Below are 72,089 nucleotides of genomic sequence, written 5' to 3' on the forward strand. Positions count from 1 at the left end.
ATTCTAGTGGTAGGTTGTTGCACTTGTTTGTTGTTTTCTTGCTAGTACCTTTTAAATTTAATAAGTTAATGTAAGCATCAGATTTTGAGATTTCTCTCCAAAAATCCATGCAGTATCTGTAGTTTCTACAGCACTACCAGCTCATGACAGACCATATATTTAGATTCCATAGGCCAGGTATTTTTCAATTTTCCTGTAACCTGAGTTTTCCCTACCTTGTACGTTGTTTTGCAAAACCTGATTTATTTCTCTTTTCTCTGAGATGTTTTAACTCATGTGTTGATAAGTGAAGTATTTTTTCTAACAAATATGCTGAAAGCAGATGTCCAGGTAGCAGCTGTGAGGCAAGCTTAGCTCTCTGTCTTTTAGGAAAATACCCGGGACAAGGCAGTGACCTGTCTGACTGCCTGCTGGACTCACCCTTAATGGCCCAAAACCTAACGCCTCAACTTGGAACTTCTCTGTATCACCAGGTGCAAACTTTTGCTGATCTTTAACACTTCTGCAATTTTAGGCTTGGGAATTCTCACACTAGAATAATTAAGTGTATTATTATTATCTAGTAATTAAAACTATATCATAATTTTATTCCCTGGCTTTCACTTTTTTCCACTTGTGCCAATAAGTATACTCACTGGAATCTCTAGAGCAGGTATAATTTTTTCACCTATTATTAACTTTAGGAGCTCCTAAACTTACCTTTTCTGAATGAATTAGACCATTACTGACTCTGTCAGCATGCTTTAATACATCTATACTTTAATACATCTATGTACCTATGAGAATATTGACTTTTGTGTACTTCAGATATGTATGTCACCAACTACATATCTAAATTTTGTAAAAATTTTCTGTTAATGTGCAAGGAACTTATGAATTCTTAGCAGAGAGCTATGAACTGTGCTTAGCGACTCTGACAGGCGTTTGTCCTTTTTATGGATTTGGGGAGGATATATTTTGTAGCAATACAGCAATATCTTATTTTCATGCTTCTCAGGAGATGTCGACTGACATTTCTCTGCCTTGGATATACACTCTGCAGAGTTCTTTATGAAATTTGCTCTCCACTGAATTGGGGGCCTTTTATAGCTGAGAATCAAGATGACTCAGACAATTTAGAGCTGATTCAACAGCAGAAGGTCAATCTTAGTTTCTCCTTTACCCTTTGGATCCTAAGGATTTATTTTCCACCTAAGAAGGACATAATTTATAATCTCTCTCTTGTGCAATTTTTCTCATCTTACCATTTTCTTCTCCTTCTCCTTGTTTTTTTTTTTTTCTCTTTCTGTTTTCAATACCTAAGTAGCTTTTCAACAGCTGTAAAAACTGGCCAGTAGGCCCTCTAGCATAGGATGCTAAAACTAAATGTGTGAATTTCTGGTGATACTGGAAAGACAACAGGGAGTATTTCATATCACCCATCAAAATAGCCAGCCTTCAAAATGTCAACTTTCCAAATTATCTATATTTGAATTTATAATTCTGAAAACATATTTCTTCTTTCAATGTAGAGTTTTCTTTTTTTTTTTAAATGGGCCTGAAAGATATTGCACAGAAGTGAAACACTAGATACATTTACTGGAGTCTGCTCTTAGATGAATGAAGTATGGTTTCTTCTTCTACTAAATATTTTTTTGGGTGTTCATTTATTTGTGTGTTTATTTCCATTCCAAGGCTTGTAATTCCCTTTAGGAGTGGAGTAAGATTTTTCTTTTTCTTTTCAATGTGACATGAAACAGCACATGAAAAGGGCAGTAAAATTCTGAAATGTTGTACAGACTTATTTCTAATAATTTCTAGTAATACCATTACATATTGTTGATATTGTCCCATGACTTAGTCCTTAAAGCTTTGCATAAGAATTTGAATGCAAAATGTAGGTCCTGAAAGAAATTACAAAAAGTATAAATATTATTATAATATAAAATCTTCTGTAAGAGTAATGAAAACATTAACAATAATTTTAAAATATATGCAGCTGTTCTATTAAGTATGTTGTAAAAAAAGAAAGCCATTTCAAAACAATGTAGTGCTTTAAACACCATAGATAAATGTAAAATACCAGGACAGTGTCAAATATATACTGTATATATACAAATATTGGATGGAATTGAAGTTATACAGAATTAAATAAAAAATAAATAAACTATAACTGAAAACTCTACTCGAAAACTTTCAGTGAATTTAACTGTCTTGGTTTAGAGTTGCTCCTTCAATTAAAAATAGCCCTTTGGCTCATTTTAGGGAAAGTACACTTTTCACTGTCCTGCATATTTCTTAGGGTATCTGGCACAAAGTTGCTTAGGGAAATACATGAGTTTTGAACTAGGAAGTGAATTGCTTAGGCAGTCTTTGTCATTAAATTGTCCAGGATGTTACAGAGATCATCCTGCAAGACAGCTCTTGTGACTGACTGTCCTCTAAGCCGATTCCAAGAAAAAACAAACAAAAAATCACAGGTTCTTTTAGAATCTTGCTGAGTTTGATGTATCAATTGTCTTTCAAAGAGCATGGAGTGTGAGAGTTTCCCATTCCAGTAGATTCTTTTTCTCCTTTTTGAGCATAGCAAAATTAACCAATCCAGATTCTGATCTATGTGAAACTTATTGCCATATATTGGTTAGCCTACATTTACTGTGTTGTTCCTCTAAGGGACTTTTGGATTGAAATTACCTTTCATGGAAGTAATTCCTTCACAATTGTTTTCAGTTGCTTATTTATATTATTCATTTTAGAAATGCTTTGCAATGAAAAATATATCTGCTACAATATAGATCTGTTCTGTCACTGCTAGAAAGGAGTAGTCTGCTGTTAGAAACAGGGGAGGCTCTGGTTAGCTATGTAGTATTTAACTTTCAAGAACTACAACACATTTTATTTGACAATGCCCTGAAAAATTAAACTTCCAGCCATACCTAAACATTCAAAGAGAAGAGGATTTCAACATTAATCATTCACTGAAAGCAGTGCAACTGAGAGAGAACAAGCTGGTGCTGATGAAAAGCACTAACTGTGCTAATGCAAGTTTTCAATGTCTTCTACTGACAATGCAGGCGTTGGAAAGCTTCTGCTGCTTTGAAATGGATAAAGCATAGTAATTCAATAAATGTTCTTTATTTGTAGTCTTCCCAATCAATTTCTGAGCCTAGCTCTCAAAAGTAACAGTAAGACCCTAGGATTTGCACCTTGGCAGGCTGTTTAAGACCTGTATAACAGAGGCAGATGCACTGCAATGTCCTGTGTGCAGGAGCTGCCTTGGTCCCCCCAGGCCATGCAGGGAGAGCCACCCCCCCTGCTCATCGTCCCCTGCTGGGGCTGACTGATTGTGGCAACCTGTGACAAGAAGCAGCTACCGTCCCCCTGCTTTTCATAGTGCCTCTTTTCCTTATAAGAAATAGATCAAAGAACAGAAAGGCAAGAGGAGAAAGTGTCAAGGACAGTGGGATCCAAGTCAGATATGCTCGGATGGAAACTAATTAATGAATGATTTTTTTTTCTGGAATTGTCTCGAAGTCTGAAGAGGTTCCCAGGCTTTTTGCTCTTCTCTGTCATGCAATGACTTTTTCAGCCCTGGCCCTGAGGAATGCAGGGAGAAGAAAATTCCTGGTACCCAGTGAATGCACTTTGGTTTACCTTTCCTGCTGGCCTCCTAGAAAGGAGTTTGTGAGTTGTGTACCTACAGGACATGAACATGTAGTTGAACTTTCCTTTCTCTGGGGGGTATTTTAAGTATGCTTAGGGATACTTTTAGACAGTGGAAGTATTTTCTAAGAATTTGTGTAACATAACCACCCCAATTAGTTTATAGGCTTTATTACTCTACAGTTCTTTAAAACATCCACTCTGGTGGATTTTTTCTTGAAAACTGAGATGAAAAGATTTTGTAGAAGTATCTATTATTTGCATAAAACTAGTGAGATTCAGTTACTGGTGCAGAATTAAATTGCTCTGTATCAACAGCAATGAAAATTTCTCCATCCAGGAATTTTTCTATCTTTGGGCAAGATTATATGACAAAATCTGCTCTGCATCAGCATTTACATTATGCTTGTTTCTGGAGCTACTAGTTGCAATGTAATTGTAAACTGAGACATAAATTGGAGAGTGCATGATTAAAACCTGTGTGGATGATATGCATTGTTTAAAGTCAGACATAATACATTATACCTGGCTTTCCCTAAGCTTACTGTTGACTTTGGCTGTGTAATACCAAGATTAGCTGATATTGTTCTCATTTCAGGGACAAATCTACTCTAATATTGTTCTCATTTCTATGGGTTTACTTCGTTGTTTTTTGTTTTGGTTTTTTTGTTTTGTTTTGTTTTGTTTTTTGTTTTGTCTTTTTTTTTGTTTGTTTGGTTGGGTTTTTATTGTTTGTTTCCTTTTGTTTTCACTAGTCGAAAGTTTAATTGTACCTAATGAAATTAAATACAGGACACTAGGATAGCTAATAAGCTAAATAATTTGCTTAAATCCAATTTGGATGCTGTCTAGTCACTGTAGAAGCAGTATGCTACATGTTATTCAACATGTCTAACATGCCAATGTTAGATATTGGCATTGCTAGTGAAATGAAGAAAACTTTAATGCCATAAAAATTATGTGTCCTATAGAAGTTGTATCTTTCAAAACAACTGTCCACTCAATTTCCCAAAGGTTAATTTTTGTGCCAGCTTAGGGAAAACAGGATTCTGCAGCCCTTATGTTCTGTTCTCAGCTCTCCTACTGATTTTAATTTCTCTAAATCAGCAGAATTCCTACAGGAGAGGAGAGAAAGACCAAACACTAATAATATTTTAATGTCTTTCTATTTCAGAGCTAGCTGTACTACATTTACAGCTTTACCACATAGCAGTCACTTCAAAGGCAATGAGCCTTATATGCCTCTAAAAATGATAGCTTCTGGCAATATGAAGAGTGTAAAAACTACATGGTGCTTTAAGGGCATAAAAGTAGCCACTAGGTAGTCATAACAGAAATTATATATGAATTTTAGTTCTGGTAGATATTAATTTTTTCCCAAAATGAATCCTGAAGACATTCCACATTGCTTGGTTCTGTCCCAGTGATTGAGCTTTCTTAGCCCTCCATCACCTGCCAGGCTTGTGCAGATCCAGGCAGCCTGTGCAGACTCAGGCTCTCCTCACACTGTCCTGCTCCACGCTGGTCCCCAGCTGCCTGCACGAGGTGTTGAGCTCCTACCTTTTAATCCTTTTGCTCTGGCAGGAGCCTCCAGAATCCCTCACTTACTGCATTTTCCCACAAGAAACCTTATTACAGAAATTACAACTTCTGATGTTCTTGCCAACTTTGCAAATGCACCCTTGCACAAATCCCTTGCTCCCCACCTTTTCTTTTCTAATCATTTTTCCCACATGATCACTTGCCACCTGTTTCTTTTAGTACAGTCAGTTGTCTGTAGTTAAGATGGCCAGCTGGATGAATAAGGCATGGAATGAGTAAGGATTTTCAGCAGCACAGATCAAAGTAAAGAGTTGTGTATTAACCAAACAAGCATTTATTTTGTTACATAATAATTTGACAGTGTTCCCTATTATATCAATGATAGACATATTCTAATGTAATAATTTTCTTATCCTTTAGCCTAACAATTTGTTAAACAGAATGTTTTTAAATGAGGAGAGCAATCTTACGTAAGTTAATTTAGCAGAGCTTGAGGGCTTTGGTTATTAATAATTCATGGTGCCAGGTTACCACAAAGACTCTTCAAAAACTGGTTTATTTATTATTTCATTATTTTTATGGCTTTTTGTTTTCCAACTGTTACTTTCAGTTCAGGCTTCACTTCTGAAAGCAGCAAAGGCTATTTCCTTCTCTCAGAAGTGACTTTTTGATGCTTTAGTTACTTCCTTAATGCCTTCATGAATCTTTTGCTAATGCTTGACAGCTTGAGAGTTTAGTTTTTGCCTGAAAGGTAATTATGATGAGAAATTATGATTAAGTCAAAGGCATAATCTCTTGGATTAATTTTTAAGAACCAATCCTCTAACAGATTTTATAGCACCTTACTGGACCACATATATATGTATAAATACACACACACAGTACTGTCTCTTTAGAAATTGGAAAATTAAGAGTATCTTTCTTGCTACCACTTTAGGTAACTGGATGGGCAGTTTCTATTTGTATCTGTTAGTTTCTATTTGTAAATCTAACCAATTTAGAGGTAACATGATTTTATTTTTAGATATGAATTACAATAATCAAGTGAATTACAATAATTGCAGTGAACCACCATTAGAACAGATTGTAACCATTAAGGTTAAAGACAGTGGGTTTGAGTAAATAAAATGTAATGCATAGAACCAGAGAAAATTTTAGGTTCAGAGCAGGGCTGACCTCACTTTTTGGTAAGGTTCCTCCAATCCTCGTAAATGAAGTTTTGAATATATCTCCGAGGACAGAAATTCCTTGATAGGAGGAAGTTATCTGAATAATGATTGATGGAAATGAATGCTTCCTGCAGCAATTGTTTTGTAGGAATCCAGTCATTTGGAACAACACAGAAATTTCAGTGAGAGCATGCCTAATGCCTTAAAAATGCTTGTCTCTTTAGTCCTGTTCTGGGCTTAGCCTTGTAGCCAAAAGGGTAGCGTAGAGGAGATGTCTGCAGAAGATGGGAGTTTCTCAAAGTGCAGAGGTGAATGTCCTGCAGGGGGCATGAAAAGTCTGGCTCTAGGAAACAAAGCAGTGCAGGAAATTCCTGTGAGGTGTATCCTCAGTGGCCTGGTGATTGTGTCATTCATGGCAGAATCCCAGGTTTTACAAATGCTTTGTGTCTTTGAAGCTGACTTTTGTCACTTGGGTTTTCTGCTTTCTTGACTTTTCTGTCTTTGCTGCATCCTCATGAACAAGCTACAAAAGAAAGGGTATTTTTCAGAGGCACGTGTTTGAAAATATGAATATAACATCAATGCCTTGTGAATGGCTTGGTGTCTAATGAAATATGTGATACACATTTCTTGTATCTCCGTGGGTCATGAATGCAGAGGGATACACATGGGTACCAAATAGCAGGTCTGATGAGTATTATGAAGGGGACATTAAGTATTTTTAATATTTAGGTTTTTCAAAGTAATCTAAGAGAATAATCATCTCTATTTCTAGTTTTCTTCAATAGCTACCTTGTAGCAATGGATACGGTTTGTAATTCTGTTTGGTAAATTCCATGGGCTTGGGTTTGGTTTTTTTCCTTTTTTCCATTGAACTGCTGCCTAAATGTATCCTGAACTTGCTCTTTCTATGCTTTTCATTGTAATTTTATGAAGTAACGGACAATGTCCAGCTCAGGAATGGGATTTCAGGTGTAATGCTAATGAGAAATGTCTGGTATAATTTGTAAGAACATAAGTAGTTCTAGGGCACAACTGTGTGTGAGCTTACCCAGCAGAAACTGTCACAGAGGAGGTGTGGGACTCCTGCCAGCATGAGCTGCATACATTAAACTACAACCAGAGCTGGAAGCATTCTGTGACTTTGGTGCATAATTTATTATATTAGCCTATTTGTCTTTCCCTTCTGAAAAAAAGTCAGTAAGTGGGTTAATTCAATCTTATGTCCAAATTTGTGCTTGAAAGTGAAGTCTTGTATACCTTCCCTGTCCAGGATACAACAGCTAGGGACCAAGCTGGGGTAAGGAAAGAGAGAACTCTGAAAGTTTTAACTGGCACCGAACTGAGGAATCATCAGACATGAAAGGAAGACCTCAGAGCTCCATGCAGAGTCCAAAGCAACAGTCTGATTTCTTTACACACTTTTGGACGGTTTTACATTTCCCCTTCTTAGTATTGCAAAATATTTTATTCTCCAGTCATGGACTTAGCAAAAGATAATGATACCAAGTATGCAGAGCTAAAAGATTTAGTCATAATTCTGTTAAAGTGTGGAACTTAAAAATGAGAGGGTGGATTCATCCAGGTAGAGACCAGCAACACTGGCCACTAAAACAGCCAGTCTATGAGTAGACAAGGACTGATTTTTCCCACAAGTTTTCCAGCAAATGAACAGTGTCTCCTTCAGTTAAAACAGAAGTTTGTCTCCATCTCTCTGGTAACTTCAGCTATTGTTCATAGACCCTCGAGCAATGTCTCTATACTATCTGTAAAAACACTGGGGACTTCTAAGGTCTGTTTTCTTTAGGCAGCTAAACTGGAGGGGAGAGCATAAAGTACCCCAGAAAGATTTTGATGAGCTCACCATTTCCTTCTTTCACACTTCTGGATTTTCAGCTTAATGAGAGTTTTATATTGACAACATAGAACCTTGAGGAGTGTGCAAACATTTACTTTCAGTGTATCCCCTTAATGGCAGTACAGAATCTTCAGCCAATAAATTATCTTAATTAGTCTCACTATTTATAATAAAAACTTAAAAAGGAGAAGGCAAACTACAGTGCAGAAAACTGTCATATTCAAATGAGTGAAATTAATTCAGTAATATGTAAGGAAGTTTTTGAACTAGTCTGTAAAACCTTCAGGCATTGTTCAAATGTCTGAACTAATTTTAGATTATGTACAAAATCAGTTGTACGAATACATAGTGTATTACACAGGGCAGGTCTGTGTGATTTTTCTTTTTCCCCCACTTGAAAACTGCACCATGAATAGGCTAGTGCTATGTCAAATATTGTGCAGTAATTTGCTATGTCAGTCCTTCAAGGTATCATTAATTACCTTAGGAAGTGGCTTTCTCATTACAAGAAATAAGAATTCTGGGTGAATGAAGTGAGGTAGCTTATTCATATATTCTGAGGTTAGTCATATGATTTTTATTGAGCCAATTATGCCAAAGATTGCTAAGTTTACAGCCAGTTTGTATAGCATTGCAGTTACCAAAAATGTGTCTATCGATGAAAATAAATTTGTAGCTGTGGTAGTAATTTTCTGAGTGATAGGCTTTTCCCTAAGTTTATCTTAGGAAAGATTAAATAATTATTATTTGAGCTTTCAAGTACCAGTGATTTATTTAATTTCACACTGACAAAACTGTGTCTGTATTTTTTTATAATAAATAGTGGTAGATATGCTAATACAGGCTTTAATTCTGAGAATGTACAGGCCTTAGGTACATGGTGACCCTCTGGTATCCCAAGTTTCAGTTATAACCTATGGAGAACTTGCATGCAATAATACTTCTTAATTTGAATACAGAAAGCAGTTTTTAAAATATTAATTATATTATTGATGTGAATACTGACTAAGAAACTAATGTGCCATGACTGCTGCTCATTATATCAAACTCAATCATTTCATTGCTGCCTTGTCCTCCTCCTCATTTGTTTCATCTCCATCTGCTCACTCTCTAATATTACTTACACTGCATCGTATGAGGTATCCAAGCTTACTGGGGCAAAATGCTGTCTTCTATGAAAAATATGGTCCAGCTCTACATAATACTGCAATATAAATACAATAGTAATGCTTATGCTGCTACTAATTTGGCCAATTTTCTCCCTGTTTGAGTCTTAGAAAGTATAATTCCTCTTTTGAAGCTAGTTTATCTATGTGTAAGTGAAAGTTAAGAGTAGGATTGATGACATCTCACCACAGCCCTTTAAAAGAAGGGTGCTAGTCTAAGCTAGTCATCAAAGCTTGTGTCATTACTCTTACAAGTGGGATCATAAGAGGCTGGTACTTCTTAGGATGTAATGAATGACATTTTCAAAAAGATGATTCATGCTGCCCTGATGTAGTAGAACTTAGTCACCTAATGGAGTGTCTCTGTGAACTACATACTAAGACCATATGAAAAACTTAAATTTGGTGCCTAACTTGTTTGAATCATGCAGCAAGTGTTGTGGGCAAGCCCTCATTTCTGATTCCGTGCTGATGCTGCTCCAGCTGCTAGGAAATGATTTTTACCTTGCATTATCATGGTCCTACAAGCATAAATTTCAGAAGTAAATGTCCTGGGTTTTAGGACTTAAATCTAAGCAATTTACTTTATCAATTAAAATGTCCTTTTAGTTGTCTTTTAAAAATATCTGTAGAGGTTATACTTCATTCTGTCTCGTCCCTACTGCTGTGCCACCGACACAGATGCAATATTCCTCTCAGAAAGGGCTGGGTTAGTGTATTATTGTAGCAAATGGAGATGTAACAGTGAAACAGTCATGGGGCTTCAAGCGGCTGACACTCTGATAAAGCATGAAAGAGGTAAACAGGAAAGATAAAAATAGTGGGATGATATGATATCAATTCTTATTTTCCTGCCTATTGAGAAGGCTTTGTTGGGTTGGCTCTGTTTCTCTACTGGCATTTGCCAGAGCATTGTTTTATACCTAGAAAATGCAATAGGCAGTGGTGATCTAAGCACATGAAAGGTTAGTGAATTTGGTTTGGAATTGGAATGATATCTTTGTAATAAAGGTCATGATTTCAAAATATTGCAAAATAGTGTGTCTAAGGTTTCTCTTTGTCTGCCCTGCTCTACATTGTGCCTCCTGAGCTAAAAATTCACTTAAAATTAGGCAGCAAACAAAAATAACAAGATAAACCTACAAGGAACATCAGGGGAGAACTCTTGCTCTGAGTTCAGTGGCACTATTCCCAAGGAAGTTAATTTCAAAAAAAGTCTGTCAGTTATCTGAGTTTCAGCTGACAATTTAATGTCTGAATAGCCTTCTGAAATAAAAATTGTGGGTTCTGGGCTTTTCCCTGCCATTCTTCTGCTGTGCATATCACTGTGGTTGCAGAATATATTTAGCTGGTTGCATTAGTCACTGGGGATTGTGTTCTTATGCTTCTATATGTTTGATTTAATATATGTTTGCATATTCAACTGTGCAGGCAATAAATATCATGTTCATTATAACAAAAAGCTATCTCTGCTTTTACTTGATCAGCTACATCTATAAACAGAAGTTGGTTTGTGATAACAAAATGCAGGACTATTTTATCAGCTGGTTTCTGGAAGAAGATTGATTTTCCTCAATGCAAATTTTTTAAAGAAATATGCCACCAGCATTTCTATGGGGCATGCACTCAAAAAGAACTGAAGAGCTGAGTCTTGTGCTCATTGGAGTCCAGCTGCTGACTTTTGTCTTTGGATCAGGCCATACATCCTAACAACGAGGGTGTCTGTATGCAGGTTCCAGGATTATGATTTTTATGTGTGTGGTAATGTGTATTAGACTAAAGCAACGGGGAAAATAAAATTTGTGCTAGGCAGAATTCACCACAAGATGTCTCATGCCTCACTCCAGATTTTTCACAAAGGTAGGGAGCTATCCAGCTAAGTCTGGTGAGTGCAGTGAGAATGACATGATTTAGATTCTTCTGGAGAGTGTGTTAAAAGCACATAAAAATAGACTGGATGTGGAATCCAGACATGAAGAGCGTGTTCTTCAAGGGCTGATTAAAAATAAATGCACGGAGACTAACATCATTGAATATTGAAAAAATTCTCATGAAAGGGAGGAAAATGAACACTTAAAGCCGAAGTACAACACTAGAAGAATGATTACTCATTATAAAACAGGGCGATCTAATCTTATTTGTTATTTCTTACTGCCTTTACTATGTAAAATAAGTGGACTCTATGGCTGAAGTGTCCATTAACAGTGTTTTCCACCCTGGTAATATTTGGGGTGGGCTGTGTACCTTTAAGTAACTATTTTATCTGTTGGCTCTGGGAATCCAGACTAGAGCCCACACATGCCTGAATCTGTACAAGCCTTGGGCACAGTTGTCTATTCTTATGGGTATTTCTGTATATGTATTTTTAAATAGAATTCTTTTGTGTTTCTATGTGTATGGCTTCTCTCAGCATTGGTGCAGACTCTCCTCTTACTCTAGGATGTTACTTGAGTGAGGATAGATTCAAGGCCAGCTACCAATTTTCTTTATAGCTGTTAAATAAAAGCTTTAAATGTTAATTGTTTTCATAGCTATCCATGTACAAAAGACTATGCATTTCAATTTCCAGTTTTGGAAGGATTGGGGGATCAGGGTGGGTAGTTGTAGGACTGTGGGGAACTTCTATTGTGGCCAGAAATGAGCCAGAGCACAAGCTGATTGTATAAGTCAAAGGCATTTCACATATCTGATGACCCGAACATGCAGATATGCTCAGGATAAATGTTATGTATTGACAGTTTTTTTAATATAAATAAATACGTTAAAATTATTGAGTTGGGGGTATATTAAGGAATCTAATTTTAAACCTTGTGAAGAACTCTTTACTTAATACCTAACTACACCGTATCTCCAAAATTGCTGCCATAAAAACGTCTGGCAAACCATAGAGCAAAAATGAAGAACAATTTTCTTATAAAATCACAGAATCAGACAGAAATACATGGAGGTGTTTAAGGAAAGACCGGATGCGGCAGTTGGCGCCACGGTCTAGTGGATGCGGTGGTGTCAGACCGTAGGTTGGATCTCAGAGGTCCTTTCCAACCTAAGTGATGCTGTCCTTCTGTGATTCCACGTTGAGGTCCTTCCCACCCCGGCCCATAGTGGCGATCCGTGTGCCTGCCGGGGCCCGTCCGAGCTGTGGCTGTGAGCAGTGTCGTGGCCGCTTCCCGCGGGCTCTGGGCGGGCCGGGACAGCGAGCACCTGCGGGAGCTCCCCGGCCCCGAGCGCGCCCCGTGCTGGTGTGGGTGTCGGTGCAGAGAGGGACCCACGGTGGCCGCCGCCCCGCGGGAGGCGGGGGGAAAGCACGGAGGGTTCCTTTACTAATCACGGCCGCGGGGCTGTGCCGTGGGAGCCGTCCGGGGGTCGAGCAATTCCCTTCCCCGCCGGGTCCGGCGCGGCCGCTGCTCCCAGGCGGGGCGGGGCGGGGCGGGGCCGCCCCTGCGCTCCGCCCGCCCGCCGCAGGAGCCGCTGCCCGCGCTGGAGCCGCTGCCGGAGCGGCGGGCCGGGCCCCCGCTGTCCTGCCGTGCCCCGCTGGCCTGGCCGCGCTCCCCGCCGGGCTGACCGCGCTCCCGGCCGCCGCTGAGCCGCCCCCGCCCGCGGTGGATGCCGCCGGGGAGCGGGCGGAGCGCGCCGCCGGGGAGAGGGGCTGCCGCGGCCGCCGGAGCCCACGTACATGCGAGTGCCCTCTCCGCTCACCAGCATGCTTTACTTCCAGATGGTGATCATGGCAGGGACCGTGATGCTGGCTTATTACTTCGAGTACACGGACACCTTCACCGTCAACGTGCAAGGCTTCTTCTGCTACGAGGGCGCGTACCGAAAGCCCTACCCGGGCCCGGAGGACCGCAGCGCCGTGCCGCCGGTGCTCCTCTACTCGCTGACCGCAGGCGTGCCCGTGCTGGTGGTAAGCAGGGGCCGGCCGTGCCCGCGCTCCGGGGACTCGGCGGGCCGGGCCGCGGGTCCCGGCCGGAGCGGGGCCGCCGGTGGCTGCGGGCCGGGCCCGGACTCTCGGCGCTGCCGGGACCCGCGGCCCGGCCCCGGGGCCCCGGCGGGCAGCGCTGCCGGCCCCGGCCCCTGCCCCGGCGTGCCCACCGCGCCTCTCAAGTGTATTTTTAGCGCCGGTTTATGTAACTGCCAGTGCCTGTATTTCCAGCCCCGTGCGACTCCTTTTGGTAAAAAATTATCTTTTCGTTTTCGAAACGCGCGTCGCTTGCGGATAGATGGGCAACCCGAGGAAAACCCGGTTTTTTAGCAACTACTTACTGATGTGTCACCCAGTACTAATTAGAAAAGCCCCCTGTTAGTTTTGTTCTCTAAAAGTCATCTGGTACGTGCAAGGGGCAGTTTTACTTGATTTAGTTGTCTCCGTATGTCACAGTTAATAATGTGCGTGCAAACGAAACCTGTGTGTCTACTTGAACGTGATCTTCCGTCACTCAGTTTTAAAGAGGTGTGTCTGAAAAGTGATTTATTTAATCGATTTTCTTTGGGGGTCTTTTTTGGAAAACAGCTAAGAGAAAGCTTTTTGGAAAAGCAGTGAGATTCCTTTCAAGGTGTTGAAGGTACTCTTGGCGTTGTCAGATAACGAGGGCTTTAGCATCACTCAGTGATCCCTGACCATACTGAGGGAAGGACCTAGAGGGGAACATTTGGTTATTGGGGATGGATTATATATAGATTTATCAGGTGCAGGCCACAGTTACATATACAAGAAAGCCCTTGTAAGAGTTGATTTTAATCAACTGTAAGCATTAGAATAATAAAAAAAATGCAGCAAGAAGAGGCCTTTTAAGATAGGAATTATTTTTTTATCACAATAATTATTTTTCAGGAAAATGTAACGAAATAGGAGTAGAAAAAGCCTTATCAGGAAAATGCTATGGTAGTCCCAGACACATTTCTGCTTTAGTAGCATCATGAGATGTCAGATGGTATCAGACATAAAACCTTATGGTCAGGATCAGCCTTAATATTGAGACTCGGTTCTCTTTTTAATGTTTGTGTGGGTTTTTTTGTTGGTTTTTTTTTTTTTTTTTTATCCCAAGGGATTGAATCTCTTCATTTAACAAAACCTGTTTTGTAGCATTTTGGCTTTGTTTGGTTCTTTTGATTTGAACATCAATTACTTGACTACTTTATTTACCTGTTTGTTCTTTTGAACCCCTAAATACTGTTGAGATTAAAAAAGGGAATTTTTGTTGGGTTTTTTTGGAAATGTTTCTCTGTTGTTGGCATGTGATGTTTGTTTTGCTTTTAATTCTATTTCCTTTGTTTGCCTTAGGAAGTTCTAAAGATTATGTCAGTATTCATGTTGAGCATCTCTTTTTCCTAATATGTGTCAGAAGATGGATTGGTAGTTTCCATTCATTTCCTGGGTGCTAGATGATTACGTCAGAGAAATCTCCGTGACATTTTGGGTTGGCAGTCTTGTAATTAGCCTTGCTAAAAAGCTAATAATAGAACTTAATGATACTTAACTGTGCTTCATCTCCCAGTCACCAGTCTTTTGGGCAAATGACATGCTTTGGGATGTCAGGGCATGGAAAACGACATTGTTGATGCTTGTGTTTCACTTTTTTAAAAAGTATTTTTATTTCATTTTATTAAACAAAAAATTCAGCTCCTGGGAGTCTCATGAGTTCAACAGCATTAGGTCTAATGATTAACTTTATTAAATAGGTAGATTTCTCAGGTTTTGCATAGAGTTTTGTTCTGATTTGCCTTGGGCAATCCTCTTGGACTTAGTGTTTACCCGGGATGGCACTCACTCAGTTGTGCAGGAGTTGTACATTGTCTTGGCTTGCTCTTTTCATTGAAAGGAGTGGTGAAAGTAAGATTTTTTTCACCAAAATGGCTTGTATGTTTTCAGTTGTAGTAGGTTTCAGAGATTAGGTTCTCTTCTATTTCATTTATTTCTTGCCAATGACATTTTGGACATAGTTCTGTGTAATTTTGTTTCTGTAAATGAAATATAAAAATGAATCATGTAACACAGCTATATTTTGGTCTGGAGAGATGCAAATGTAGACCAGTGAAGGAAATGGATTTCTGTGAATGCAATTTCACTTTTTTTTTCCCAAAATGAGTATTGTCCTTGAGCATAGGATATTAAATAATATGATTTATGAGTTGGTTTTTTTAAAATCCTTTTTTTTTTTTTTTCTGTTTGTTTGGTATATGGAGTTAATGCTCTTTTTGGAATTTGGAGGTAGAGCAACAGAATCTTACCTTGGTAAAAGATGTGAACTGGTGTTCACATCAACTGAGGTTTTTTGGAGTGATGGTACTTGTTGAATTGGAGCCATAGAGTGGTTCAAGATAACCTGGCTTATCTTAATGTGACTCAATGCATTCCATTGCATTGAATTTGAATGAAGTTGCTGAAAAATCATTAAAGAAAGAGTTTTTCTAATGATTTTCCTTTCTACATGCCTGCTATTAGAAAACTAAAAAACTGAAGCACCAGTAGCAGGACCTGTCTTGATGAGCATCTCATCAGCAGTGGGTCTGTGGCTGCTGTGAGGCTGTCACAGTGCTGCTCATCCAAAACCCCTGTGCCACATCAGAGATGCTGCAGCAGCCCTGAGTGTCAAGCCATGGGGTTGAGCTGTGTCTGCTCACAGGGCAGCAACCTGCATGTGCTGAGACCTAAATAACAACCTGTGTCATTTGACAAGGATGTACTGCTGTGTTCATCCTGGAAGTTTTCTGGTTAGTCTTTAAAGTGCAGCTTCCTGCTCATACATTCCTACAGCCCTGGTGCAGCACTGCTGCCAGGCTTTCATTCCTGAGTCAATCTGCTTCCTCAGCCCATCTGCCCCGCTGCCATCCAGGGACAGATGCAGCTGGCTGGCAAGGCACAGGTGCTCAGGAGTGTCATCTGAGAAGTGCAGGCCCAGGGCAGAAGCAGAACCTTCTTGCTCTACTGAAATGCTTGACTTTTTTATGGGGTTTTGGCTTTTTTGTTTAGGTTTTTGTGGGGGGGTGGGCGGTTTGTTTGCTTATTTTATTGTTTTTGTTTTTTTGATTTTGTTTTTGGTTTGTTGTTGTTGGGTGTTTATTTATTTTTAATTTTTTTGCGATTTTTGAGTCAAGTGCTCTGATATAGGAAAGAGAAACTGTGACTGAAGGAAAAGTTTTGTACTCTGTACTTGGGAGTCTACTTACTCAGTTTGTATATCTATGGTCTTTGGTCAAGTAATTACCATTATTTACCAAATATTTGGTCAGCTCTGACTTGGTGGGCAGCTGGACTAGATGATTATTGTAGGTCTCTCCCAGCTGAACAATTCTATTCTAAATATCCCATTGGTTGTGTAGTAAGGAGTCAAATTGTGCTATTCACTTTGGCTGTAACAAATTTATTGTCTGCTAAGGTATTTCTGCTTAAAGCCCCTTTAACTTCAGAGTTGCCTGGAGAGGCTGTGGATGGTCTGTCCCTGGCAGTGTTCATGGCCAGGCTGGATGGGCTTTGAGCAGCCTGATCTATGGAAGGTGCCCCTGCCCATGGTGGGTAGGCTGGAACTAGATGAGCTTGAAGGGCCCTTCCAACCCAAACCATTCTATGATTCACAGGTATTGCAGCAACTGTAGGAAACCCATAGAGAAATCCATCAACGTTTCTGTAGGATGAGAAGGGCTACTGCTTTTCCCTTTTTCCAGCTGGTTTCCTGGCTTTTATGTAGGTTCCATGAAATGAAGATGTATTATAATATTGGTTTAGTCTGGGTTGATTATCTCTAAAGGGTGTAGGCACTGTTTCTTATCTGCCAAATCTGTACTTTGAGTTCTTCCACAGGAGAATTTTGAGGGCCCAAACAGTTGCTTTTGTTTAATCTGTTTTTAAAAAAGTACCGAAAACAACTGCAGCTTAACATAAAATATATTGTCCCTTCCAATGATAGATTTTTATCTGTTGATGGTCTCCTAAGTCATACTTTTAAGCACAGGTAATGACTTGAATGGGTAGATGTGTTTGTGTAAGGAGCATTAGGCACACAAGCAGTAAAATATTTTTAAAAATGTAGATGAGGTGGAAATTGCAATTAAAAGAGTGAAAAGCCCTAAGTATGATATTCTATGAGGGGATACTGAGACTTGGGCAGAAGCAGTGGCCCTGTGGGCTCCCTTTTTCCCCCCCTTGTGTGTCAGGTTTGAAAGAGTACTGCTGGCTCTGTGCTCCCATCCTTTTACTGTCCATAGCACTAATATCATGAAATCTCTGGTATACTGAGGAATTCTCAATACATGGTTTGTTTTTTATTTTTATGTTTTTTTGTTTGGTTGGGTTTTTTTTGGTTTTTAATCTTAAAGTCAGATGTGAAGGTGGCAGGAAGTAGGTTCTTGATTTGAGTCTATTCAAATATGTAATAAGCATAGAACTGCTAGTTGAGGGCTCAGTGCTATTTAAGCCATTTCCCAAAGTGCCAGTTCTTGCTCAGTGGGCTGGTTGCTTTTTTAAACTTGTTATGACAGATGTAGCTTGGGAAATACACGTCAGTCTAATCCTTTAGCTTCCAGTAGAAATGATTTCTAGAACGGTGAGGCTAGTGTCTCATTTTTCCAGAATCTGTAGAGTGATCAGTCTGCATTATTTCTTTCTGGTAGATGTTAATAATTTTGACCTCTTTAAAATACTGTGAAGTGTACTTAAGGATTCTTTTAGTGACTCCACATGCTAATATGGATTACTTAAAATGTCAAAACTGTTTAAACAATAAGTGGTATAAAATGTGATGTATTGGACCTAAGATGTATGCTGACTGTCATATAAAAGCCAGGAGGAGATACTGACACATTTTCATTAAGATGTTTAAACAGTTCTATTATGCAAATGTTGTTTTTATTTCCAAGTAACAAATATATGATTACAGTACTTATCCATAAAATATACACTTCTGTTTGCCTAGGTGAGTTCCGAACGTATTTGTGTTTTCCCTGCAAACCAATTAAAGACTAATTTGTTTTAGGATAATACTTCTAATGTCATCACTGAAAAAAATTTGCCATTTAGACATGAAGTGCTGCATTTTTTTTATTTTTTTTTTTCCAGTGGACTGGAGGAATCTTTAGATTTGGTGCATCCCAAACAAGGAATGGATGTTGAATACCAGACATTCTGTCTTGAGCCTAGCTTTAGCCAGTAATGTTTTCCTTTGAGGAAGAAATTTTGAACTCTGGCAAAAGAAAGACTGTATAGCGAAAGATGCAATATCATTGTTCTTGTATCAAATTTACTGTACCCTGATGTTTAAGAAAAAACAAGATCATTCTGTGAAAATTGAAAAAGAGAAGCTACCATTTGAAGCATCTACACAGTTTTCCTAAGTCTCCTTTCTTCTTCACTGTCTTTGCTGCGGTCTTAATAGCTCCAGGTCTGAGTAGCTCAAGAGCAGTTGAAGAATATGCAGAGACCTGAAGGAGATGCACCACTTCCAGCACATAGATCTAGCTGATGTGACTATCACCTCCCATCTCAGTCTTCCTTTCTGAGCCTGCTAGTACCTATTTTCCTTCTAACATCCATGATTCTATGTGCTGTGGCATCAGGGACTGATCAAATTTTATCTGGCTGAGTTCTCAAAATGCTGCTGGCAGAGAAGCTTTTAGTTAACCTGTAGTTCACTGAAACTATTCTACTAGTGTGTAACTTAGTGCTGTACATGAGAAAGGGTTCTAGATTGTGATATCTGGGACATCAAAATACTCAGTTGTCTATTATAATGTGAGGAAAAGCATCATCTAGAATCCAAGTTCTGAAAATATTTTCTGTGGATTTGCTGTGCCTCATGCCTGAGCTGTTTCTTCATTCCTCACCTTAGTCAGAAAAAGTTACTGCCTTCACAAGTGTTCCTTAAATCTACTTTAGGCTGATTATTTTTTCACTTCATGGCTGGTACCAAGTTACTTTGACTTCTGTGGACACCTTGATAGTCTTGGAAAAAACTAAAGAGACCCCACTGGAGTACTGCATCCAGCTCTGGGGCCCCCAATTCAGGATAAGGTGGACTTGCTGGAGTGAGTCCAGAGAAGGATCACAAAGGAGACCAAGGGGCCAGAGCAGGTCTCCTCCTGTGAACACAGGGTGAGAGAGCTGACGTTATTCAGCCTGGAGAAGAGAAGGCTTTGGAAGGACCTTAAAACACCTTCCACTACATAAAGGGGGTCTACAGGAAAGCTGGAGAGGGACTTTTTACAAGGGCTCACAGTGATACAACAGGGGTTTAAGCTGAAAGGGTGTGGATTTAGAATAAACATTAGGAAGAAATTCTTCACTGTGAGGGTGATGTGACACTGGAACAGATTGCCCAGGAAAACTGTGGATTCCCCATCCCTACAGGGTTCAAGGCCAGGTTGGACAGGGCTTTGAGCAACCTGGCTGCAGGACTGGGAACCAAATGATCTTTAAGGATCCCTTCCAGCTGAGGCCATCTTATGATTCTAAGATTTGATCAGACTTTTCTCCTGGTCTACTACTCAAAGAAGTGACCTCTGTGCATCCTGAAGGAGATTAAAGTGTTTTGTCATTTCTGCCAGAAGAGAATCAGGGAAGCTTGATAAATAATGCAAGGATGAACAGTTGCCAGCAGCTGTTGTTACAGGGCAGAAAATCCCAAGGGTGCATAGCAAGGTATTCAAGTTTTCAGTTTTATGTACAACTTACTGAGAAAGTTAAGGAATTGCCCAGCAAGCTATGCAGTCTATCCTAGTGCTCTTTTTCTGAGAAGTGAACTTTTATTATGATATTTGAACAACTCATGGTGCTGTTTTGATAAGACAGTGATAAAGCAACAGAAGAAGAAAGTTTTAAATCCTGAATCATATGAATTGGGTAGACTAAGCAGCCTCTGAAATAAAAAATGGAAATGGTTTTATTTGATAAACTAGTTAGCTAATCAAAGAAAATATTTCCAGGATTATTGAAATAGGTTATATACCAAGAAGCTAAAGCTTTTTAGCTTTATGTGCCTTTCTCTTGCTGGCACATTTTTCAACTGTTACAACTTTACATGAATAAGGAATTGCCAAAATACTTCATCCACTCTGTGATCACATTGTTGCAGGACTCATTTGGCCCCTGTTATCCTAGCTCTATTTCAACCTGTGTGCACAGCTGCAACTTCTTTCCTTGATAGGTTTCTTCTTCCATTCCCACGTGTTTGTAGGAAAGATAAATCTTTTTTTTATTATTTGTTGTTTGTTTGTTGTTATTTTTTTCAAATATGCAAGTGCTGGGGACTTCAGGAAGCCACTTTTTTTGAGAAGAGGAATACCCTTTTCTGGAATGCAGGAGAAGTTTAAAGCTAAGGGACAGTTTATTTCATGCTCTTCCTATGTGAATGGATAACTGCTTTGCAACATTACTGAAGAATAAAAAAATAAATCACACTGTTAGGTCTGCAGTAACTTTGTGTAGCAGATGTCAGTATTGGCCTGTTGGGACACATAGCAAGACAAATATGTGATTTGATAGTCTGATTCAGGTTTTATCTCAGCATTAAACCACTAATCCAACAGAGCTATAACCAGGAGAAACAATTAAAAATTCAGAATCACTGTGTGTTTTCTTGGGAATTCTTCTTTATCTGTCTGTGTTCCTGTTGTGGTGTGATGGCGTACATGAGCGGTGCCTGCAGAAGTTATGTTTGTACTTCCACTTGAATGTATTTCTGCCGTGCTTAGTATGCATGTGATTTACAAACATTAACAATATCGAGGCCATATGCTTCATCCTTTGATGGGCTCTCTAGAAGTAAAGTGGCAAGCAGATGTGAACAAGGCAGGCAGGGTTCTGTTTGCAACAGCTGAATGCCTGCTTGTCCTACAAACGATGCACTTATGTTTAAGTGAGAAATTGTTAATCCAACTAATCCTGCACGATTAAGGAATTTGTATCATTGTTTGTAATCTAAAATAGTAGGCTTGAAGTAATAATCAGTTTTTCAACTAAACAATTCTTGCTCATTGTACATCATACAGGATTGAGGAGATGGGTGTCCATATGATACATAATAAATGACAGCCAAAGTAGAATTGTAAGTAGCTTTAGCTGTGCTTCTCAGCCTTAAAAGCAGAGTGATGTTTAAAAAGCTTTATATGCTCTTGCAGCATCCCTCAGAGCCACTGAAGTTCATGATGGCCCAGCTTTCATCACACATGGTTTGTATTTAGCAGAGATGTGGTGACCTCAGAGATTGCAAGTAGAAAGTCCAGCTGAAGTGGTTATACCATATCTCTGGCACTCAGAAGTTGCACATGAGACATACTGTTTTAAGGAGGAATATCTATTGAAAACAAAGTCCTTTGTGTTTGCACATAGTACAATGAACATGGTGTTGGACAGTGACTACAAAAGCAGAAGTTCTAGCATTTGCTATCTCTGATGGGCAAACTGCCTTTGCAAAGATCACTTTACCAGAAAATATTTCTTTTAAATGTAAAGTGCTAAGAAATCTGCAGTAGAAAAATTACTGTATATATTAAGGCTTTTTATAATGTACTATTAGTGTAAAAATTTGTTCAATATAGAATCAAAAATGACTCTTAATTCTGGATGCCACTTCCTGGGCTGTGAGGCACCATAAAAATCCTTCTTGGCTACACAGTATGAAAACTGGGGTTGTGGATTCCACTTCTGCTTGCCAGTCTGGACAACATACAGTTATCTATAGTTTTGTATGTATTGTGTAAATGTATCATAAATATCCATTGTCTAATTGTTATACATTGAATATTTATATGCAAATGTCATTAATTATAGGCACTTGCTAATGTACAGCCAATTAAAAATGCAGTATAGCTATGTTTTAAAATTATTATTTTTCTTTCTCTGCTGTTATTACTTCTTGCCTCTCATCCATGTCAGGTTAAATAGTATGTATGTGGGCAGAGTTTTTCGTTTTCTAAATAATAATTAAGAAAAAAGCAGCTACCAAGAACAGAAGTCAGCCTAACAGAATTCTGCTATTCAGATTTTATTTTTTCCTTTCTCTATGCAGCATATTGAAACAGCCGTTGTTTTAGGTTGGTAGGCTTCATGCTGTCTCTAAAAAGGGTCAGGCCTAGTTATTTTTTATTGCTTCGAATTTCGAGTAATCTTATGAGGATTTCTTTGATCAATGTGTAGTTTGCCTCCTTATAAATCAAGTATTGACTATTAGAATCAGCAAGTGGAACTTGACTTCCCAGCGTAGTTATTTTGGGTAATAACAGGGATTTCTGTGACCTGTCTGTAGCAATTTAGGGCTCAGACACGATTGAATTAATTCTGCTGACAGATTTCTTAATTGCGGGTCAGCTGAGCTGCAGTGACCAACGCCATGGACTTGCAGCCTGTGGGGAGCATGAGGTAAAGTATTTGAGCTGGACCTGCTTTAATCAAGACTTAGCCCAGGATGTGTTAATTTTCTGGGTTTTACAGAGTGGGTGCAGAGGCTGTCCATAACAGGGCTCTGCTGAGAAGGAGGAGCCTCAGCAGAGCAGCAGCTCCTGGCTGATGCCTGACCTAGCAAGTGCCGCTCTGTGCATGAGGTCAGCTCCACGCAGAGCCACGTGTGCACGTGCCCAAGCTTCGGCACATCCTTCATTGTGCTTTGATCATAGTTACATCGATTGAGCCCGATGTCCAGAGCCTCTCCACTGCTCAGTTTCTGCTTTTCCTGTTCCTGTGAGGAGCATCCTTGGCCCTGTTGGGGTGTATCAGGGCCCTGCCACGAGGCCAGGCCTGAGGCTGCGGCCACCGCGCGCTCAGAGTGCACAGACATGAGTCTGAGTGTCCGAGAGGCCGGGGGAGGCCGGGGGAGCTGCTGCTGCCGTAGGCTGGGGGCCACCAGCGCGTTCCATGGGAGCGGCGTGGGGACGTTCTGGCTCTTAGCGTGGGCCCCTCTGCCAAGCGCTCGCGCCTGGCTGGACTCAGGTCATGGGGACTCTTTCCAGAGCATTTAGCAAAGGCAGACGAGATTTGTAAGCAGATTGACCTTGGGGGGCATGCCAGTGGTTTGGGGACATCTGCAGCTGGCAGAATGAATGTACAGAGCTGGGCTGTGAGCTGTCAGCGTTGCCTTGGTGAAGGCATCTGCCCACTCAGGCGGGATGGACACGTAGCTGTTAATGCCCAGCTGTCAAATGGTAGTTGTGAAATGAGGTTGCTGTGTAAAGCACTAGGAGGTTGTGCGTGAACAGTTAAACCAGAGCTGGATTGTTAATTTGTTATCTTGGTATTGTTAATGAATTATCTTGCTATTGATGGAGTTTAATCACATGCTTCAGTACTACTTGAAATCACAAGGCTTTCCTGAGGTGGAGTGCTGTGTGTGAATGATTGGTGCTGATAGAATTTTTTCTGGAACCACATTCATTTTAATAGCTGATACTGCAGTTTTACACAGTATTTCTTCTGTTTCTGAATTGATTGTGATTGTTGTGTAATTAGGAGTAGAGCGAAATCATAAAGCACAGACTATTTCTTTATAAAACTAAGTATGTTTACATATGCAAGTGTGTATGCACAATGTGTTGCCAGAAAAATTCATGTTTACATGGTTGACTTGTATCTGTAGTTTAGTTCATATGTACTTTTAACCTTGAACACCGATGGCAAAAATGTAATGGCTCTAAGAATTGATTCATTTACACCAGAATACTTAAATTGTTATCACTAAATGTGTGCAAGCACCTATCATTGCAGAACAGTGGCTAAAAACATATGTTTGTACATTAACATAACAGCATTTATTTTATATAATATCCTTTATTGTCTTCACAGATCGGACCAAAAAAACCAGCTATTATAAAGTCTGCCTTGAAGACAGTCAGTGTCAGAGCTTCAGAAGATCTAAAAATTTTAAATAGACTCATTCATCCTTAAAACACTTCTCTCACCACTTGAGCTTTTTTCAAGATATTTGATAAAGCCAGCAGCATATTTACTATTATTTTACAGATCTGTGCAAAGGAGATGATCCTTGTTAGGGTAAACCATTATGCACTATTTCATGAGTGGACAGAGATACAGTCACATATTGAAGAAGAGTAGCTGGGCTTACTTTGGCCAATAGACTTTGCAATTAGTTTTCAGAATACCATTGCATGCCTTAAAGAGCTGTTTTTATGCTCTTCTGTCTTCACAGCAAAGTATACAATCTCCCCTCTGTCTTGTAGGCATTTCCTGTACTAGGAAATTTTTGCTGAAATTTGCCACTCTTGCTACTCCTATTTCAGCTCATTGGCTGCTGTGCCAATGAGGGCACTTGGGACTTCCTCTTAATTCAAGCACTGCATTGTGTAAACTTCTAAACAGGGTCAGACAACATAGTGTTGCCAGCTGCACATCTGCAGCCATCTGGATTTGTGGCAGGAGCAATAAAATAGACATTGTGTAGCAGAGTTGAAAGAGTGACAAAAGTGGTGCAAATCATATTTGCAGAAAACCAACCATAGAGAAACCCACCATAAAGAAAATCCACCATATTTGATCTGCAGAATATACAGTATCATTATTGAAAAGGTCTTTCTACTTGTGCATTTAGCAAATAAAGATAAATGGGATATGCTACTGCTGTGCAATGTTTGGTGAAAAACCTTGCTGGCTAATTCATTCCCATTGCATTGTTTAGAGCAGAGGTAAGTAAGTATTAAAGCTTCTGGTGCTCATAAACAGGCCTCTACCCCCATTTCTATGACTTCATTAAGATTCTGTTTCTAATAAACATCACTTCAGTATCTTAATTTATTATAATAACATTCTTAAGGAGAAATAATGGCACACTGTGAAATTACAGCTTTTAAGTCTGAGGGAGGAGGTGCAGGGGGAATGGTCACACATTGTTTTGTGTCTGGACTTGCTAGTGGTTTGAGGTGAAGCTAGAAGAGACACTTCTGACCTCTTTTCTTTTGGATCCTTTCTCCTTGACCAGCATCTCTAGTGACCTTTCTGAGAATAATGAGTCTACCTGGTCAGTGAAGCTTCAAAAGTTAACTTCTGTAGAGTCATTCTCTTTGACTGGGTTACTCAAGTGTAAGTACAAGGTGTAGTCTCTACTTTTCTCTCCCTGAAAGCTTTTATTTGGTCACTTGTTTCCTGTTGGCTCTCAGAGGCACTAGAAGTATAGATTAATACTGTCAGGATTTCTTACTGAGTAGTTTTACTGCTGGTTTTATGCTGAATGCACATATTTTGCACGTTACCTTAATGTGAGACATCTCAGAATAAGACATAGTTTTAGACTGAATACTTCCATGCATGGGTTTTTAAAGTGTTTTAAACTCATTTTTAGTGACACCTGGATTCTTTGCAGTAATGCTTACAATGTAAAGACATCAAGTATATTAGAAGAATGACTTATAAGTTAAAATGTTCAGGAGTGGGCATTGCATTTTTTGACTTAACTTTCTGATTTATCTGACCTGTTAAACACCTTTCTCAAATATTTGGTACTGCTTCCCTGTAAAATTGGATTGTCTTCCTAGTTTTGTTTTATTATTTTCTTGGGACAGTATTCATTGCCAATACTTATTTCCAGACTTTGGATGAGGTATTGCTCTTAACCTAGAGTGCCATAGATTTCACAACTAATCCAGCTCCTGTTGAAGTTAGTGGGGTTGCTACCTTTGATTTCAACTGGATGCATTTCATTTGTTGGCAATTATACTGTAGCCTAAGGTAATGGTAAGGGAAGAGGTGCTTATACAGAGGCCATTATTAGTAGGAGTGGAGCTACTTATGTGATGACAAAGACAACTGCATTATTTTGAAGGTCATTTTTAATAAAACATTTAGAATTATTTTATTGAACTTTCTGTGTAAATTTATCATTATTAATCAAATACTAGTAGATAATAATAAACATAAGTAATAAGCCAGTTGTGTGTATGTTTTGTAAACGACATATTTTGCCACAAAAGTCCAGACAACAATTTTTGTTGAATCTTGCAGGTATTAATCTTCTGTACAGCATGTTATTCTCATAGCTCTATTAAAAGAGAGGGTACTTATACTGTTCCAGTGTTTGGTTCTCCATTTTCCATTGTTTGATGGCAATGGCAATTCAGTGAAAGTGGCTTTCCTTGAACTGATCTCAGGAATAATATATCTGCAAAGCGTATCTGGCCTTGAGTAGAAGTGAGCTAGAAGTAAGACAGTGGGAAAAGGGAGAAATACAGATATTCTCCTTCTGAGCCTCTGAGAACAGTTGGCTACAGTCATATACTAACTGTAAAACCACTACTTTGTGGCCAGAATCACTAAGAGATGCCTTTTATGTGATCAGATTTTTTTTTTTCAAACAGGGATGAAAGCCCCTTCATGCTGAATTTTGCAACTGAATGTTCATCCTGGGTAGAAAAGCACAGTTGCATACATCACTTAAGGCTTAAATTATAAAGTAACATTGCTCTTGGATATGGTCACTGGTATGGGTGTCAGATGCATTGGTATTGTGTTTATCAAGGAATCACATTTTCAACATGCACAGAAGGGTTAGGACACTCATCTGCCTCAGCAGAAGAACAATGTACAGTTTTCTTGGCCAGTGAAGAAACAAAGGGGTTCACCAAGGCTGGGTCATGAAGAACCACAGTATTTTCCACATGTGTCACTTGAAGTCCAGTGGAAGACTTCTTTGATACAGCTGAGTCCAGAGATAAACATAAATGAATTCATCTTCTCATAGAGAAGATAAATCATAGAGCTTTGAGCACTTTGTTTTTCCTTCACCAAATATCACAGTGTTTTAAAGGTTGAAGTTGAGTGCTTGAGAAAAATGAAGAATTTTGATGTAGAATTATTTTTCAAATTCTTTCATGAAATAATTATATTTAATAACAACCTTTTTCATGGTATCAATCAGAGATCAGGAAACTAAAATCAGGTGATATCTGGCCATATTACAACTCATTTTCCTAAGGAGGTGTGTTTGTAAAGTGTGGAGTTCGGAAACTGCATAATGGCCTCCTTGGTTTTTGTAAAATGAAAATGAAAACACTTTAAAAACCGTAAGAATTTCATACGATAAGAACCTTATCTAGAGTATTTGAGCCTTAAGTAACTTCACAGTTTGAAATGTGAATTTATGCCTTTAGAAGGCAGTTTTGAATTAATTTTTCTCTCTTCCCCTCACCATTTACTAGGACTTTTTTTAGATGTAGAGATTTTCCCTAGATTAACATTTTTTCCCTATTTTTTTATGTTATTTTTTAAAATTAGAAAAGCTTGCTGCATGGGCAAGAATTCTCATGAATGTCTCTTATCTACTACTGCTTGCAACGTGTTCGGCAAGAATACTTGTGCCAGCATTTAGATAGTTTTAGGGCCAGGTGCCAGACACTTATTTGGCCCCCAGGCTGCCACACCGGCATTCCTGAGTGTGTTTTCCTCACATCCTGGCCGTTCCTGATCGCCTGGAGAGCTGCAGGCTTTGCCTGTTGGACACCACAGATGGGCTCCAGAGAAGATGCCGTTTGCACACATGATCAATTGCTCTGTTAAGGAAAAAAGGAAGCTCTTAAGAGACTTCAAAATATTTTTTTCCTCTCATGTGATAATGAATGAGGACAATTTGGTGGAAGATGAAGTTGTCCATGTCTCTGGTCATGTTCTCATGTGGTTCATTTCTGGCTTCCTGCTTATAAATGCTTGGTTATTGTGTGCCTCTTGCTTTCAAGTACAAGTCAACTCTTCCTGAAGAGAGCAGCTTTTACCATTGTAGACATACTCAGTATGTTACTATGTATTAAAAAGGGCAATAAAGAGTATTTGTTCCCGTCAAAAGTAAAATTACTCTTTAGTAACATATAGCCATACTCTGCCCTACAGAGAAGTAAATAATGCAGATAATATTTCACTATTAGATATGTAAACTTTTACTGCTATTTTTCTTTTGTAAATGGACATGACCAAATATATTAAATTTTAGTATTTTTCTCCAAAACATATAGGGAATATATATTTTTAAAACAAAATTGAGAGGCACAAAAAGGCTGAGTATTTTTTCCAAATTCTTTCTCTAGAAAAGCAATTTTCTTTTCACATCTTTTCTGTCGACCTTTAGAAGCTTCTGTGCGGTATGGTCCTACATCCCCATGCTGAATGCAAGAGAGGATATTTTGTATTTAATCAATACCACACAGATTTATCAAGGATTTTTTTTTTTTCATTTTCTGCAAAACTACTGGACATTTGTTACCATAGAAAATGTACTACTCTGAAAATTGACCAGGGCATGTGCTGTCAGTTTAAGCAAGCAAGAAGCAATGAGAACAAGAAAAACACAAAGAAAATGGCCTCAAGGGAAAGCTCTGCATAATGAGCTTGAAATTGCTACTGCTAGAAATACAGTTGCTGCTTTTCCTGCCGGGGCTGTCACCTCACTCAACAATTTTAGCTTCAAGTGGAGAGTGGAGCTTTCAGCATCACTAAAGGCCAAGATTTCTCTAACTCTGAGGTCACTATGATAATTGGTACGTGGATGGCATTTTTAAATAGGAAATAGGCCAGGAGTAGCCCATGGTCTTAAAAGTTAGAAAGACAAGGTAAAGAGCAGGAATAACCAAGCATATAGAAGCCATATTTTTAGAAGAGATCTGCACCACACTAAGTGGGAACTCAAAATGAATAGGGAGGCCACGCAATTTAATTGATAACAATTCTCTTAGAGATATTTTTGGCTCCATTTCCTACCTTCCCTTCTTTCCTGATAAGGAAGGATGAGGAAGTTCATTCTAGAGAGAAAAGCAGAGCTGTGGGGTGCCTGAGATGCTCATTCTCCCAAGGTTATTTCTTGAAGATGGTCTTACAGAAGTCTTGGTTACTGTTCAAGTCATGCCTAAATGGGAGAAACACAATGAATGAAAGTAAGTCAAAAGAGAAATTACAATGCACAGTATTGTGAAATGTTCTTAACTTGACGAGTTGAGCACATGGATGAATATTTAGTGGTCTTTTTAATGCGGTAACCACTTTTCAGTGTTACTCATCTCTCTGAGTGGTTGCTGTAGTTACAGCATAACCTTGAGAATTGGCAAAGATGGAATCGTGTATTCTATGACGTTCCCTAGCCTGTGGGAAATATTTCTTGAACATTTGTGTAGATGTTAGCTGGAAAGGTCTATGGCTGTATACACAGAAATTTATTTCCTAATCCCAAATAGAGATTATCAACCTTATATTTCAGGATTTATCTTGTTTAACCATATTAATGTATCCTCGGATATCTTGTCATGCAAATGAATATTTAAGTCTCACTTGAGTCCTGGGGCTTTATAGGGCTTTATGTGATCTATATGAGAATGTAGGTCATAAAGTAAACCTCATTAGTGTTTTAAGAAGTGCAGATTTAAGGTCATTTATTTATATAGGTACTGGCTGTTGTAAAACATAGGAGACACTAGGGGAAGTTTGTTTATGGAGTCAGTTTACTGGAAAATCAACAATGTCAGAACTTCTCTAGCTCTAATATTTGGAATGAGTCAGGCTTGACATTTTGAGTTGAAAAGAACACAGAATTTAGAACCAAGTTAAGAATATACTGGATGGAAGGACAAATTAGATTTTTAAATTGACATGCAGTGCTAAAACTAGGCACAGCTTGCCTGGATTCAGAAAAATGACTAATACAGAAAATCCTGGACTTACTTGGGAGGAAGGAATCAGTGTAGGGAATATGTGCAAAATGCTATAAGAATCCTGAGACGAAAACAAAGAAAGGGAAAGGTATTAGGTGGATGGCAATAAATGCAAAATTATGTATTACTAGTATAAACACACTGTGAAAATCAATCAGCTTATATATTAATTTGGAGTTAAGAGGTGAAACAAGAAGAAATATTAGTTTTAGATCTCACCCATCTCAAATTCTGTTCCTGGCTGTCAAGTGGATTGTCACATCACAGACAGGATATGATTGCTATAGAGATGGTTCCAAAAACAACTGTAATTTAATTTTTGCTGGGCTAATATTTTTATGTGCTTCCATAAGAGTAAATTATTGTTGTTGTGTTCCTTGTTGCAACACTTGCATACACCATGATTTTATCTAAGGACTCTGCAAGTTGTTTATACATGTGTTCTTCAGAATACTGGAGAGTCTGCACTTTGTACTGTTAGACTTCAGATGAAAATTGTTCTTTTCCTTATACTATATATGCTGTAGCTGTATGTCAAAATGGAAGGATGGCCTCCCCTGCTTTTAATAACTATTAAAATATCTGTGAGCTAAGAATTTTAATACATACCTGTGGGAAATTTGTACAGTAATCTAAAGTAGTATGACCCTGTTAGAATAAGGTAAAAGATGCTTCTAATATCCTCTCTTTTTTGTTGCAATCATATTTCTACACCTGAACTTGTGTAGTTTTGTCCAGGTGTTTATGTTGTCAGAACATTCAGATTCTCCACTGTAATCTTTCACTCCCAGTTTTGGCAGTGAAACTGCCAAATAAAATATTCCAAAAACTTTTTAACCCAAGACTTAGAGAAGTACACAAGTAATTCTGTTGAATTAAATGTCATTTGTTGGCTGGTTACAACTCACATATGCAGTGGAAGGGGTAATGATGGTTCCTGTGCCAGCAGGAATACAGAAATTGCTCCTTCCAGGAATATACCTGGCAGGCAAATTGCTGTAAAGTACAGGGGGCATATCGCTCTCCTTTTCCTCTGCCCTGTAGAGCTGATTATTGCCAGTGATGTTGGAGAGAAGAAAGGGAAGGAATTGCACTGGGAAGCAGAATTTCTCCTGGGATTTACTGAGATTGAAAGAGATTTTTCTTCCATTTCTGAAACATCAATAGGCTGATTATTGAGATGAGCAGTACTTGTGCTGAAGGATGGAGGAAGGAGAACAGCTTTAGCTGAGCTGCCAGTACAGAAAAATAAAGAACCTGTATTTATTGCCAAATTCTAGAAGGATTCTATCAAAGTGAATCCATGGAAGCATAGAGATGAATGCCTTGTGTGCTCAATGACTCTTATTACTTCTGACAGTAGAGCACTAGGCCTTCTGTAGCAGAAGTTTTGTCTTTAGCCGAATTCCACATCTTTCTGACCCTTGCACCTACGTGCCCACCCTTAGAGTATTCTTGTTCAGCTAAGAACTTGAACGCTGCTGTTCTTGGAACAGAGGGTTTTCTTCATACAGGTCACCATCAAAGACAGGAAATGTAACAAGGAAAAGCTGTTGGCAGCAGCAAAGATCTAGATACAGCCGATGAAGACTGCTGGAAGTGAGGATCTCCTTTCCTGTAACTGAACAAGCAGTTCTCTCTTTAGTTAACCCCAGCTTCCCTACCAGCCAAGAACAGAATCTTTATTCTTAGATCAGCAGATTCAGTCTCTGCTCAGAGCTGGAGAGTTGAGCTTGCTGGCATTCTTGGTGTTCTTGCAAAAGGTTGAGCACTGTATCTCACAGATGCTTCCTTTGTGGTGAATTCTGCTTTTTCCTGGAGTTTCAAAATCTGTGAAAATTTTACTGAAGTCTATTGAGTTTGGCAGAAAGAATTAAAGACTGAATCTGACTCTATTCAGGTTGCCTAGTCCTTGAGAGGAAAGAAAAGCATTACTGTGACTCACAGTAAAAGTATAAGTGTTTCTGTTCTCACCTTTATGAATCACATTAAAACTGGTATTTTTGATATGTTTTTTCATGAGAGCTATAGGGATCACTGGGTTGATTTCTCCTTCTCATAATTTGGCTGATCTTGAATTCAAGGTTGAATTATTTTTCATGTATACTGATAATTTGCTAATTATAGTCGAAGAAATTCTACTTCACTGGGCTGCAAATTTGCTTGCATCACAATAGAGAGAGGATATTTTTTAGTTCAGGTATTGAAATTTCTTTTTTATCTAAAAACTTCACTAGGATCTGAAGCCTAAAGTAATAGATAATGACTGTTTTGATACCAAATTAAATTTTGCTTTTTACATACTTGCCTCCAGAGTTATTTTTGTTGCTTGTGCCACATTATTTATGAATAGCACTTTCCTCCACAATTTAGCCCAAGGTTATCTGCATAATCTACAAACAACTAAGGAAGGTCATTAATTGCATCCTTCCTGTTGACAAGAAAATGTGTGTGTGAGGTAGTGCCCACAGATTATTTTATTTATTTTGTAGAACTGCTCACACCTATTATGATATATGAAAATATTTATATTTTCTTGTTAGGGCGACGGTTAAGAAAAACGTCAGCTATTAATCAGATTTGATGGCATTATTGATTGCATTTGTGGAGTATTAAGATTTCACTTTGGTAGTCTTCATTCTTGTTGATCAAATTGTGATGTACCTGACAATAAGCTTTATGTTTTCCATGTAGAGGAGTGGAAGTGCTTTGCCTGTAAGCCCCACAGTGAACCCAGATTAGAATCCAGTGGTCAGTGACCCTTCTGCTCTGCTTTTCAATTATCCTTGCCATAAAGCTTCAGTGTTGTAGCTTTAGATAGATACCTGCTTAAATCTTGCCTTTGGCTTTTGAGGCTCAGTCCATAATTGTAGTGAATAAATTAAAGGTCCATGCTTTGTTGTACAGGTAAATACATAACCTAGAGAAGATGTTTTACATTCAAAATATATTTTTTCTCGTTTGGTGGTTTTTATGTTTTTTTGCCAGACATAAGGTGAATGATATATAGACATGAGAACTTTATTTTGGGTGGAGTGAATGTGAAACAGGCCATTCTTAATGTTAAAATGTCAGTGGTGACACTTTGTTCAAGCATGAGGAACAGAGCTAAAGCCAGACTTGATAAATTTAGCTAGCAAAATGTGAATCAAACCCTGTTAAGTGCCTCCTGGCAAACCAAACCTCTGATGTGAACAGGAGCTCTGTTATGATTTTTTTTCCCCTTTCTCTCTACCATAGTTCAAAATTTAAAGTTCAACTCTGCAAAGTGCTGAGTGTCAGGGAATGTCATGTGGGAACTGAAATGTTCAGCATCTTCCAAGATTAGGCCTTTACTTTGGTCCAGATATTGTGCATTATGTGATCTGTTGTTCTTGAACTAACAGATTTCTTTCTCTTTCCCCTCATCCTGAAAACTAGGTTATGTTATGTCGCCTACAAATCCTTGTTGTAATAATTTATTCTCTTATAAGGCAAATAAAGTAAAGCAAGCCATAAGGCATATTTCCCTGATAAGAAGATTAATGTACAGAACTTGATTCACTTATGCTGTCTTTTGTGCTGGTTTGGTCTTGTTTCTTTAAGATGAGATGTCTGTCTCTGTAATATTAGTGTATTTTACGTGCTGTAATCTGATGCACCATTTCTCTCCCCTTTTTTCTCCTCCCCTAAGATTATCGTTGGAGAAACTGCAGTCTTTTGTCTACAGTTAGCTACAAAGGATTTTGAAAACCAAGAGAAAACAATATTAACTGGAGACTGTTGTTATATAAATCCACTGGTGCGCAGGACCATCAGATTCCTTGGTATGAGCAAAATTACTGCTTTCATTTTCTGAATTGTGAGAGTGATCAATTATGTCTTATTTTTGATCTGGGGAATATCCTTAGATAGCCATATAACATTTCATGTGTAGTCTTAACTCAGATGCTGTTTTCCTTTTAGGTAGCAAATGAAGCTTTTTGGAAGTTTGGATTAAAGAAACAATAGCAGAAAACAGCAGTAAAAATAGAAAAAACTGGGACCACTAGGGGGAAAAACAGCCAGCAGGGATGAAGTGGAGGAAGGTGATATCCTTGTGCCATATCTATAGCTGATAGGAAACACACACACACACCAAAGTTGAAGACACTGGGATATAAATGTGTGTTTGAAGCCAAGCCAATTTAGCTGCTTTCTTAGCCTGGATATTGTATTATAGTTTCTAGCAGAAAATTGTACAAAATCTATGCTACATTGGTTTTGGCTGAAACTCCCCCACTGACTTTAGCAGATATGAGATGTCATCTTTTCTACTTAGTTTGTTCTCAACGTATTTGGAGGGAGAAATCCCACCACTCAAAATGTGTATTGTTCATTTCCAGGTGCTGATCTATAATGCATGTAGGGATGCCATAGCAAGGCTCAAATCTGCTGTTTGCTTCTCTCTCATGGTTGCATCTGAAGGAAACAGCTGGAGGAATGAAGCCTTGGGGCAGCTAATCGTGTTGTGTGCCCCAGTCTCAGGGGGAGGGAGGGCATGTGCAGCTGAGTCTGCATTCGCAGTGTTTGTGTAACAGCTGTGCCTGCCTTCCCAGAGTGTGATTGCTCCCGGTAAGGAGACTGTCTTGTATAGGTCTGGAGGAGGTGGGGAGTGATGATGAGGAGCTCCTCCCACACCAGTTCCTCTCTGTGTAATCAGTGCCTGAGTTTTATTCCCACTAAGTGGTCCCTTCCTTCCTCACAGAAGCAAAAAAAATTTGGTAGGGGTGGCAGGAGTGAACAAAGGTCTCTCTGCTGTTCCAGCAGACAAAGCATTGCTACCCATTACGCTCCTCCAGAGTGATGTGTCCACCTGTGTTGTGCAGTGCACACCCTCAAGACTGGCTGAAAGGCCCTTCTGTGAAGTGACATGGCCAGGCACAATGTGCTGCTCACCACATTCTGGCATCTTGGGAGGAGTTAACATCAGTGTGACATTGCTGACCAGCCAGGATCCCAGAAATCCTTGGTCCTCTAGCTTTGCTAAGTTAAAAACCTGACCTGAATGAATGCATGTTTCTGTGGAATTATGTCTGCTGTGATATTGATCCATTAAATTCCTCATAGCACCCCATGAAATTGGGATTTGCCAGATTTCACCCTATATTCACAGTGGATTGGAGTATGGGAAAGGTACAGTGATTTGCCCATGGAAATACAGGAGGAAATCTCTAGCTCAGGTGGAATTGGAACAAGTGCCCACTGGCTTTGCCTGCTGGTCAGGCTGCTGTGTTTGCATGTATTTCCAGAGCTCTTTCTCTGTTTACAAAAGGATAGAGGGACCTCTTTATAGCGGAAATCTGTTTTCTTTTAAGTAATCAGATACATGCATTTACATTCTAATGAATGAGTACATGTGCTTAATGCTTTGCTGGTATGTCTGATTAAAAAACTCCTTAGCATAAGTAGTTCCTCAAATATATAAATCTTTATCTCACTGTGTTGATACTGTGATTAATATGCCATGCATAGAGATTTACCCAGTAGCAGGCAGATGAAGACAACTGGTGCATGGGAATACTGAATTAATCAGTACTTTAGATTCTTTACAGATGCAAGGGGAAAATAAAAGTTTGTCCAGTTTGTGTTATGACTTTCCAAGTTACTTCTCCATCAGGGTCTGACCTTGGTTTTCAAGCAGATTTATTGGGTGAATAATTTCCCTCTGTCACTTGTGTTTAGTGAACATGGGCAAAAGTTAGGTACCAGTAAAGCCAGATACCTCAGACAGGGGATATACATGGCTATGGGGCCTAGGAAAGCAGGCTGCTTGCACAAGGCATGAATGTTCCTGTGAAAGATGGGAGAGACATCAGGTGTGTGGGTACATTGCAGTGTTGCTGCTGCAGTTTTGTGGGAAAATACCATCTCCAGTTTGAGCCATGGTCTTTAGGGTACAGTACATGGGAGGATTTTTCATGTTCTTGAATGGAAGAAGCTGGTACTTTGCTGTGATAATTACTATAAATTTTCGGGAAATTTAACTCTCTGTTTCCTTCTTTAGGAATTTACGCATTTGGACTGTTTGCTACGGACATCTTTGTAAATGCTGGACAAGTAGTAACAGGGAATCTTGCACCCCATTTTCTTGCACTTTGTAAACCCAACTATACAGCACTTGGATGTAAACAGTATACACAATTCATCAATGGTGTACATGCCTGTACTGGAAATCCAGACCTTATCATGAAAGCCAGAAAGACTTTCCCATCCAAAGAAGCAGCACTAAGCATATATGCAGCTATGTATCTGGCTGTAAGTATATCATATTATTTAATAACTATATTTTTGAGGGCAAATGGCTGGCACCATTTGCCCATGTGAGGGGGAGGAGGGAGGAATGAGCAGAAGATAAGGCCCAAAATTGGCTGATTTTCTGCATGCAAACCTTCTGTGATTTACTGTGAGAATGATTCATTTGGATTAATTCTGTCATGGTATAGTGGTTTCTGAGCCTTGGAGGCCAAGACGGTGCTCAGAGAGGGCAAGTTGTCCATAAAGGGTTTGATTTACTTTTTCCCCATTTCCAGAGTGTGTGGGACAATCCTTTGCTGGGTGCTAGGGAGTAAGGGTAGGGATTTCCTCGGACTGGTAGTGGTACCTCTCTGTGTTTTAACCCAGTGCAGATCAGTAGAATCACACATGGCCATATTCTTTGGTGAGGTGAAACAGAAGGGTGAGCTATGTGTATGTCTGATCTTTGCATGTTTCTTAAGATCCCTGCATGTCTTTTGGTACCAGAACTGGTTTTTATAGGTACTTCATGCAAAGTCAGTTTGGCTCTGATTATGTAATAAAGTGGGCTACAAGACAATCCACCCATTTTCCCCTCTCCTCTCTTTTACAGGGAGTGATGAACAGCGCTGGGATAAAACCTGGCGTTTACTGCCTGGATCAGAGCTGTTGTATAGGTTCTGAAGGGGCAGGGGAGAGGAAGAGTCACCATTTAATATCACACAAGTAACTCTGGCTTAGTTTGGAGTTATCATTCTAGCCTTAAGCAGGAGCAAGCGCATCTTGTTCCTTTGCTGGGGACATGTTCTCCACAGCACATGCCTATGGGAGTGTCTTACCTGACCTGTGCTGGTAATCACAGCCCTCTGCAGGCCTTGGGATGAGCCCAGGGCTGCCTTCATAGTGTCAGTGGGAAACTAGGCAGGTGTGTGTACCTTTGTGGTCATGGCAAGACTCAGCCCTTACATTCCCTCAGTATTTGAGCAGTGGCCTGCCCATAGATGTGTGTGGATGTGTATATATGCACATGTAGATATACAGGTGTGTGACTGTGTATTGCTTTTGAGCACATACCAAATGAGCCAGCTCTTAGTTCCTGATTGATCTGGAAACTGATGCTTGCCAACATGGCAAAGATCCCAGCCCCATCCACAGACAGTATGTCAACTCAGTGCTTCTGCACAGGGCTTTAGAACCAGTTGCTTAAAATCTGCAGCACTGACAGTAACATTTACCAGGTTCCTTGTGAGCAATGTCTGTTTAAGAGATGCTGATCATCAGTTAGTGCAGACAAGTGTTTGCAAATAAGAGATGAACAATAATACTCTATTCTAACTTGAGGCAAGTATAACTCTTCTACTTGTATTGTCTTTATTTGGGGCAATATCTAAGGATGAAACACTCTAAATTTGATGGAAGCTATTTTAGAAAATACTCAGAATTTTTCATTTTAATTGCTCCTATTTTTCTCATCCATCTGTAAAGTTGGATTTCCACTGTTGCCGTGAGTCAGAGTAACTAGGGAACCAGCTATTCAGCTACTGCAAAGCAGAAAGTAAAATAGTATTAATACATTTTAAAAACAAAAAGTAGGCATCAGTAAAGCTTAATACCTAATATAAGTGGCTTTTGACATGAGCAAGAATGCCTCATGCAAACCTTGTATGTGGTCAGTATACAGTTAACAATATAAAAAAATTAAAGCTGCTGAGATCCATTTCATTGCTATTTGCTCCTTTAGTAACTATAGAAATGAATATATCCTATGTCATTACTGTACTACTGCGTGGTGCTGGACACTGCTATCATTTAACTAGAGCACTATAAACTACTCCCAGGACTTTGGAGTTCCATAGTAGCTTCTTGTTACAATATTGGCAGGTTCGTTGTTTTTTTCCTTAAATCCTATTGCATGACTGAAGCTAAAAATATCATTTATTAACACTCCAAAGGAAAAAAAATTCAGTGTTCCAGTATTGGGGTCATGTCCTTACACTGCCATGATGTTTATGAGAATAGTTGGCCCTAAATAACAATTTTGTCATCGCTGTTCACTAGAGTAGAAGATTTAAAACAGTAGCCTAGTCTTTGTACAAGCCATGCTACAACAGTTACTGAGAACACAGACATAAAGGTCTCCATATATTACTTGCTGTTTCATTAGAATATAATCTACAAAATGTGCTTTCTTTTTGGTTAACAGAAATTTTGAAGAGGGGGAAATATGGTTATGGAATCCTCCCTGGTTATTTCAGATAGCTGTGCACAAAACAAAACCAGCTTACAGGAAAAAAAATATACAGAGCTGACCCAAGGGTCCTTGCTCTCTGAGGTGGTGAAATAAATGCTTTGAGACTTGTGTGATTTCACCAATCAACGCATTTAGAAATAAAGTCTATGCTTTATCTAATACTTCCCCCATCTCATTCCATTTAAGTGCATCCACGTCCTTCTCACCTAGCATCTGTGCATATTGTCTTGTTAACAATAGCTTCTCTTTTCATCTAAGTTCTTGACTCTTCCATTTATCCCCTCTCCCCCTTTTTGAGAGTGGGTGGCTGCTATGGTAACTCAGAATTCCCCTCCTGTTTGAATGTACAGTCGTTTTCAAACAGTTGTTTTGCTAATATTTAGAGCTTTGTAGTGTTTGCCTCCATTACTTCCAATACCTTTCAATAGAGACTTAAGCAATGGAAATGTTGATGGCAGTGCTGTGATTAGGTGTTTTCTCTACCCTGCTCCAAACACAGATGCACTCAGTGATGCATTGCCTTACTTCTTCAGACTTTCAGGTTCATTCTTTCCAGTGTACCACTGTTTTCAAAATTAATTACTGTAAATCTGCTCTGAAATCTTTAACTAATTTGGCTGGTGCCTGGATTTTTCCTTAGGTGTCAGCACTGATCTCATTGGGGATCTTTTGTTTGTTTGTTCTTGATTGAGTTGGGTTAATAAGTTGACTGCATCTGCTTTCATTTCTTATCAGCATTGCAATTCACCCTTTCCCAGCTGAAACAGTATTTGCTGCATAAGGCAAACACTGCAACTTTATTAAATAATATATAATTGTATAAGCCACATTTTGATGTGCATAAGCTGACATAGCCTGGACAATTAGAGGTAAGTTTTGAAACAGCCAAGTATGCACATACTTGGGGTGTTTTCTGCAACTGAGACACAGGAAATGGAAGTCAAGAGTCTTTTTTTTTTTTTTTGTAGGATTTCAGAGTGATATATGAAGATTTAGTCAGCCTATTCCCATAGGTTTAAATATAAGACGTATGACTAACAATTGTCATTTGATACTGCAGAACTAGGGGATTGGTCATTACTAGCTGTAGTTTAAAAAAAGTTTAACTAATTCTGTAAAGTTTTGTTCTTTTTTTTTTTTTATTTTTTTTTTTTTTTTTTTTTTTTGTTCTTATTGCATTGCACAAAAGCAGTTGGTAGGGTAGTGTTTGAACTTTGTGTTCCTGCACACATTTCAGCCTTGGGTTTGCAATGATGGAGGAGCAGGCTTCATGTATTGATAGTTGATATAGCCCTTCACTCTGTAGGCAGCTTTTGTTGCTTTGTACTGTGAACTCTTGGCCTCAGCTATGGCCTCAGACATAGCAGACATAGCAGATTGTAAAGTCTACAAATAACTTTTTCCTCTCTGCAGAGCTTTTCTTTGGCCCACAATCATGTTTTATGCAAGGCTGTTGCTCCTGGCATTTTGCTACATTGATTTTACCATTAGTGTGTTTGTGAGTCACTGGGAAAAGACAAGAAGACAGTCTGGGTAACAGTGCTGGCAACACTGGCAGTGAATGGCAGTGACATTCTCCTCAGTGTCACTCCTTGATCCAGCTACAGGTGCAGGTCTGGTCTCACCTGTGTTGAAGTGCCTGTTAGATTCCAGCTAAATGGGCAGCTGGTGAAGGCATGATAGGCCTCTCAGACAGGCTTAAGGGGGTGCTCAGGAGGGAAAGGACTGGCAGGGCCACCTCATTGAATTGACTTTGTGGTCCATTTTTTATTATGAAGTTAAAGGATTCTTCTGGCTGCCTTTCAGGGACAGTGCTAGGAATGTGGAATTTCTTTTCAGTATCTGGTGCAGCAGGTATCCCTCAATACTGATAATAAAACACATGTCATGAGCTTCACATATTGAGTGTATTGGTTTCTTTCAGACAAATAATAAAATAATATTACCATTTGATCTAGGTATTTATTGAAAGACCTCTAAATTTCTTGTCAGTCAGCTCTTCATTACAATTCAGTTCCTCAAGAAAACAGCCTCTGTAATAAGTGAGTCTTACGGTCTTGGTATAGTGAAAGATACCTCTTTCCTTCTCCAGTTGTTTTACAGTTACAGCTGTGGGGAGCTTATAGTGGGAAAATGCTAAATGCATTTAATGCTAAAGTCCAGAATTCTAGAGCTTTTTTTTCCTTTTTCCAAGCCAGCCCCTGACTCTGAAAGCTAACTTTTGTCTAGGGTCATAAATAATTAGATCAAAACATATAGAGAAAACTGGAGGAGGCTTCAGAAACACTGAAAGAAATCTTCAGTGGACAGTTGCAGAAGGACCCAGATGGTTTGAGAATATGACTTTGGTTTGCTCTAGAAGTAGTTTGACCTGTTAATTATTACTGAAGGAAGCTGAAAAGATTTTAGATTGTCAGACAGGATTCTAACTAAACACTGAGCCTGTTTATAGACTACAACATCCCACTGTTTTTTCAGCTTTTTTGATATGAGTGTCTCTTTCCTTGTAGGTCTGATGAATATTGAAAATTCCTTGGGTGGAACATTTATAACATTACTTATGCTACTTAAATAGTTCAAGATTATTTCTTTAATGCAAGCACATTGTAAAAGAAAAAGAAAACACGAGATAATTCATGCTTGAAGTGCTGCCTGGGATGGGTGCACTGATTTCTTCCTCATTCTTCTTGTTGCCTTACAAGTCATTATTCACTGCCTGCTGAGGGACTGGTCTCTGTCTCCCAGGCTGTCTAAATTAGGGAGGAATAAAATAGCAGACACAGGAGGGATCTTAACCTGCATCCCTGGGTCCCAGGCTGATGAAATCAGCAAGGAAAATTATCTTCCCTCCTGGCTGGAGCACCCAGCCTGATGAGTAGATCCAGTGTAACTAAAATGGGATTCTGAGACCTGTTACACCTGTGTTTGTGTGCATAGATGTTGGTGTGGGTGGGCCTAAAGATAGCTGAAAGATGCCTAGAAAGAGCTTGCAGCATAGCCCAGGAATCCACTTTGTCCTGCACTTTACATACAGTTCCTGTTCTTTTCTTAGCATGTTTTGGAATGATTTTATTTGTACTAGATTTAGGACAAACGTCAAAGGCCACTTGCAATCTGACACTTTTGAAGTACTTTCCCAGTATAAGCTGAATGCCAAGGCTGTGATTGTTCCTTATGATATGGCCTGAGCCAGTCACATCAGAAACCTCACAGGTAGCTGTGGTGGTGATAATTTCTTTAAAAGTTATATTTTCAAACCCACTTAAATTAAAGGTTTTCTTTCAATTGATGAAGTTCTCTTACGGTTTCACTTCCGGTACTATGAGGACTGAAGGTCAAATATTTGTGTTTTTCTGAAAATCTAATAAATATTGTTATATTGTGTGATCAGATACCAATCCACATCCTTAAATGCCTGTCTGCCTGTGTCTGCTTACTGGTGACAGCTCTATAGCTTTTCATACTAAAATCTTATTTCAGGAAAAAAGAACTGTGATAGACGTTCTTTGAGAGAAGATTCACTACTGTTCTGATGTTGCAGGGGAATGTGCAGCCTGCTATATGAATTCTAACTACTGTATCAATCCTTGACGTGCATACAAAATCTCTGCTGTTGGTCTTGCTGTTGAATTCCTGTTCTTAAAAGAAATGGAGGTGAAGTTGTTCAGTAAACATCTTTAGCCATGTAAAAAGTTATATTGTCATTCATTCTTACTAACGTTTTAAATCACTGAGCTTTTTTCCTTTGTTGATATTGCATTTCATATTTATTAAAAGTAGATGAAGAATCCTGTCATCTTTTCAGGTTGTTTATTGTTTGACAATTACTGAGTGTGCTGGTTTATAATTTTTCCACCAGATTCAAGAAGAAAACAGCCGCTTAATTATATTTTATTCTTAGTGTAAATTAGGTCTTTGACTGAGTTGACTGTGTTAATATATTATACTAGAGGTGCAAGAGGCCAAGTTTAAAAATGGGTATCTATGAATCCTGCCTTGGAGGAGGCTATATTTGCTATATAGAATTTTGAAGATACAGACTTTTTGTCACACTGTTTCAGGAAGGTTTGGCCTGTTTTTATTGATTCTCTTGTATTGTAATATAATGTTATTCCTTACATGAGTGGTACCTGTTCTTTAAAGAAAAGATAGAAATGGTACCTGTAGATACCTCTGCTGGCAGAGCTCTCAGGTTATTTCTAATAATGAACTGGGCCTGACAACCATGACTGCTCATACAAGGAGGGGACTTGGCAAATGAGGTCTCTACTCATGTGAGGGACAGAGTAAATCTGTGGTTGTTTTTCCTTAGTGCTTTGAGTAGGGATTTGAAGGACATGCTTGCTTGTAAAAACATTCAGAGAATTTTTTGCAGAACATTTTTTGGGTTCAGCTTTGTATTAAAAATCTTGAAATTTGAAGTACTGCAGAATCAATTATTTGTACTATAACGTGTTTTCTTATTAAAAATAGAGATAATCTTGGGCAATGACCAGTTGGTTCTTAAAGAAAACTGAAGTATGTCACCATGATCTGCCTTAAACAGTCGGGTTTTTCCTTCTCAGTAGTCATTTCAGTTTAATGTAACACAATACAGAATTAAATGTGAAATAGCTTCCTGGTAACTCCCCTGTGTCAGCTTCACCCAAAAGCTGTATTTGAAATTTGATTTTCTTATTGTGTATTAAAAATGTTCCAGTGTTTTTCCTAGCACCAGCTGTCCTAACGTAGTGTGAATGTGGATAATGGTGTTAGTATCCAGGAGAACAGTGAAACTCACTAAAATAGATGGCTGCTGAGTTAATTCAGTGTGCAATACTCTGTCTATAGCTTGAAGAAAACCAGTGGGACTAAAAAGCTGGAAATTAAATTTGCAGTTCTCTTATCACCTTTCTGCATGGAAAGAGTAACTCACTGAAGACAGCCTGCAAAAATACAAGGAGCTAAGATAAAAGAATAATCAGCAAAGGGAGAAAGACAGTTTCTGAAATGGTCTAGGAAGAAGAGAGGAGAATGTGGCTTGGAGATAAACCCGAAACCTCTTTTTTCTAAAACTTTGCTCTGAATTAGTGGAAATATTTCTACTAGTTTCCTGTTCATCATATAAAGTACACTGAAGTTTTGTGTGTTGCACTTCTCTGATGTTATTTTAAGATTAACATTTGTTTCATCCTCTAAGCCAAGGATCTTTCTCAAGTGTTTTGAACAAAACTACTGTCAGATGTTACTCATCCTAGACAAGTGCTGACCACTATTTCTTAACTCTATTTATTGCAACTGTAACCACACTTTCTAAACTGCTTCTTGGCTGGATTATTGCAGCACTTGGTAAACTGATTCCTGATAATTTCCACCGAAGTTTCAGACAGTACAAAAAAACCCCCAAACAGACCCAAAGGCCTGCCCATTTGTTGGCCAAAGAAGTGGTACTGGTTCTTCAATGCAGACCCATCTGTTTTCCTTTGCACTTCAAAGTGATGGCATTACAAACTTGGAATCTTTAGTCAGACTCCATAAGAAATACTTGCATTCCTCAGTTCAAAAACTTAAATCCTGTTTAAAATTTGAAGATTTAGGCTTTTAGTGGTTTAATTACAGAAACATCTTCTGCAGAGAGTAGAAGCTTTTTTGGTCCAAAATCTTGCTAGTTGAAGTTTATTACAATTCAGTAATGAATTTTTGACAGGTGGGGAGGAGGAGTATTGCAAGCGGTCTTAATGCCAAGATTCAAGAGAATGGAAAGTCAAATATTTGATATTAATTTCTTCCATTGTCTCATCAGAGCTTGGAAAGTTCTGGGTTAAACCTGGGTTAAACTAATGCACTCTTAGCGTAGAAGAGCTGCGCTTTTATCAGGCACTACTTTTAATTCAGTGTTATTGCACAGGGAGAATTAGACTGCAGCAGGACAAGTGGATTTCTCAGTCTGATGCATAAAACCTGCAGCATTTAGATTGGTTTGTGTGAAGCACAGGGTTGGATTAGTTCAGCACTAGTTCAAAAAGTATTATGCTATATTTGTGAAAGTAGATGCTGGCATTTAGTTCCATTTTTACTGCTCTTTGACACTGTTTTTTTACCTTTTCACTGATTTTTGACAAATCACTAGTCACATGAAGAAGTGGTGTATAAGGAGGAAAGGCTTTTGCTAAGAAAAACAAAGTCTTTATGTATTCCCTTTCTTACTCTGCCTGGCAGCTTGTAATAGTACTAATAGTACTTCAGGGTAAAGATCTTTCTCTGTTACTGTCAACTCTGCACAGTGAAAATCAGTCTCTTTACTTCCATGCATTATTAAATAAATATACAGACTGAGAGTAATTGGATGGGATTGTCCAATTTGCCTGTTTTTCTGTAGGCTTTTTAGGTTCATGTAAAATGCAGTTTTTCTGTATGGTCTGATTATTTTTCTATATCCCTAGGAAAAGGGTGCGATGACTTGATCTACTACTCTACCTCCTAGTTTCTTTACACCCTCCCCTGACTCTGGAAAAAAAGCACCAAATACACATAGTCTATTAAAATAAAATATAGAGCTTTTATTCACCAATTAGTGGGAGATATCCATCAATCTTACAATTTCTTCCTTTCTAATTTTCAGATGTATATCACCAACACAGTGAAAGCCAGAGGAACAAGGCTTGCAAAACCTGTTCTGTGTTTGGGTTTAATGTGCTTGGCTTTCCTTACTGGAATCAACAGAGTAGCAGAGTATCGAAACCACTGGTCAGATGTAATAGCAGGATTTGTAATTGGAATATCTATAGCAGTATTTTTGGTAAGTGTGTGTCTGTGTCTCTTTTGTTTGAAAAAAATGAGTATATAAGTTTGTATCTCTAAAAAAGCCTTCAAGTAACTAAATAACAGAAGACATTTCTTAGGTTTTTTAATCAGTCATTAGTTTTCTTAGTAATATTTACATACACTCAGAAATATGAAGTCAAGAAAGGACTGATCCAGTTATCTCTCTTGACTTCCATATAAACCAACAACAATTTCAAACAGTAATTCTTGCAGCAAGGCCCACCTGCAGGAAGTATATATTGCTCAGAATAACACATAGTTATGATTTAATGTATAAAGTATTAAATTTGATAGAGTGGTACCCACACTGATCAGAGAATAGGTAGCAGGTTTTTTTTCTGGCTTTTCAGTAACTCTGATGAATTTATTTCATAGTAATTCAGGTTTATGTTGAAATTTCATATTATTCTGTATCAAAAAGTCTTTGGTTAGCCTTTTCCTTTTCTGGAGCTGTGTTCCAAAACCAGGTAGTTAATTGCAGTTGCCAGTGATTACTGTCTGTGTCAGAAACCTATTTCTAATCTATCAGTCACCTTCACTAATATCTGCAGTGCAAGACTATAGAATAGAGCAGTCATTGCTGTTTAATGTCTCTAGGTTTGTCTGCCTGGCAGCTTGTAATAGTAGTAAATACACCTTTGAATTTTTTCCCCATGAAAACACTTTTGAGTTTGACTCTTGGATTGCAGGGTCTTGGTCTCAAGATCTTGCATCTGAAAGCATGGCTTGGCTGAGAACCCTCCCAGGGATGGCTTTAAAATACATCTACTTGCATTTCCAAACATTTCCTTCCATACAAGGTGTCCAGGTGTTATATTTGGTTGTTCACATTTAAGATTTTCCATTCTGTTAATGCCCCATAACTAATAAAAGAGAACAGAATAGAGAGGAAATCTCTCTCAGCATTTTTTCTTTTATTTTGTCATGTATGTTGCATAAACACTTTTGAGTAGCATGATATCAAATCTAGTTATGTTTTGAAGAAAATGAAGTTGGTGAACATTGTTGCTCAGCTGAGAGTTGGAATTAGTAGAAGCACAAACTGCTACACATCACGTTTCTAAGTCACTGTGAGAATCTGCTGCCCTGAGCAGATTTGAAGTTACATTCGGACTTGGGCATGGTCCTCTCCTTCTTATTCCCTTTATTACTCTTCATTTGAGAAAGTCTTTGCTGATCAAAACTGAGATGGCACTGGCCTTCCCAAGAGTTTAAGGTTAATGCCATGTGATGCTGCAAGACATCTCTTCATGACATTGATTGTAATTGGTGTTATATTATGTAGCTTCAGTAATGGATTTTCTTTTAGATAAGAGGATTTTTTTGGTTCTCAAATGATGCATGTACCAATAAACTGGTAGAAAGTCTTTTGTCTTGAAATATTAATTAAGGATTTTCTGTAAAACATGAACTTCACATTTCAGTGTTTCTACTGTAAAGCTGTGACTAAAGCTGGTGTCATTTCTGCCTAATGATATTTTTCTGGATCAAAGCTTGAAAAAGTGAGTTGTTCCTTAAGCATTCTGTTTATCTTGTAATCCCTTCTAGGTTGTTTGTGTGGTAAATAACTTCAGAGGACGTCAGCCAGAACATGAACATTCTCATCTGGATAATCTGACCCAGATGCCCATGATCAGCATACCAAGAGTAGAAAGCCCTTTAGAAAAGGTAATGTCTGGCTATTAAAAGAACAATTAAAACGTAGCTTTCCTGGAAGGATGATCACAAACTATCCTGACAAGAGTGCCAAGGTAATCAGATTTAAAATAAAGAAACATGTCAGTGAAGGAGAAATAAAAAAATAATTTAATTCAGTGACGCCCCTTGGGAATTTCTTCATGTCATCATTTCACTGCCATAGCTGCTGCTAAGCCCATGGAGTCATGCCAAGTAGATCTGAGGCCCTATTCCCTTGTGTTTCTCAAGTAAATGTGATTAATACTCTGCCTGATAGTCCACAGAACATAGAAAGTTCTTAGAATGCTTAGAAAGAGCCCCTAACCCCTGTCCCAAGGGGCTTTCCAATTCATATACAAGTGGCATTTATCCTATTTGTTTGTGGTGTGTTCTCAGCCTGGTGTAGAGCATGGGATGCAGTCCCTCCCTTCTGGATCAGCTGTGGGGCTTCCATCATCAGCCACGTGCTAGCCCCAGGGCAGGGCACCCTCCTGGAAGTGGGAGTAGCAATGGGCCGTACAGTAACAGCACTAACCCCATGATCTCTTGTCAGAGCACAGGGATTTTAGACTAGGACATGCTAGTGAGAGTCTCCTGGGTATGCCAAGACTTTTTGCTTAAGTATCACAATAAAATTTATTTTAGTTCACTTTGAAAACTATATTTTTTTGATGATGATATTGTACTATGTGTTAGGTAAGATTGTCTGACTAATTTTATGAGAAAACAAATACTGAAATAGATAGCGCAACCAAATACAGAAAATATTTTAGACAGTTTACCAAGGGGATACTTTGAACTAGTAATGCAGTTTAAAGGAAAGTTTGTTTTTTCTAATGACTTTTTCTGTCATTATTCATTAAAATCTATTGAATTATGCCTATATTTGAAGATAGCAAACAATTCTACACTGGGTAGGGCACCAAATATATTTTCTGTGGTATTCTTTTAATTCCAAATCAATTCTGATGATTTTTTTTTTTCAGAATGTTAAATAGAAGAAGGGTTTTCAAGCACTTTCCAATCTGTCTTACTCCCTTGAAAGTGGTGGAAGTTGTCCTTTAGTAAGAATTGCTGCCAGTCCTGGGTTTTTTATTCCTTCCCTTGAAGGGAAAGAAGATTTCTTTTCAGAATAGTCTAACATGCCTTTTTTGAACCAAGTATGTCTAAGTTACTTCCACTGATACCTTGTCATAAAGAGGTCAGTCTCATTTGCTTGAACAAGCATTTAGATGATGAATGTGTATCTTCAAAATAATCCATTCAGTAAACTTTCTGTAAAATGTTCAAACAAAACAAGCTGTCAGCTGGCCTGAAACATACCACATTAATAAGAGCATGTTTTATTTATGTGCTATGCTCTCACGCAATAGAAGCATTTTCTGTGGCTCAAAAGCCATCATAGGTAATAAGTATACATTCTCTGGATATTGAAATTTTAATTTATTTTTTTTTCTGGGGATAAAGACTTCATGTTAATTTCATATTTCTATCTATTTTGAGAGCCACTCATGATCAACAATGTTCTTTTCCTGAGACTTGGCCTAGTTTGAAATGCTTTGGGGAAAGATATGGAAGAGTGTGGTAGGATGGTGGCAGGAATAATGTTTGTTCTGCTTGAGGATAACCACTGCCATTTGAGAGCTGCCCAGCACTCTATTATATGAATAAGTTACTTCCCTTCTGAACCCATATTCTTATGGCAGTAGATGTTTGCTGTCATGCAACTTCTCTCTAGAGAATCAAACTGGGGACTGACCAAAAAGTGATATCACTTGCTGAGATCCCATTTTATGGATTCATCTTTATCTGTGTTGCAAAGCCTTTCTCCTTTTCAGGGAGGATGGGATGCAAGGACAGTAAGGTGAAGACTTTACTAATTGCTTGGAAATGCTTTCTTCTGTTTCCACTTCCAGAAAGTGTAGAATTTTATTAGGAAATAATTGATGAAGAACTTACTTACATGTGAGTGCTTTAGGTTTTGAGTTTCTATGGATATTTTTACCTTTTTTTTTAATCTAAATTTTTTTTGTTTAATTTAAAGTTTCAGTTAGAAGACAGACCCTGTTAAATAAAAGGCATTAAGAATAATACTTCAGGGAACTAAGGTCTAAATTAAGTTAGCTAATCTCAATTAACTACCATTGCTACAAGAATTCTTGAAGTAGTCTTTGCTTTTTAACTCTCTTATTTTACAGCATTTTTTTCTCCACTGGAGAGAGAGTGATGCTAAATTTTGTACTATTTGTCTTTTCCTTCTTTAGACACTAATTGCTTTTCACTGCATTTCAGTTAGGACTGTTCCAGTTCAATATTCTGAATACACACAGATTTACATTTTGGTTATTTTAAAACTGTTTTTCCTTATTTTCAGTCTGCAAGCTCCTGTGCCAATATTAAAGACAGGTTACTGTCAGAAATTAGCTACTGGGAGTAGCACAAATCCTAATTGTCTGAAGTTATCAAAGGCTAAGGCAAGCGGCCTTTGCAAGCAGGAAGCAATGCAACTATGTGACTAGTACTAAAAAAATAATAACTATATAGGTACTTGGGAGCAAGCAATTAAAAACTCCTGCCTTAAAGAATGACTTCATTGGAAATGCCTGCCAGATAGGGCCCCACTCAATGGCTATTTTGTGATAAATTCACCTGTAGATGAGTGGGTCATACAGACTCGGAAGTGTATTACTTTGCTGTTTCCAGATCTGCTGCTTGCTGTTTCAGAGCTTTCTCCATGGAGATCAAATGCTCCTGGCATGCTCACCGTGCTGCCACTGAGTTCTGGTGGAGGTCTAGCTACATTTGAAATGCACTTAAATAGGCATGAGTCCTTGTAATACTCTGAATTGAGCTGCTGCTGCTTAGTGACAAGGTTAGATCACTGTTTGCATGACACTTCTGTTTCACTGTGGTGCATGCAGATGATTTAGCTGTTCTGCATGGGTAAGTTGTAGCTGCAGTGTCTCCTTGAGGGATCATTGCCAGAGCCTGCTCAGCAGTGCAGACTTAGTGCTTTTACCTTAACTATAATCATCCTCAGAATTAATGAAAAGAATGAAAGCCAAGAAACCTCATGACTCACTCATCTGCTTTTTCTTTTCTGTCTCTGACCTTCTTCATCTCATACAAGACAATTGGTGTTTCAGTTAGCTGGAAGTCTTCTAAAGAGAGGAAGCTTTCATCCTGCCACAGTCAAGGTTAGAGTGTTCTGTTCTTCTTCAGGAATTACTGAGAAATGGGAATATTCTGGATAGTACCTGGAAGAGTTTGAAGGATCAGCTGCTTTATCCAAGTGCAGTCTCAAACTATGTTTCCTGTTTCAGGGGAGACTGACATTATTTCATGCAAAAGTCACCTGAAATTGGCCAAGACTTACAGAGGTCTCCTAGTAATAGCTTATGATATTTCTAGTCTTATTTATTTTTTATAAGTATTCTAGCTTTAAAAAAGTCAAATACAACATGGAGCATGTCAGGACTAATGGAGGCAGTAGACAGAATACTGAGATAGAAAGTTTCAGAAGGAAGCACTGGGTCAGGAGATGGTTCATCTCCTGTGAGTTGAGATAATTACAGCGTGTGATTATCAGTGCTTTCTGTAGCTATTCAGTATTACTTATATGCACAGTGGGTTCTTGGCAGTGCTCTGTTTGACAGCTAAACTGCATTTATTCCCCAAGGTTCTGCTTGGCATTCCTTCCTACTGCTACTTTTGTCAGCAGTGTCCAAACCTTCCCAAATACAGTCACTGTTCCTTGTTACAATGAAGTTTCTTATACTCCCCCGTAGGACTGACTATCCAATTTAACAGAACTTGAAAGAGGTAGATTAGCTGCTCTCTCTTGCCATTTCCAAGCTTTAATGGTCATAAGTATTTGGAATTCCTCTCACAATATGTGACATTCTTGTTGCACATTGTATCACTTTTTAGTGACTATCAGGTTTAACTGTTGCAGAAATCTTCTTGAGTTTGACACATCAATTATTGTTCTATTGTATATATGCCAAAGGCAATGATGGCAGTAAAACATTCTAGCAATTCTAAGTGTAGATATTGCACTTGATATGACTTGATATGAATTCTGCTAGTACTTTTAAGACTGGGAAAGCTTTCCTCTTCAGAATTTAAGGACTATTGTTTTTTCTATTGTCTCCATCTTGATTACTCAAAGACACAGAATAGCTTCTTCACAATGTCATAACATTTTAATTCTCAATGTTACTGCTTTTTTCTTGGTCTTAGGAATGTTGGTACCAAGTCTTCAATTGTTATGTGCCCTGGTGTGCACACAGTACCGTGGCCTAGGGAGCCTGGCCTGCTCCCGGCAGCTCTCCAGGGGGATCACCTCTCACTGAGCTCACAGCTAGGAGCAAAACACAAGGATGCTTTAGCTCATCATACTGTGGGTGGATGGGGGAGAGGGTTGTGTCCATGTCTGGTGCTTTGAAATATTTTAGTTGAGAGGTCTCCAAATACTGTAGTGTTTGATGTCCAAAAGCATCTGTGGGTGTCCATACTTGTTTCTCCAGGATGGTTTGATGAAAGCCCATGTGCTTACATCATCTTACAGGCAGTTTTTGTCATAATTGTTCTCTCTAGATAATACAGTCTGTTAAAGGAGATATAATACAACATTGCTTCGCACACATACCACAAACACATACCCAGGAGAGTCAGCTCATAAAAAATCATAAGCAGTTTTGTTTCAATGTCAAACATTTGAATTTGTATTCATGTCCCACTCTTCTGCTTAAATCTACTTCTGGGGGATTGTACAAGAATTATTTCTGATTGAATGCAAACGGTGATCACTGCATCTTATGCTCAGATAAACTAATACTTAAACACAGGAAGTGGAACAATACGTTCAGTGTGACCTCCTCAAATGTACATATATATTGTAGGTGTTACAGAATCAAGGCATTAGTCACAGTCAAGAAGATGCTTTGCAAAAAACGTCCCTCAAAGCACGCATCCTTAGGTTCTTCTCGTGGCTGTCGGGGACGGAGCGCTGTGAGCCCCTTCCTCTAAGGCAATAACGTATGTGCGCAGGAGCGCACCGAGTGAGCGTGTGCGGCTGGGCCGCCTTCTGTGCAGGGCTGCAGGGCGCTTCCACCTCAGTGCATCCTTCTCACAAAACTCATTTCTCCAGCAGAAGCAGAAAATACACTCTGCTGACTCACAGAGTTCTGTGATAACATTATTATTATTGTTTGATCAATCATCATTTGCCTAAAGTACTACGGTAGTGTTTTTCTATTTAACAAACTGCTGTGGGAAAAATTACAAACAATTTTCAAATTCCTGTTTTCAAAAAAGGAAAAACCTTTTTAGGATGATGACCATTTTTGAATGCTTCTAACTGTATCAATAAGAACAAAGCAAAAAGAAAAAGATCAACATAAAAATATTTACTATATGTAATGAAAACTGCAAATCACAAAGTTTAATGTATTTTTTCAATGCTTTGAAGCTGTAGCATTGCTTATCAACAGAAATTAATTAAAACTTAACAGAAGATATACAGGTGTGGATCATTTCCCCCAGAAACCTGCACTCAAGGCTTAGCCTTTGGCTTTCCATTGTTTGTTAGTGGTGTGAGAGCACAGTTACGATGCACGCTTTGCTCACCAGCCTGGTACTGTCCTCTTAGAACGGATGGTGCAAACGCTGGTCTGCCTCTGAGACTGCTGCCATTGAGTAGACCCTCAGCATTTCTGGTTCTTTTGAGAACTCTAGGGAAAATGATTTCCCACGGAATTCTTCAGGAGAAGCTGAGGTCTTGTGCATGGTTTTTTGCTTGCCTTCCTGCATCTGTGTGAATCTGTTTGCTGACAGTAGATAGTATCTCACTCTAACCTTTGTCACAGCAAAACTGAGCAGAAGTAAAAGAGTTGAAATGTAGTTATTCCAGGGGAATGCTGTTTGTGTGGGTTTTTTTCTGCAGAGTCTCAGCAAGGCTGATTTGTAGCTTTGCCTGAGACAATAGCATGAAAAAGCACGAGTAACTAGACAGTTGCATGAGTCTGTATCAGTGATTCTTGCCATCAGCAAGTGATTCATTTTGACCTAGTTATGCATCACCCTGCTAAGTCCATTGGAAATGAATTGACAGGCCTTCAGCAGGGTTCAAATCAATAGGTCTATGATCAGCAGCTTAGCAGTTGTCTTTGAGGGCTTATTGAGGAAGGAGGATTTTCTTCTGTGCTATTAGATCCCATGCTCTGCATGTCTTCCCAGGATGGTGACCTGCTCATTTTAGAAGTATAGCTGGCAGAAGTGTGAACCACTTTCTCCTTTCCCTAAATAATCATTATCCACTCTTGAATTAATGCCACATGAAAGAGCATTTTGTTCTCTGCATCACAGACAAATGTGTCACTTAGAGACAAGGATGGCATGTAGCAGGACTTGAAAAATTGATTGAAATAAAGAGGAATTATTTTTTTCCATCCAATTCCTCATTTTTAGTCCATCTTACTTATGAAAAAAGTGAATAATTTTAGGCTGAGGATAGTTTAAGTTGACAGGATGACTTTTGAGGTCTAAATAAAGAAAATAAAGTAAATACTATGAAGAAAATGTCATCATAGCCTCACAGCAACTCCAGAGTCATTGAGTTTTCCCACTGTATTTTGTGTACTCAAAACAGAAGACGGCCAGCCAAAAAAAAAATGCTTGGAGTTGATTTTTTTTCTAATTAGGAAGTGTAATTTTGCATTTCTTCTGCAGAATAAAAATCTGTAAGCAATAACATTTGTTACTATTTTCTACTGAAAGTTGCACTCTTTTTTTTTTTCTAATGATTTTTTAAAAAAAAATCTGGCTATGGTTTAATAATTGTTGTTTATTTAAAATACATAGATTTTGTTTTGGGGAGGAATATACATAGATTCTTGCTATTAAGTAGTATTCTTTTATGAAAGCTGTCATAAAATAGAGCAAGAACACTGCTAGAGCTAATGCATAATGTAGGGGAGGTGGAAGAGAGCTTCTCCCCTTGGAGAAGAACATAGTACAGTTACGGCACAGTGAGAGAGGGAACAAAGCTGCCAGCCTGGCTTGGAGATGGAGGCATAAGAGGCAGCTCTCCAATCAAAATATTTCTAATTTCCTCTCTCTAATGTGAAAAGATGCCTGCCTATATCTCCCTATCTCCTGCTCAGACTGGTAGACAAATATTCAGGCAGTTTAAAGAAGAACTGAGAAACAGAAACTTATATGGTGGGCATTGTTTCACTCCAGCACTCTTTATGCTGTGTGATAAGAGATTTTCTGAAGCACTTCCCTTAAGCAAAAAATGGGAGGTGCCGCTCTCCCCAGGTTATCCACATCTGCCTCCTCTTGAGCTCACATCTCCTGTCTTCTGAGTTTAATCTGCCCTGGGAGGCAAAGTGATGGGAAAAATATGCAGTGCTTTGCTTGGTGTTTTACCCTCTGTGCATTTTTGTGGTTGGGAACAGACACATTAACATCAAGGCTCACTTTACTAATTTCACCATTGCATATTTTGTAAAAAATGGTGGCAGTCAAGGGTACTGCATGCCCAAAGGAAAATACACTTCCTCTGGATCCTGCACATCACTGTGATAGTGATACCTTCCCCTTCAGGTGTTTGCAGAGTCACTTGCTTAGGTTTAAGTGTGAAAAAGTAGCCAAGCTCTTTGGGATGCTGTAGGGCTTTAGAGTTGCATGTAGAATGTTCGTGTTCCAGTACACATCTCAGTGCTCCTAAGAATTGTCCCATTGAAGGAAAGAAGAAAATGTTCTTAGATTGCAACTGGACCCTGGTGATTCTGAAAACAAAAATTTGAATATGAGTTCTTTACTGCCAAATGCCATGTGATTTCAAGCATTTTGCTACTTGATTCAGTGCCATTGAGCTCATGGGGAGAAAATAATCTTTAAAAAATGAATATTAAAATTGTATTTACACTGAGAGTATTATAATCTGTCAGAAACTGTCATTTTAATTTCTAGGAATTTTTTTTAGAATTATGAATAGCATAGCAATAAAAGTACAGCTAACTGAATTTTTCACATGTAATTTAAAATTAAACCTAATTTAAAACAAATGAAAATCATCTAAAATTAAAATATAATAGAACCATCACACATAATGACTTTGTTTAGCATGCTTCCCTCTCCAGTCTTTCGGCAGTTAAGAATTGCTATGGGGGTGAGTGAGAGCACTGCAGTGAAAATCAGTTATCATCCTGCAATAGTCTCCAAGTACAAGGCTGCCCTTCAAGCACAGGAGGCAAAAGTTTTCACAATGGTGACTGCTGTCTGTCTGTGTGGTTTTGTGGTTTTTATCTGTTTGTTTTTCCTTTAATTTGTAGAACCACATCACGGCCTTTGCAGAAGTCACATGATGATGCTGATGTATATTCACTCCATTGGACTTCATCTCTTTTCACAGCCCACACATGATATTTGCAGTGTATCAAAAATAAGAAATTTTTAGAAGTCCTATTTCTGACTTGATTTTTACATCACTAAAATGATACCAACATTTTGAAGAATTCTTAAATATTAGAACGTCACTTTACTTTCTAGCAAAAATATTAACTGTTTACTTTTATGATGGAATGGGACAAACTGAGCACTAATTATCTGACCTTACCCTCTATTTTGGCTTCTCATTGTTTTCAATGGTTCATGTACCTATTCCAGCAGTACTTTGTATTTTGATTTAACTTTGATTTTTAAAATCTACATTTTTAATTCAGCATGAACTTGTTTCCATTTGAGGCAATTTCAGTGTATAAAAACTAGCAAATATTATGTTCTGTATGAAAATGCTGTTTGCACATTGTATTACGCTGTATTCCATGTAAGATATCATTCAAACAGTATGTTACATGTAAGACTGGTGCTTCTGCTTTTGAAGAGAAAAAAAATGCCAATTTTTACTGTAATAAGTATTGTATCATAATTAAAAGTTTATTTATTTGGATATTTTCCTGACATAATTGTAGTTGAATTGTTGTTTTGTAGTTCTTGAATGTCTTGGATGACATACATATATGTATTCTAGGTTAAAAGAAATGAGAATCATATAGAAAGTTTGATCTTTGATATATTCTTTATTACTAATGATATCCCATGAAAGGTTAAGGGCTCCGTTCTTAGCTTAGCATATCTGATGGGAAGCCGTGCTATTCATAAATCATTTAAACAGATTATTCAAGGCAGCCTGCATCTTCTCATGATTCTTATACTCCCTGATACTATGCTGGGAGAATGGGTGCTAAGATAAGAAGAGGGTCACCAACTTAGAAAAGTTCATCTGAGTTTCTACTCTCCATTTTCATGGAAGACTCTTGGAAAAAACAAATTTTTTTTCAGCCTAAGTGACCAGGATAGGTAGACTTTCTCTCTACAAAGCTTTTTATCTCTGTTTGTGTTTGAGGCTCATATTCTTAAAAAAAAAAAAAAAAATCCTCTGCCAGTCTGTGTGGTGTTGACAAATTGATTTTTCTTCAACATGAGCCAGTGTTACCATATCTCTGTTATTGCTGTGAATATTCAGATTAAGCCTCCCCTTTGGAAGAGTCTTGCTGACTATTCATAGTGAAGTTGTCCATAAAAATTGAGCACCAAATGAATCTGAACATTGTAAATACTGAAGACATTCTTAATATCTGCCAGAAAGTTTCCCTCTGGCAGGAGCTAGTGAAATGCTAGCACTATAGAAACATTGAGAATGCTATTGGTCAGTGCAGGCTGTTGAGCATTTTAGGCCTTAAATTTTCCAGAGTTCAGTGTGTTTCCTGTGCATTAATCATTGTTAGAGTATGTTTGAAACACAAGGACGTAGGATCAGGTACATTTTTTCTATGATGAATTTTAATGCATTCTCACATAGTCATCAGGTAATGCCTGCTTTTACTTTTTGTTTTAACCTTTGCTTTCACTAAAATACAACTACCTAAAGAGTTCTTGGCAAACAGGGCAAGGCCAAGTTGTCTCTGAGTGCAATAGAGCATATGCCATGAAGTCATTGTGCTAAGCTGAGAATTAAGAGACTGAAGAAATATATCTGTGGGGAGAAAAAAACCTAGAATAGAGTCCTTAGCTACAGCTAGGTTACTTAGGTGATTGAAAATCCACCTTTATTAGACTATCAACTGTGTTTACAAAATTGTAGTAGATCCAAAGTTTGTATCACCGTGTTAGCTCACTTACCCTGCTCTTAGTCTAGCTAGTTAGGTTCCGAGGTACTAATGATTTCTCTGTGTGCAGATTTAAACAAAATCTTCACTCATTTTTGCATGGTAGCAAATCTGCATTTTTTATATCTGATTTATAAGATTACCAAGAGATTCTTTTATGTTAAAAGAGATGACTCTTTTTCAGTGTACTGTATATCATCAGCTTGTAACTGGTCTCTTTCTCAGGATCTTTCCCAGTCAAATATTTGGGTTAAATTTATCATACTATCTCTGTGAACCAGCAGTGAGAAAACAAAAAGAGAGACACTCTGCTGTATAATGTATTTTTAAATAAAATAATTTTTCATTCATATGTAGTGTATGTTTTTTAAATGTCTGCTTTACTTATATTTTGGTTGATAGTGTGAATGTAATGAAGTCATGATTTTATGTGAATTGCATTTTTGCAATGGTGGCATAATTTTCTCAATTAACCAGAAATCCCCACAGTTAATGACCTTCCCTTAGAGGTGATTCTGGTGAACTTGAAAAGCATGAGAAGAGCTGTATTGCAGAGTCCACAGCCTGTTGGGGAAGGTCTCTCCCTAGAATGGGGACTATCCAAGCTCCAGACGCTGCTCTGACTGATTTTCAAAAGTGGCAAGAATTTGCCCTCCCTCATCTTGAGCTCTGCACTGCCCTGAAATGATTCACACAGATGCAGTTCAAAGTGTGATGAAAGAAGAAGGAAGTTTATTTGTTCTTTCAGTATTTATATGTCTTTGACAATGACCAGGGATTGGATAGTCAGGTCACCACCTTCCCAACCACACTGGCCATGACAGACATCCATCAAAAGGCAAATCTTTAATGGAATGGATAAACACCTATGTTTATAGTTACTTTCCTGGGAATGTGACTAGAAATTATGAAAACAATATTGAAAGGCCTGATTCTCAGGGCGACACTTTACCTCTTCCATTCTGGACCCAAAAAAGCTTTGACTAGGAGCAGTTTGCCAAAACCAAAAGTAAGTTGTCACTTTTTTTTACTAAAATGGCTTTTTGGTGATTGTTTTTTAAAAAATCCCACTGATGAGCAAGCATCGTTCCTCATTCAGGGAATATTCTGGTACAGAGTGGTTCCTACTGAAAACAGTGTGGTTGAGCCATTTTAGTGGTTTTGAATGCAACTGATTGTATTATTCTTGTGGACCTTTTCCATGTGTACTTCAGTGAAACAGCTCTGCTCTATTTATAAATGAGATGTTTGAGAAGCATCCCTAATGTTATATGCTGCTGTGTTCCTAAAAATGGAATTTCTAAGGCATATGGGGACACCAGCTGGGCTCCTATCCATACCATTTCAGATTCTCTTATATGGATTCTGCTGTTCATTTATAATCAGGAATTGCATAAGTCAGACGGTGATAGCATCCGGGCTCACATTTCTTCAGCTTTTAAAAATGTTGATTTTAACAATATATATTAAAAGAGGATAATGTTGGTATTATTTAGCTGCAATTTTCTTTGCTGTTTGATGTTGCCTTCTAATTTTGTCACTGCCCAAGATCACAGTAAGTGCAACAGTTCATTTGCACATTATGTTAGCGGGGAGCTTTTTATACTCCTCTGAAGTCTAATTTTGGTATTTCTGAGGCTTGCCATCAGAAAGCAGAGTGCATTACATTTTAGGAGCAGATAAACTGAGTCTGTTTTGATCAAATACATCCCTGGCCATCTGCATAGCCTCAGCCTTGGGGACACTCAGGAGCATTTGCAGGCGGAAGGGCGAGACCTGCAGACCTCTCAGCCCTGCAGCACCTCCATCCAGGCACATCAAGAGCATTTTTACCCAGCTCTGCCTCTGACAGCTGCCTCAACCCCAGCATACCGGATTTTTCTGCTGTATGCCAGCATGCAGAGTTTTTTTTTCTCCCCTCAAGCACCTCTGAGAGACTGGATAGATCATGAAGTGCACTACAGGCATAACTGCAGCTGGCACCAGTGGCTGCCTGGTTCTCACTTGGACAAGGGGAAAGCTAAAGGAGTACCTAGTATGGCTTCAGCTTTTGGCCTTCTCCTCCACATTCTAGGCCTTTTGGTTTTCAGGGATTTCCACAAAGGAAAGCAAAGCAAATATTTACAGTGTCTTCTGCTGCACGCCCAGGATTGTTAAAGCTTTACACTTGCTTTTGGCCACTAGGGAGTTTCCAGTATAACACAAGTTTGCCTTTTTGTCATCCTCTCTTGTGTGAAAATGGCTGATAAAACTTCTTAGAGTTTCCAGGTTTGACCTGATGTTCGGGGAAGAAGACACTGTGGACACCCAGAAAGAAACACTCGTGTGACTTTGATAAGCCTGGTTTCTGCTCAGCACTTGCCGAGTTGCCAGACCAAGGTATGACTCTAACAGGTTTGTTGCTCATACTAAGCTGCCTGTGTTTGCCTCATCATGAAGCCTTGGTCCCCTTCCAACACAGAGGATTAGGTACTTGGTTCTGTGGTCAGTACTGGAGCTTGTTCTTTCTCTGTGAAGAGCCCGAGGAAGTGCAGCATATCCTGCATGAAACTTGCCCCCTGTGTCTGCTGATGCTCTCCTAATCAGCAAGGGGAGGTAAGCATGGTGTCATTAAGCCTTCCAAGGTGCTTAACTTCCACCTACCTGTAACCATCCCATGGTCCAGGTGTTTGGTTGCTGTAGCTGGAAGCACTCTAACCAGCCTGTGCCCAGGCTCCAGCTGCATGTTTTCTGAGAACTGACATCCCATCCTCTGCCTGTCATGTCCTTGAACTCAGTTTCTTCTGTTCCAGTTGTCAGCTCTTGATACTACATTCTGCTGTGAGATGTGATGGCATAAGGGGAGCGTGGCTGTGCTCATCAGCAGACCATTTTAGATACCCTTGCATGCCTTCTACTCCGGTCTGTTGTGACTAGCTGTGTAAAACATTTGGAAGTAGGTTAATCTAATTTAATTAGGACAGTTTAATTCTGAACAAAAGTTTACACCCAGAGGTTTTATTTGATTCTAACTAATCCACAGCAAATCTCTAGCTAATTCAGAAAAACCATCCTGAATTGTCCCCTGTGTGGACAAGTCCCAAGCCTTTTTTTTTTTTTTCCCCAGAGTAGGCCTGCTGCTTTAATATTTTCCCCTAGTGACTACAGCCAGAACAGTGTGCAACAGTCAGCTTCCTGAAGAATTACTGAATCTATCTTCTAAAATGTAGTAGGCCCAATAAAGAGCTTGAATCCCCAAAACCAAATTCTTGGCACCAGTGTTCTCATCTGACAATGTTCACAGCAAAATAAATAAACAAAAATAAGAAACCAAATCCCTTTTCTGACAAATTTCTTCCTACATTCCAAAGTTAAACCTAAATACATATGTTCTGCAGGTACAGAGACCTTGTTGTTTTTGTCACAGCCTTTAATGTGGTTCTGAATGCAAGATCCTTAAGCCATGAATTCCTAGGATTGCTCTGAAGTAGGCAAATAATACTAAAAAAAGGGGAGTGACCATATCCACAACTGTAAAAGAAAAACTAGAAATGGCATTTCTATGTTTTTGAAATACCACAGTAGAAGTGCTACTTTTAGTCTGCTGTTTCTACTAAGAAATCATCTGCTGTTTCATATTCTTTTGCTACTGTTCCTTAAGGAAAAGCAGCTACTGTTCCTTCCTTAGCAACCTCTATTTATGAAGTAGCAACTGACAAAGATATTCTATTCAAATATTCTAAAAATAAGTCTGATGTGATGAGAATAAAGTGCTTATTTAGCAAAATAAAAGAAAATACCCTTTTGTTCTCTTTGAAGAGGGGACTGGAAGCTAATCCTAGTAGGAAACACCAAGAAGAGGATAAGACCCTTGCCTTTTGGCAACAGTTTACAATGTTACCAAGACAAGGTGATAGATATTCTTTGAGATTAATATTGTTTTGGTTTCTTTTGGTCCCCTGAGAATTTAGAGAAAAAATTGTAAGGAGATTGACTTGGATCATATAATCTTACAAAGAAAAACATAGAATGCTATTGGTTTTGTATTATGTATATTTTGTGGAGTCACTCTCAAAGCCAGTGAACACCAGTCCAGTAGAGGAGGAATAGAAAGACTAAATAATCTATTTCTTGTCAGTTGGCGGGTGAGAGATTCCCCACGCTGTGTCTTTTCAGGAGAGAAACCAAATGAGTAGGGAGACTTGATATCAGCTGATTATGTGACAGAATTCTGTCATCCTGGTCTCCTATGGGAATGCTGCCTGCTTATTATGTATATGTTTCATTCAATTAACATTTTGCTTAGAGGAACAGATAACTGTGAGATGTTTGATCCTTAGTTCTTTGTCAGATTAAGAGAAGTTGATATTACCATGGCATTGGACACTATGCTGCTGCCTTTTATTTTCTGCCTGATGACCTGGCTTCCCTGCATATTGAAGGTAAAAGGCTGTATACTGCATTTTAATAAAATTAATAAAAGGAAATTTTTCTTCAGGAATCTGGTGACTTGCATGTAGAGCTTAAGAAAATCTTTTTCATGGGTGTAATTTATTTTGAAATTTGGGATTGTAAACTCACTTCTACCTGTATACTGCTATAAACCTGAAACTAAAAACTTCTTACAGTTGAGAAGACTCACCTCTACAGGCTGAATGGAACAGCTACAAATCTTAAGCACTGTGGTGGAAGGTATTGCAGGAATTTGCTCACCTAGGAGTCTCTTTATTGTTATGTGCAGGTTGTGGGCTGGGGACAGAAACTGTGACTCTAGTCCTCTTGATCATTGGACAAAACAGCCTTGTATTACTCTTTGGAACTTACTTGTATAGTTGGTTCAAAACTCCTGGGCTCAGATAGCTCATGGGTGGAATCTCTCTCTGCCCAGATCTCTGGCCAGTGCTGTGCTTGCAACTGAGCTCGAATGGGGATGGCTGAGGGTCCCCTGTAACTTATTCAGGGACTTGTTCTGCCATGAACTAGGCTAGCTGAATTGGATTTGTGTTATGGCCAGATTTACCTTGTCCAGTACAGACCAGCTGTACTGTGACAATATTGTGACACTTTATGACTTGCTTGATTACTTGTGTTTTGATTTTCAGATGTTCCACTCACTGCACTGTGGTTGTGGTTTCAGTTGGAAAGATTATTGAGAAGTATACATGTTAACACAAAAGAGAACAGTACTATGGCTTTCTTCTTCATCCTCATTAGCTTTTACTATACCTGCATTACTGCCTTTTTCTACATGGCTCTGTGTCCAGTCTTCACTTTCTGACTCTGCTTCTGGCATTTGTATTTCTCAGTAGATGTCACATGCTGCTGTGTCCCATTGTGTAATAACCAGCACGTAAATTTGACTTAGGCCTTTGCTGACATAAAATTGCTTTTTCAGACACAGGAATGAATATAAAAATAGAAAAATACAGTGTGGTACCAATTATTTTAATGGGAGTAGAGCAACAGCAGAAAATTAGATTTTTTCAGAAAAAAAATGAAGGGTGGTGATGAAAATTTGGTAACAAATGTGAGTGGGATAATTTCAACTACAAAGAGCTCTGAATACAAGTGAGATTTCAAAGGATACAACTTGCAATGACTTTCTGGACAGTGAATAAGAATTTCCTACACAGCTGCTAAAGCAAATAGATCACACTAGATTAATTCATGACACTGCAGGTCCCACAGGGAGTGGTCTGACAGTTATGTTTATGGGCACAAACATGGCCTGAACTTGTGACGAGTCAAAAACTAATGGGAAAGCCAAGATATTCAGGACTGTGAGTATCATACCTTTTGCAATATAACAAGAATGAAAATTACTCAAGAAAGGCCTAGATAGTGCTTTTGTTGATTCTTGTTTGTTTAACTCCAGGTGGGAGTTAGGGAGGGGGAATGCTGGTTTTGTATCTTTTTTTCATTTGCAAATTGGACAGCCACATTGTATCCTCCTGCTTTGAGAGGCGACCTATACCCATCCCGATGTGGTTTGAATTAGATCTCAGATGCAGGCCACCTGCTGCACATCCAGGAGTGCCTCCTCTCCTGTGCACCTCTCCTGCACATCTCTCCTCTGCTCTTGCCTCCTCCAGCTGTGCTCACAGACCATCAGCAAACAGAGCTTTTGCATTGGCTTTGAGGAGGACACGGGAGAGCTGCACCTTCCCCTGTCACTGCTGATCTGTAGCCAGAGCTGAGATACACAGCCCTGCTTCCTCCTGCGGGGGTAATAGGGTAGCAAATGTCCTCAGCAGGACAGCGTGCTGTGGGAAGCCATGGTCTTAGCTGCTGCTGAGTGCTTGCACAATGGTACTGTTGCACTGGTATCCTTCTTCCTTACAGGCTTGGTTGTTGCAAGAGGCTGCAAGCTCACACAGTCAGTGGTTAGCCCTGGAATATGGGAAGGCTCTTTCACCTGCCAGATGGAGACTAGAATTATGATCAGAATTTATCAGCTGTGGCTCCCAGAAACTTCCAGATGTCCTGGCATAGCCCTTTTCCAGGACAGTATGTTATCAGAATAGGCTTTCAGTTTTCCTTATTCCCCGGGTATGAGATAGATGTGATTTCTATTCATTCTCTTTAACAGATGATGTATTCTTTTTCATATGCCAGTTTCTTGGTTTTGATTAGTTTTTGAACTTACTCACTCTTCCATGTTGGTTTTATATTGCTCTTATTTCCAGATGGCAGCATACATTAACCTGTCATCAAAAATTTTCCATTTCCCTTCAATGCCATTTCTCTCTGCTGAGCTTTACACTTCAGCAGTGTTTAAGCATTTCGTCTTCCTCATTGTTTGATGTTGGTTTGCAGTTTACAATTTCTTAGAATATATGACAGACAAATACACTTACTCTCTGCACTTTTCAACACCTGGGCTTCTGGCTCCCTGTGGCAATGGTGGGACTGAAATTCTACCACGTGCTGTATTGTTGGTTGTAAGTGCTGGTTTCAATGCAGAAGTACAGGCAAGGACAAATGTGACACTTTCCAACAGCAGAGAGAGACCTTCTGGCCTGGGCAGCAGTGTCCTCATGGCTCTTGGATCCCATTGCTGAACACAGTATTTGCAAACCTGGAACAGTGGCTATAGTACAGGGATGCTCCAGCCAGTCTATAAACCTGAAGGAGTAGCCAGGATATATGCACATCTTTTATTCTGTTAGGATTAAAATTGAGATTTCTGTGAAAAGAGGAAGGCATGAAAATGAAATTAATTAATTTATTAAATTAAGAAGGAGCAAGATATTTATCTAAATATTTGAAGAGATATTTAGATACTGCGATTCTGAAGGGGAAAAGTCACTTACTGAATCCTGGTTCCAGCTGGGAGAGCGTTAATTTTCTTCCTAGTAACTGTGTTTTGGATTTAGGATGAGAATACTGCTGGTGACACACTGATGTTTTAGCTGTTGCTAAGTAGTGCTTACTCTAAATGAAGGCTTTTTCATTTTCCCATGCTCTGCCAGCAAACAGGTGCACAAGAGGCTGGGAGGGAGCAGAGCGGCACAGCTGACCCGAGCTGGCCAGGGGGATATTCCACACCACAGAATGTCATGCTCAGTAAATAAACTGGGGGGAGCTGGCCAAGAGCTGCTGATCACTGCTTGGGGGTGGGCTGGCATCAGTCAGACAATGGTCAACAGTTCTATTGTGCATCACCTGTGTTTCTTTTGGTTTAGTCCTCTCTTTTCATCTCTGTTCTTCTTGTAGTTGTTATTAGGTATGTTTGGGGTTTTGGGCGTGTTTTTGTTTGGTCCTGTTTTGGGCTTTTTTATTTCATTTTAATTATTAAGTTGTTCTTATCTCAGCCTACAGTTTTTACCTTTTTCTGATTCTCCTCCCTACCTCATTGGGGAAGAGAGAGTGGATGAGTGGGTCTGTGGTACTCAATTGATGGCTGGATTAAACCATGATAAGCACATCAGATGAAAAATTACCGAAGAGAATCTCTGCCAAAAAGGGAGCTTTCCAAATATTTTACTAAAGAAACAATGCAAACTCAGAAAAATGCAAATAGATTCCTGCCTTTTCTGTGAGACTGAGCCTTTTGCTGTGCCATCCTTTGCAGAAAATTGCAGTATATGATCAGTGTACAAAAGTATAAATTGACTGTATTTATGGATTGTAGTTATGTAACAGGGGTTTGTTTTCTGACCCGCTGTTCCCTGAATGGAGCTCATCATGATCACTATAAGCAATCAAGTGGAGTTTTGCTGAATATGGTTTTGCAGGCAGGACTTCCTGATATCAGCTAGATAAAAAACAGCAGCTGGGGGTGATGACTACTGAATCCATCATTCCCTGATTCCCTTATCACATAACGATGCTCCTATCAAAAGATAACTAAATCATTCAATTTATGACCTGACCAATAGCAATTTTGACTGTTGATAATAGCATTACAGTTTCTAATTACAGCAGTGATTAGAGGCTTCTAGAAAATCAAACTGTCAATTTGGGTGCAGTTGGACTTTAGCTGTCAGAGTTCTGATGTTTCCTGCTGCTCATTCATTTCTGGAGAGGTCTAGAAGGAAGACCTGTCAGGCAGAGAGTGAGGGAACATCAGGAAAAAGTTGTATGGGCAAGTGAACTTTTACAGCATTTTGAGTAACAACACAGTTGTTGAGTAACAATGTAGGGCTCCATTTATTGGATAAGGTACTCAGCTTTATAGGACTCTGTAGCTATGAGAAGGTGCCATAGGAGGGTTCACACTCATCATCTATTAAAGCATTTGGTCACTGTAGTATCTAAAAGCAACATCATGGTAAGAGATCATTTTTGATCCTTTTCTGGTCATCTGCTCCCTGCCACACCTGCCCAGCCCACAGATATTTCTGAAGCACTTAGGGGTCTCAAGAGAAGTGAAAGTTCAGTTTGAAGGAACTGAGGAAATTTTCTCTCTGTAATAGTTGTCTTCTGCATCTTTTAGTATCTGACCTCAGAGAAAGCCTGATGAACCAAAGACTGGGAAGTGGAAATGCAAGACCCTGAAAATGGAAAATTTTGGCTGCAGTTGGCAGATAAGTAAACCATTAAGAATTGGAAGCAGACATTAAAATTACAGGATATATATTGAATTTTCTTGAAAATTTTAAATATCATGCATTTCTCCTGTTGATTTACTGGACACTCTTACAACAAAGACTAAATGTAGAAGAAAAACATAAAGCTGTATTTCCTCAAAACAAAAATACCATTTAAGAGTTGTTTTATTTTCCTGAGTTCTGATCTCTTTCACCTAACTCCATCCTAAAATAATTGAAAAAACCCTGAAATATATGCTTGCTTATAATGCTTAAACAGATGTTGAAAACGAGCAGGGGATTTTGGTTGTCTGGATATTGACCAATGTGGTCACCCAGGTAAGTAGAACACATTACAGTTTGGCTTGTTTTTCAGCAAAACCAGACAGTCTGATCCATATGCATTAGTTCTGATAGCAAAGGACCTGGTCCTTTGGCTGGTCTCCCCTGACTCTAATTAAAAACTGCTTATTGCCTTGGGGACTCTATGCCTCTGTAAACTTGCCCTTTTCAGTAGCAAAGAGGCAGCTGTTAGAAATGAGCACTGCTCCTGTTTTCTGTTTCTCTCCTCTCCTGGTCTCCATGTCCTCCCAGCTAGTAACAAAGAAGCAGGACATTGCAGATAACAGCAAAAAGATCTGAGCCCATGTTCTCTTCCCCTGTTTTTCAAAAACTATGTTTTAAAGGTCACCTTAGTTGCAGATATGTTTGTAGCTGTCTTATTTCCTTTGCTAAATGGAATTTAGCCTGATTTGTCATCCAAGATCTTAGTCATTTGGATGAGAAAATCTGTAGTACATTTTGTATTCTGGCTAAGCTCCAGGTATATTCTGCCTGGCTTAATTTACTCAGTGCCACCAACAGACTGATAAGAGTTTTTGCTTCCTGTACTTCAATTTGGTATAATGTAGTTGTCCACCACTAAACCTGCCAATTCTAGGTGGTCCCTAGGCAAAATGGTAGTGGCTGAGAAGGCAGGCCCTTGGCCAGCCATACAACTCCCAGCAGCACAGTGCTGGCTGGTGGTCTGGCCTCACTGGTTTAGGGGATATTGTTGCCAAGGTCCCTAGAAAGCTTTCACAAAGATGACAGGTGCATAAACTGTGTCCAGACTGTTTTTTGAGCATGAGATTTGCCTCATGCTTACCTTGTTTGGAAAGAGTTTCAAAAAGCAGGAAGAAGAACTACAAGAGAAATATTACAAGGAAAAGTCTATCTATGGGCAGGAAGAAACCTAAGTTAATTTTGAAAGGCATCAATAGTTTACTAGGTTTCATATTTGGATATTCTGTAGCCCAGTCAGTGATGCCTCTCAGGGTTTGGCTGAAATCTGTGGCAGAGGTTGGTGGCTGAGATTTCTCACACCTTGGTACCTGTCTTACTATAGAAAATAGACTTAACTGAAGAACGGTGAGGTAAATACATGAAATGTTTTTATAAAGTGGGAAAGAACAAGGGGATAGGTTGGGAATACAGAGCTGGAAATATGGAAAGTGTGTTTAGAGCAGGACATTCAGTCTGGAAAGCAGTGCATATAAGAATGAGATGCCTGTGCTTTAAAAAGTCATTCTTCACAGAGAAATCACATTCTGATTTGTGTTTTGTATGGGGTTGTTCTTTATTATTTTGTAAACTCAAAAAAGTTCTCAAAGTGCTCATAAGAAGTGCTTTATTTTATTTATATAGCTATTTTTATACTCATAGATCTCTTTTTGATTACTGTAAGCTTGAATTTAGGCCTGAACAGATGGTAGTAGAGCTAGCTTAGGTGAGTTACAGCTGACTGTTGGTAGCAATTTTAATTTTTTCTGTCTTTGAACCAAAGTTTTCAAATGCATTTTAACTTTCAAAAGTTAGTATTTTTTCAAAGGTATTAACTGCCCATATCTACTTGTATGTGCTTATGTCCAGATAAAGCAGTCTGATATTAGAGTCTAATATAGAATCTATTTAGTCTATAGGCTAAAATTTGGATTTGGGCTTAATGTGCTGGCAGTTATGAGCTGATGCTGGAATGATCCTACAAGGGTCAGCTTGAAAAGCATTGTTTTTTTGGCTTTATGCAGTGAAGTATGATTGCATAGGATGCTGTGCTGTGGAGATACATTATGGTGGGACAGACACAGTGAAGGGCTTCCAGACATGCTGAGGAATTCAGCTTGAGGTTTTGGATTTCTCTCAAGCTCTTGATGAGCTCATTGGACACAGCCAGCAGGAACTGAAAACAGTGAGCGCCTCATCACTTAGTGGGGGCAGAGGCAACCCAAGCAGTCCGTGCAGAACAGATTAGCCTGGAAAGATTCCCAGGAATGAAAAGTATAAAAGCAGAGATTATACCTCTTTCCAGCAGGGTGGTAGAGAAAGCAGGCCTTGAATTCCCCCTTCTAGCGTGTGCTCTGAGGACAGACATGGCAAGAAGTGCTCTCCTGCATGGACTGGCCTTGCTTCTTCCTTCTGAGGTGTTTGTGCTGGCCCCAGTGTCGAGACTGCCCAGGCAGCTCCTGCTAGGTCATAAAATAGTCTCTGCAGCAGGCTGTTCCTTTAGGCTGGGAAAAGGTGCTTATACACCATAGCTGAGGGATTAGCTAAAGAGTCTGTAGAAATCAAATGTCAAATACTTCAGTGCCTGATGGGAGTTCAGAAGATTTTGTATGCCTATGAAAAGCACAGTTTGTGCTATTCATTTGAGGATTTTAAGTGGCGGGTTGTGAAGAGCCCTTTCTTGAAATCATAGTCTGTGGATTTTTAAAAGCTCTTACGTTCCATATTGGAATATCATTTCTGAAGGAAAAAAGTGTTTATTTTGACTCTAGTGTGCATTAGGAGATTTCCCATGCTTACAGGAAAGAGCTTTGTCTGCAATATTCTGTGTGGGAAACCTAGTTCTGCTGCACTTAGCACAAGCAATTTAGTAGTATTTCTGCCCCTACTTGTCTTTGAATAAACCAGAAAGAGAACAACACAAGGCTTAATTTGCCAAAACTTCTGATGTTGACACGAAACTTCCAGTTTATGTGAATATCTTTTGGAAGTGGAAGAGAAGAGAGAAGATAAAGTTTGGAGAGCTGAGTTCTTTTTTGCTGTGTAGGCTGAGGGTTGGAGGTTTGGAGTTTTTAACCTCTCTGGAAACCAGGGCAAGTCACTGGAACCAAAAACCTGTGACTTATCCCACAGCTACTGAGCAGGCATCTAAGAGGAGTTACTGGAGGGTGGCTGACCCTTCAGAGGACAGAAAACCCTTCCTGCTTTGATTACTCACACATCACAGCAAGGATGATCATTCACGTTTTCCCAGTGTGAATTATTCCTCTTGGTGGTAAAACAAAGCAATGGCTCCTATAGGCAGGGATGGTAATTTTCAGGGCCAGATTGGTAGCCCTTGTGATGCTGCTGGAAAGGAAATAGTTAGCCTGCTCTGTGGATGTTGACCACCCTATCAATTTCCCTTGCATTCTCAAGTGATTGTCACAAGCTATCAGGATCCAGTCACTGAAAAGGTTTTTCCACTATTTTAAAAATACATATTTAAATGTTATTTGTTAAATGAGGTCCCCACCAGTAGTTCTTGAGAACCATGTTTTGGTCCAGGGCAAATTAATCAAAGTACAAACTATAGAATAAGAAAATTTGGAATGAAAATGCAGTCAAGTGTTAAATTTGAAAGCACCAATGGTTCTGCTGTAATAAGTTTATCTTTGTGCCTGCAAGCAGTCCTCTAATGGAAAAAAAGTATTCATTTGTGTTTATGACATATTATGGCATTAACAACATTTTATTGCATAATACTCCCATGTTAGAGAAAAATCTGTGTCCTTGCTTTTAAGCATGAGAATGTTTCTCTGATGTTCAAGAGTTCATTTTAAAAAGAAATTTTACTGTCCTCCCCACCATTCATTTATAGAACCTAGCAGGATTTTATTAAAAATACTTTCTAATGTATTTGCAATAATTTATGCTTCTTTGTCCAAACAATTGAACATGCAATTTAATTTAGAGAAGCCTGTAATGATTAAAATATGAAAAAAAATCAAATAATGGAAAAGCCAAGTTTCTTCTGTATATCAGTTAATATAATGAAATTCTTTCTGACATTAAGGGTAGATCCTATATCTATATCTCATTTTTGTAATTTTTTTCAGTTAATGAGTTAAACTCTATAAACTTTATTAAAATATTTTAACTTTATAGAGTTTTTCTGGTTATAATTTTCTGGATTTTATGCAACCTACCCACTGTGTTGTAATACAATGTTAATAATACATGATATTTTCATTTTATTTGGTAATGTGTACACATTTAAAATAATGGAAGAACATTCTCCAGGACTCATCGATGATTCACTGCAGTGCTGCACAGTGTACTTGCAATTCATTTCTAATATCATCTGCAGCTGTTATAATGGTGCATTGTACATTTGCAGGCTGAGATCATTTGGAAATAAAAACAAGATTTAAAATATTTCCAAGTAGTAAATAAGCAAAGAATTATGTTCTTCATGCTCTTTACTGCATATGCTTTTACAGTTACTTCAAAACACCTCAGGACCTACCTAGTAGTTTATAGGTAATGATATCAAGTTAAACAATATAATTTTCCTCCCCACATCACCTTCCTGAAACAGTCAGGTGGATGGGGAACCAAACAGAGCATGCAGAGGTTTTGTTTTTGTTAATTCAATGTCAATAAATTATCTCTAGTACTGGATTGCTGCCAACTGAATAATTTTTTTTGGTCTTTTTCTTCCTTTTCCCCTTCAGGAGTTAGAAAACAATTTATTTTTTAAGGTGATTGGAAGTAGAAGTAGCTTTATATGCTAGCAATGATACAGGAAAATTACCCTTGCTCAATCATGCACCTTGCACAATTTTTACAGCTATTTCCAAGATATTAGTGAGCATTTATTTTAATGGTTATTGCTGACACTTTTAAGAACCATGTACTGTTCATAACCACTTGTAACTCTGTCCACAGTACACCTTCTGTGCGTGTGGGTGTTACCACAGACTTATTTTTAATTCTACAAATGTCATTGTGGGCTTCTGAGAGCTAATTTTTCTACCCTAGTGATTTCCTCTGCCCCCTCTTTGCTCCTGCTGGGTTTGGAAGCAGACATGTGCCACGACTCAAGCTGTCACCCATGCGCTGTCCCCTTGTCCTGCCGCAGCGGCGCGAGGAGTGCCTGCTGTGCAATGGACACCCTCCTACTGCTCCTCGGGGCTTGGCACTGCTGCTTCTCAAGGAGGAATTATTGTTTCAGCAGGAATTGTGGCCCCCACAGTCTTCATTAGACATTTTATTGGGAAGATGTAAAATACTCTATTGCAGAAATCACTTGCTGTTGTGAGCAAGAATGATTCAGAAAAGTTTCTGACTGCAAGTTGAAGTTTCTGGACTTGAAACTGGGATCTTTGTAGCTGCCAATCCCCAATGTGCACATGTTGGGACAAGTCTTTATTCTCTGAGGCTTTTCTCACTAGGGACTTAACCTTGATGTTTAGCAGTATTTACAGTTTAAACTGTCCTCACTGGAAGTGAGAAAATCAGGAATTGTTTCTGCTTTCTGCCTGACTAAATATACAGGTGCTTTATTAAAACAGACCTGTGGTTTAAGTTATTTTGTTAAAGTGGGTTTTGTAAGTAATAAAATACAAGGTGAAGTCATTTCCTTAGGGGGCAATAATATTGCAAGTTTCACAAGGATGATTTGTGCAGACAGAAAACAGTTTGTGAATCATAAACAGATAAGGAGAGTAACATAAATCATGGTGGGGCATAATGTAATGCACTGCAAGTTCTTACGTGTTGTTTTCTTTGCCAGACAGAATTCCTTCTAATATTAAAAACAATGGAAAACTTTTTCTTTTCTGTTTTTTCAAGGCTAGTGAGAACAGCGTGGAGTAATAAAGAAATTATAATA

General features: G+C 38.8%; 1 protein-coding gene across 2 annotated transcripts; it reads left to right on the forward strand.

Moving 5' to 3' along the window:
- The first annotated feature begins 12,419 nt into the window (after nucleotides 1–12,419).
- Nucleotides 12,420–57,511, forward strand: PLPPR5 (phospholipid phosphatase related 5). 2 transcript variants are annotated; one of them, XM_058842489.1, is made up of 7 exons: nucleotides 12,420–13,281; nucleotides 33,670–33,802; nucleotides 36,022–36,272; nucleotides 45,104–45,280; nucleotides 46,855–46,974; nucleotides 51,888–52,023; nucleotides 55,326–57,511. In XM_058842489.1, exons 1-6 carry the CDS (start codon nucleotides 13,051–13,053, stop codon nucleotides 52,020–52,022), a joined length of 1,047 nt encoding a protein of 348 aa, XP_058698472.1. In that variant the 5' UTR covers nucleotides 12,420–13,050; the 3' UTR covers nucleotide 52,023; nucleotides 55,326–57,511. The 2 variants fall into 2 exon arrangements, with proteins under 2 accessions (XP_058698472.1, XP_058698473.1); XM_058842490.1 differs by lacking the exon at nucleotides 51,888–52,023.
- Nucleotides 57,512–72,089: the final 14,578 nt, after the last annotated feature.

Source organism: Poecile atricapillus, chromosome 7, assembly GCF_030490865.1.
Source record: "Poecile atricapillus isolate bPoeAtr1 chromosome 7, bPoeAtr1.hap1, whole genome shotgun sequence".
NCBI lineage: Eukaryota > Metazoa > Chordata > Aves > Passeriformes > Paridae > Poecile > Poecile atricapillus.

Excerpts from the sequence above, each read along its gene's own strand:
- PLPPR5 (XM_058842489.1), top strand. The coding sequence starts at position 13,051 with ATGCGAGTGCCCTCTCCGCTCACCAGCATGCTTTACTTCCAGATGGTG. Across the intron at positions 13,282-33,669 it reads CAGGCGTGCCCGTGCTGGTG|ATTATCGTTGGAGAAACTGC; the intron begins GTAAGCAGGGGC and ends TCCTCCCCTAAG. Across the intron at positions 33,803-36,021 it reads CAGGACCATCAGATTCCTTG|GAATTTACGCATTTGGACTG; the intron begins GTATGAGCAAAA and ends TTCCTTCTTTAG.